The 72,089-nt window shown below is 44.6% G+C and overlaps 3 protein-coding genes across 3 annotated transcripts; 2 read left to right on the forward strand and 1 right to left on the reverse strand.

Annotated features, from left to right (window-relative positions):
* The first annotated feature begins 11,326 nt into the window (after positions 1-11,326).
* On the forward strand, positions 11,327-33,032 carry LOC130118011 (calcium-binding protein 2-like). The gene is made up of 7 exons (XM_056286312.1): positions 11,327-11,418; positions 12,064-12,336; positions 29,774-29,804; positions 29,933-30,067; positions 30,936-31,045; positions 32,378-32,525; positions 32,689-33,032. Exons 1-7 carry the CDS (start codon positions 11,332-11,334, stop codon positions 32,712-32,714), a joined length of 810 nt encoding a protein of 269 aa, XP_056142287.1. The 5' UTR covers positions 11,327-11,331; the 3' UTR covers positions 32,715-33,032.
* A 4,636-nt stretch (positions 33,033-37,668) lies between these two features.
* crybb1l1 (crystallin, beta B1, like 1) lies at positions 37,669-40,137 on the reverse strand. Its single transcript, XM_056282530.1, has 6 exons — positions 40,034-40,137; positions 39,684-39,781; positions 39,347-39,465; positions 38,964-39,096; positions 38,606-38,748; positions 37,669-38,317 (listed from the first exon to the last, which is right to left on the reverse strand). Exons 2-6 carry the CDS (start codon positions 39,774-39,776, stop codon positions 38,146-38,148), a joined length of 660 nt encoding a protein of 219 aa, XP_056138505.1. The 5' UTR covers positions 39,777-39,781; positions 40,034-40,137; the 3' UTR covers positions 37,669-38,145.
* Positions 40,138-42,572: 2,435 nt separating this feature from the next.
* Positions 42,573-45,791, forward strand: cryba1l1 (crystallin, beta A1, like 1). The gene is made up of 5 exons (XM_056289906.1): positions 42,573-42,647; positions 42,874-42,992; positions 43,457-43,598; positions 43,808-43,950; positions 45,644-45,791. Exons 1-5 carry the CDS (start codon positions 42,573-42,575, stop codon positions 45,789-45,791), a joined length of 627 nt encoding a protein of 208 aa, XP_056145881.1.
* Positions 45,792-72,089: the final 26,298 nt, after the last annotated feature.

Consider the following 72,089-nt stretch of genomic DNA (forward strand, 5'->3'; position numbering starts at 1 on the left):
TCCCCAAAAAATCTGAATATGCAATTATGCGTGTCACTGACCTCATTGCCCCCCCCCCATCTTCTTTGTTCATTCATAAATATTTAGGGATGCCTTAAACAAATAATTTTGGTGATCATATAATATTTAATAAGCGTTGCCTACTATCCAGACGTCTTACCTGAAGTTGGTCTAGTTTGTGTAGTCGTGATGGGATAAGCTATTCATTCAGTACCAGCCCAGCTTGCTGTTCTCTCTGCCTCCACCAGAGGGGGTCCAAACCTCATCTCGTCTGGTCCGTTGAATAGAACGCCTGTATCCGTTAGGACCTATACCTGCTACTCCGATTATGTCATGTGAAGCAGTGATGTTTACCGAACAGCCGTGTGAATTGTTTCAGACTATCGATGAGACGTCTGTGTGGAGCTGCATCATAAACAAATGACTTGTTAACATGTTATAAAGCATCAGACCTCGCACATTCCTGCACATTATGCACAAACTGACTTTCTTTGCTAATGTCATTGCACCATACGGTGCAACGATGTTGTCACGTTGGCCACACCATAATCTTCCGAGTTGTGTGCCATTCTCTGTGGCCAGCTTGTTTCCCAGTGCGCACAGTGTTGTACGTGTGTATTTCACAGGGCGGTGCAGACAAAGTTCGCCCTGTCATCAGCCGATGACGTAATTGTTCTGTTCCTCATCTTCACGATTGACTCATACATTTGCACATCAACAGAACAAGGTTGCAGAGTGTCGAGTGTGCTGCTTGCTCATCTGGGACTTCTGTTACAAACAAATAAATGATGAGAAATCGTCTGACCCCAATAAAATGTAATTCGGTATCCACGTCCGCGTAATCTCTTTGTGCCATCAGCCCATACGTTAAGACTACACCTTGTCGAGGTCACACGCGACACGTCCTTTCTCTCCTATCCTGCAATTCTGATCTGTAAATATTACCCGCGGCTAAAGATTTGGAGTGACACCAGCCCTGACGCCCACTCCCCCACTCCCTCCTTCACTGGATCCTCACCCCGTTCAGATAGCAGGGATGCATCGTGTCATGGATGTGCGGTACTAAGGCTTGCGTTCAGTAGAATGATTTTTATGGGCTTATAAGGACAGGCTGCAAGTGGCTCATGGGGGGGGGGGTAACAGAGTTTTTTTTTATTTTCAAGCTCCACTAAACACATTCCATCAGGGTTGTTTTTTTTTTTGTTTGTTTTTTTTCTTCTTTACCACATACCATACACCCACCCACCCAGAGACAGGCCTTCTAAATGAGTATGTGAGTGAGGGAGTTCTTCTCCTGGTCCACGAGTCTCTCAGAAAGAAAGACTAGAACAAGTAGATCTCAGCATCTTCCTCTCTGACTTCTTCTCTTAGCCGCCCACATTTTGTCTTTCTCTCTCCCTCTGTCTTGTTCTGACTTCTCTCGCTGTGACTTTTCTTTTCTTGGTTGCTCACATTTCTCTGTCTCGATCTCTCTCATACAGCCTTTCTCTGACTTATCTGTTCCCAAAATACCCCCCCCCCCCCTTTGTCTATTTTTACCGGCAGCACGTCTAATTCGGCTTTTCTGTAATTGATCTCTTTTCTCCTGTTGAAGATCACCCTCGCCCCCCATCAATAATCAATGAGGAGATGGATGGATAGAGAGTGGGGATGAGGCGTGTGTGTGTGTGTGTGGAGCGGGGGGGGGGGCGAAGACATGGGCTTAAAGTGATTAATGGAAACCTCATTAGAAACTGGAGAGAAGTCAGCTATACGTCTTTCTAAGACTGTACCATTGAGGTCCATTTCATTCGGAAAGAGAGAAGTTTAATGCAGGTTAACAAGAGATGGAGAGAGGGGGGAAGAGGAGACGAGCAGGAGATGGAGGGAGATTGAAGCGGAGGCATATAAAGTAAAAAAAGATAAATAAATAAAATGAGGGGAAGGGGTGAAAGCGAGAAACTGCAAAACACCCACCAGGGTCCCAATTTCCACAGCATGGATAGATTCAGAAAAGTGAGATTGAGAGGAGGCCGCAGACAGAGGCAGGATAGAAAAGAGGAAGGGAAAAAGCTGATTGGTCTCGTTATTTATAGAAAGCAGCTGCTTTTAGTGGAATTAGTTTTTTTTTCTTCTTTAAATAGAGCCATGAAGCCATGTATCTGTGAGTATGAGTGTGGTCTTTTACTAAAGCCGAGTGTCGCACAACAAAAGCTTTCGGTATTGTTACAATCAGTAGAGCAGTAAATGCAGACAAAGGAATTAAGTAATATAAAAAGGGGTTTATTGTAGGAATAAAGGGGAATGAGGATGGCAGGCAAGGTGGAAGGTAGAGAGGCAATAGTGGATGGCAAAGCTGAGCTGAGCAGCACAGGTGGACGAGGGAGGGAGCGTGGCTGGCTGAGGATAAGTTCGGGGGTTTAGTAAGTGAGCAGGCAGACCGGAGGGTCGTGCTCCTGGAAGCACAAGCATACACGGTAAATACAGGTAATTAGCTAAAATAAAAAGAGTCTCGGTCTGTCTGTCCTTCAATTTTTTTTGACAACCATCCATCTGAATGACTTCACACTTGGCGAGTGTATTGCGGAGAACCCGAGGAAGTGCAGTGTCAAGTGTGAAGTTGATTGGACGAGTGGTTCTCGAGCAAGCTGCTAGCAACAATACCAGAGGCCATGCAAACAGCCCGTTGCGAATGGGCGCCGCACTAGTGCAAGCAACATGAGGAATAACTGAATATGCTATTGCAGAGCGGCAGAGACTACCACAGTAGTCCACAGTAGGAGAAAAGTGGTTTCCAAGACTGTGGAATAGGTGCACGAAATGTACAGCCTTGGAAAATCCGTCTACAGTGGTGAGTATGATGGTGTTACCTTGAGATGGTGGAAGTCCAGTTACAAAGTCGAGGCCACCGTGGCTCCATGGTCAACTTGGAACTGGAAGGGGATGGAGTAGGCCGGCAGATGGCTGATGAGATCACTTATTGCAAGCACACACAGTGCAAGAGAGCACGAAGGTATGGTGTCAGCATCCATCCAAGGCCAGAAATGCTGTTTCAGAAGGGACAAAGTTCAGCTGATACCAGGCGAACCAGGAGGTATGAAACCATTGATGGACCTGTGAACAGACAGAATCAGGCACGAAAAAGACAGTAATCGGGGCCATTTCTTGGGTCTGGTTGAGTTCCTTGGGCTTCCTTGACGAGGGATCCAATTTCCCAAGTCACTGCAGCCACCTCATACAACCAGGGAAGGATGGTATCTGGATTAGCTGGATTGTTGTCGGGGACAATCTGTTGGGAGAGGGCATCAGGCTTGATGTTTCTAGAACCGGGTCAGTGGGCAAAAGTGACACTAAATTGTCTGAAGAACAGAATTATAATGGAATTATAAAATATATGAAGAATATGATGAGAAGGATGCCAAGCAGTGTCCAGATGCCACCTAAACAGCCCAGGGCCCAGGCCATGCGACCACCATCACCATGTAGACAAAAAAAACCCCCAAAAACATTAGTCACATGTCTGAGTGAGAGAAGGACATAACATTGAAACAGGATAACAAAATCATATCGACTTATAAAATATATAAAAAGAAATGTGATGAGGGGGATGCAGAGCAGTGTCCAGGTGGCGATCACCATCACCATGGAGACCTGGGAGGAGGACAGACTGCACGTGCACACAAGGGAGACACACCATCATATTACAACACACATCACATCATACCATTCACACACACAGAAGAAGAGAAAGGAGAAGACATCATTCAGAGAGAGATAAAAGACGTGAGAGAACAGTTTGCAATAGTCAATAATCTATATGGTATAATCCCATCGACAGAATAGTGCTTGGTAAATTCATTGAGACAGAAACTGACCTGACATGCAGTACAAGTTGTGAAGCACTCAGCTTAAAGGGAACTAAATTTAGGCATAGGCAAAGACATGAGTTTTTAAGTTTAAGTTTATTGAAAGGACTCAACAGACTCTGATTGTCTGATGGCAGCAGGCAGGTTATTCCAAAAGAACGGGGCCCGATAGGAAAAGGCCCTGCCACCAGCTGACTTCTTTTTAACCTTGGGTCACACAGGAGCCCTGTATTTTGAGAGTGAAGAGCTCGAGATGGAATGCATGGTTTAGGGAGAGCAGATAGGTATGATGGGGCAAGCCCATTTAGGATTTTATAAGTCAGCAAAAGTACCTTGAAGTCTGATCTAACATTGATAGGAAGCCAATGAAGGGAGGCAAGAATTGGTGTAATATGGTCAAATTTTCTAGTTTTAGTTAGGATTCTAGCGGCAGCATTTTGAACCATCTGAAGACTTTTATGTGGCAGACCTGAAAACAGATCATTACAATAATCAAGTCTGGATGAAACAAATGCATGTATTAGAGTATCTGCATCAGCCATGGACAGGAAAGACCACATTTTAGCTATGTTATGTAAGTGAAAAAAAGACAGTCTTTGTGATTTCTTTAATGTGCTTATCAAAGAAAAGGCTGGGATCAACTGTAATACCAAGACTTTTGCTTGCCACACTTTGTGAAATCACAGAGTTGTCGATTGTACCGTCTTTCCCTCTTCTCGCTACTGAGCAAGGGCACTGGCAGCAAGTATCAACACCTCCCTTACATTACGATACTGAAGACGGTTAGTGTTGTCCACAGATTTAATAACGCTGGAAGTTGTGAAACTATAAACAAAAACATAAATCTTGAATTACTGGAATAGCAGTGCATAGTAACAGTTAAATTGCCATTCCAGAGCACACGTGTTCCTCCTTATGTTCTAATTAACTTAACAATACGGTGACTAAATGGCATAAACTTAAAAAATATCTAAATGTAAGTAAAGATATGCATCAGAATAAGATCCCAAGGGCTAGTCATTCCTTTTCAGAGTCTGATCTTTGAGGAGCACGATGCTTCCAGGCTCCAGGTTAGGCTGAGTGGTCTGCCACTTCCTCCTTGGCTGCAGTGATGAGAGATAATGCTTCCTCCATCTGCTCCAGAAGGTTTGGGCCAGGTGCTGCACTTGGCGCCATTGTTGTTTGAAGAGGTCTTTGATTCCAGAGTTGTCAGGAGGAGCTGAAGGTACACTTACTTTCTGAGTCAGGAGAATGGCAGGGATAAGTATGACAGGGTCACTCAGATCAGTAGATACAGGTATGAGAGGTCTGGTGTTGATGATGGCTGCCACTTCTGCCATCAGTGCGGTAAGTACTTCATGTATTAGCTTTGAGGGTCCAAGCTGGAGAAACATTGAGTCAAGGGTTCTTCTAGCTATTCCTATCATCCTCTCCCATGAACCACCCACGTGAGAAGCATGAGGAGGGTTCAAGAGCCAGGAACTGCCTTTTTCTGCAAGGTACCTCTTGACAGAAGTTGCATCAATGTTAGATGGGCTCTTGAGCTCAGCAGACATGCTGACAAAGTTTATTCTTCTGTCTGGATGGATTTGCTTCATAGGACCTCTTACAGCAAGAAAACACCGGAGAGCATTAGTGAAGCTTGATGTATCCAGAGATTCGATGACCTCAGTGTGGACTGGTCTCACAGCCATACAAGTAAATATCACAGCCCACCTCTTGCTGTGGGCTAGACCACCTCTTGTCTGACGTGCCACAACACCCCAGGAGCCAAAAACATCCAACCCCACATTAGTTAATGGAGGTTCTTTGGACAGACGATCAGCTGGCAGGTCAGCCATCTTCTGTGTTTCAGGGCTACCACAGAGTTTGCAACAGGTGACACAATGGTGGATAATGTTGCTCACATGTCTCCTCACACCTACGATCCAATAGCCAGCTGTACGTGTTGCACCTTCTGTGAAGAGGCATCCCTGGTGTACAGTCTGTTCATGGTAGTGTCTAACCAACAGGGTTGAGATGTGGTGTTTATCAGTAATGATCAGAGGGTTATTTTCTTTGGCCTCAAGCTCTCCTTCCCTTATACAATCCCCAACTCTGAGAAGATTCTGTGCATCAATGAAGGGGTCCAAGGTTTTTTGAGAGGACTGTCTAGAGGAATCTTCTCACTATTTCTTAGGCAAGCCAGTTCTTCAGCATGCGCCTGCTCCTGGACAGCCCTGATAATCATGCATTTGGACTGACTGAGCTGCTTGGGTGTGTGTGCTTCTTGTTACAAGTGCCACCCTCTGCAGTCTTTGCTCTCTCTACCTGGATGGCTATGGTAGCTGTGAGAGATATGACTGAGATTGGCAACGGCATGAGTCAGCGACCGCCATGAGGAGAACTTGGAGAAACACTGAGATCCAAGCTGTTGGACAGTGGCCTGTGTGTTAAGGGTGGAGATTTGAGGACGAATTTCGGCATCCGCATTTGGATTGACAAGCTCAAAGATGTCAGGTTCTAGGGATTCTTTGGAAGCTTGATTGAGGAAAGAAGGTCCACTGAGTCCATGCCGTGTGTAAAACTAAATCAAGGGTGTTACCACTGCAATGAGTCGACTCTTGAACAAACCGAGAGAACCCAAAAGTATCAACAAGCGCCAGAAAGGCTTTACTTAGAGGATCAGCAGCTTTATTCAGATGAATACTGAAATCACCAAGAATTAGACTCTCCCAGAATGAGTAACAAGACCTGAGACAAATTCTCAAAATTCTTCAATAAATACTGAGTAAGAGCCAGGAGGTCGATGGAGTGTCACAATCTGGACTGAGCCGAGTCTACGTGTGGCTGAGGCAGATGGACCTAGAACAAGAGCCTCAAAAGATTGGAATTTAGATTCAAGTCTAGAAGTCAGATTTAAAATAGACTTATATATTAAGGCAACACCCCCACCTTGTTTATTTGCCTGAGCTACATGGGCATAATTACAGTCGGGTGGGGAAGCTTTATTTAAGGGAAGGAAAACATTTTGTTTCAACCATGTTTCACATAACCCAATCATATCGAAACTATGTTCAAATCATTTATTAGTAATGCTTTGGTAGACAGTGATCTGATATTTATGAAACCAAATCGTGTTGAAGTGATCAGTAGGAGGCAGAACTTTAGCGCTACCAATAGGTGAAATATTAATTGGAATTAGACACCTTGTATTATTAGTTGACAATTTTGACGACCTATGTTTTGGACGATATGTGGTCACACTTTTGATAACATTAGATGTTTGATTCTGTAGTTTATTAGATACTTTGCTGTACATTTCACCACCACGAGTGGTAGGAATGATTATTAGATTATTGTGATTCACACATTTAGGAGAGGAGAGCTTGGAAGCAACACCACAGGGTAGGGAGACGGTCTCAATGTTATAGACCAAACTGCCAATCTGATCTATACTATGAGAAATTCCCTGACTAAACATATTAACTAAACTAGCTGACTCCACATCCACACTAGATTTAAACCTAGCAGGCTCTCTATTCACCTGCAACCTGCTGAATATGTCGCTCATGTCAAACTCCATGTAAACAGCTATATACACTCACCGGCCACTTCATTAGGCACACCTGTCCAACTGCTCGTTAACGCAAATTTCTAATCAGCCAATCACATGGCAGCAACTCAATGCATTTAGGCATGTAGACATGGTCAAGACGATCTGCTGCAGTTCAAACCGAGCATCAGAATGGGGAAGAAAGGTGATTTAAGTGACTTTGAACGTGGCATGGTTGTTGGTGCCAGACGGGCTGGTCTGAGTATTTCAGAAACTGCTGATCTACTGGGATTTTCACGCACAACCATCTCTAGGGTTTACAGAGAATGGTCCGAAAAAGAGAAAATATCCAGTGTGCGGCAGTTCTGTGGGCGAAAATGCCTTGTTGATGCCAGAGGTCAGAGGAGAATGGCCAGACTGGTTCGAGCTGACAGAAAGGCAACAGTAACTCAAATAACCACTCATTACAACCGATGTATGCAGAAGAGCATCTCTGAACGCACAACACGTCGAACCTTGAGGCAGATGGGCTACAGCAGCAGAAGACCACACCGGGTGCCACTCCTGTCAGCTAAGAACAGGAAACTGAGGCTACAATTCGCACAGGCTCACCAAAATTGGACAATAGAAGACTGGAAAAACGTTGCCTGGTCTGATGAGTCTGGATTTCTGCTGCGACATTCGGATGGTAGGGTCAGAATTTGGCGTCAACAACATGAAAGCATGGATCCATCCTGCCTTGTATCAATGATTCAGGCTGGTGGTGTAATGGTGTGGGGGATATTTTCTTGGCACACTTTGGGCCCCTTAGTACCGATTGAGCATCGTGTCAACGCCACAGCCTACCTGAGTATTGTTGCTGACCATGTCCATCCCTTTATGACCACAGTGTTCCCATCTTCTGATGGCTACTACCAGCAGGATAACGCGCCATGTCATAAAGCTCGAATCATCTCAGACTGGTTTCTTGAACATGACAATGAGTTCACTGTACTCAAATGGCCTCCACAGTCACCAGATCTCAATCCAATAGAGCACCTTTGGGATGTGGTGGACCGGGAGATTCGCATCATGGATGTGCAGCCGACAAATCTGCAGCAACTGCGTGATGCTATCATGTCAATATGGACCAAACTCTCTGAGGAATGTTTCCAGTACCTTGTTGAATCTATGCCACGAAGGATTAAGGCAGTTCTGAAGGCAAAAGGGGGTCCAACCCGGTACTAGCAAGGTGTACCTAATAAAGTGGCCAGTGAGTGTATAGTGCTAGACAAAAGAGTGGCGCCGTCCGCTTTCAGCAGGTAAGGACGGCCCCAGAAGAAGGCCAGTTATCAGCGAAACCGAATCCCTGCTCATTACAGTAACGAGCCAGGCAGCGGTCCATTGAGGTGAGCCTACTGTGCATCTCATCATTACCCCTCACGGGTAAGGGACCAGTGACGATTAATCGATGTCGACACATCTTTCTGGCAAACTCAAGCGTCCTGACTAGGCTGGCTTTTTTTTTTCCATCTCTGATTGCTTCATCCTAGCATTATTGGTGCTGGCATGAATAACGATGTTGCTGAAAGTACTGGTGCTGTGTGCCTGGGTTCCCCGTTTCTCCCTCCGGTGATGTCAGCACCCCAAGAATATCCTCTATGTTGGAGACTCTGGCCCCGGGTAAACAGTGAATTTAGGCTGGAGAAGCTTACCTGATATTGCAGGTAATGGAGTTTCTTATGGGCGGCAATCTGGCCGCGTTGTCCTACGAGGGCACCCTGGGTGGTGGGAGCTTGGTGGAGGTGGTCTGAGTCTGCTGGGTCCATGCTGGCCAAATCATTTTGTTACGATCAGTAGAGGTGGACCCAACGCAGACAAAGACAATGGAATTAAGTAATATAAAAAGGGATTTATAGTAGGGAATGAGGATGGCAGGCAAGGCAGAAGGTAGAGAGGCAATGGCGGATGGCAAAGCTGAGCAGTACGGGCGGAGGAGGGAATGAGTGTGGCTAGCTCAGGGGTTTAGTAAACGGGCAGACTGACTGGAGGGTAGTGATCCTGGAGGCACGGTAAATACAGGTAACGCAAAACAACATGGGGAGTAACTCTGACCAATGCTTGTGCAGAGCGAGAGACTACCACTGTAGCTGAAACAACAATCTGGTGATGAGCTGCTGGAGAACCGGAGTAGATATACTGCTAAGTTGGTGGAAGGCAAGTGGGCAGGCTGGGCAGGCGAGGTGAATGATCCGCAATCAGGAGGGAGCCGAAGAGTGCCAAGGAAGGAAACCATGCCCACACCACATACACACACAGAAAGACAGACAGGGGAAAACAGGAGACACATGGGGGAGGGGGAACACAAGGGAAGTAACTGGAGGCATGGCTGGGGCCATGACAGGTATAAGTTCACACTGGCGTTAACAATGTGTGTCTGCAAATAGAGGTCAGTGACGACAGGCTCACCTGTGTGTGCATGAGGGCTCAGCGATGCCTGCCTGATGAATTTACCCATGTGACCATGTGCGTGATTTATGCAGCCAGGGCCACATTTGGGGAGATGTGATATACATAGAAGTCTTTCATCCTCATGTCACAGCAGACTCCACATCTGCACCCCTCCCTTCCCCCCCCCTCTCTTTCTCCCTCTTTCTGTCTCACACAAAATGAATAGCTGACCTGGGCACCCCCAGAAGGAATCCAGTTTGTGTTGGAACAAAGGCCGGGACTATAACGGGAGGGCAGAGGATTGGGAACAAATAGACAAACAGACAGAGATGGCGAAAAGGGAGAGAGAGGGGGAGAGAATGAAAAAATAAGGATTACTGTCAGAGTGACACGATGCTGGTGGGAGATAGGGGGAGATTGGGAAGAGGAATTGGCAATAGTCAGAGAGAGGCGGGGGGGGGGAGAGAAGACCGATAAAGAGGGAAGAAATAGGCCAGAATGGGACCATCTGCGGTGGGCAACGCAGCTGAGTTCATTTGAAGAAAAAAAAACCCTTTCCACCGTGCACAGGAAGCGTTTCAACACTGACCCACTTTGTTAACGTGACGGAAATGGCATGAATGAATAAGAGGTGAATGAAATAAAAACGTACGTGACCGGGGTCACAAGGACGACGATGAAGAGTTGAAGTGGATCTTGGGGCAGTTCGAAACAAATAGAGGGAAAATAGCAGACAAAAAGAGGAGCGTTTGCAGCGGATGGAGCTGAAAAAAAGGGGGAGAGGGGAGGGGAAGAGAGGGACGGATGGAGTGGGGTCAGCATGTTACAGGTAGATAGCGCGAGGGAGGTGAAGTTCAAGAGGTGTAAGGTGTCACCTAAAGAACTGAGAGGTTGCGAGAGGGGGGGGGAGAGGTGCAGGAACATAATCCCCAAGACAAGAAACGAACTAATGATAATAACCTCCTCACCTTAGACACACAAACGAGAGAGAGAGAGAGAGAGAGAGAGAGAGAGAGAGAGAGAGAGAGAGAGAGAGAGAGAGAGAGAGAGAGAGAGAGAGAGAGAGAGAGAGAGAGAGAGAGATGGGAAGGGAAGGGAAGGGAAGAAGTGGAGGATAAAAACTCATTCACACAGCTTACGGGACAATACGGGGAAACAAGGACAAGACGGCGAGAAAGGCAAGAATACTTCAACTTTCTTTTGCTTTGTTTTGTTTTTTCTCCCAAGGGACCGAGGAGCCAGAAACGGTTTATCGAGGGATCGATTCCAAGTGGAGTTTGCAGAAATTTAGAGGGGGGGCATTTTTTGGGACATTTGCAGAGCATCTCAGCCCAGTTTGTTGGAAGTATTAGTATTAATATAACCTCCAAGAAGAAGAGGGGGGGGAAATCCACACTTCTAGATACACCAGAGAGTGTGAGAGAGAGAGAGCGAGAAAGAGAGAGATAGGGAGGGGGAGGGCGAGCGAGCGAGCGAGCGAGACAGCAAAAGAGAGAGAGTGTGTGAGCCCGTGACACCGAGATGTTCATGATCATTCGAGAGGGATCTGCCGCCGGAGGAGGCGGTACCGGAGCCATGACTGCACCACAGGAGAAAACCGCAAAGCAGGTACAAGCGCGTGTCTGTGCCTGTCTGCCTGTCCGTGGTTGTGACGTTGCATGCCAGCAGAAGTGTGCTTCCTGTGTTTCTGCACTTGTAGACACGTGTCTGTCTCATTTTAGAGTATGTACCGTGAAGGGCACGTGATGAATGTGTGTAGAATTGGCAAGTTTTAGGAATACGGTGTTAAGAGCCATGAAGCGATCGGTTGTACAAACCTGGTTAGGGAAAGAAGGCTGTCCCCACTGGGGATGGCTGAAATAAGGTAATTTTTTTTATCATGAAGTTTACTTTAAGATGATCTGAAGTAAAGGTATATTGAACATTTATTGAGAGACAAAATGTTACTTCTAAATATACACAAATATACTTTTTTATTTCTTGCTATTTGTAGTGCTCATTGTGATACCGATAAACTCTTATTTGTCCAGTCCAATCTGCGATATCCTGTAAGTCACTACTGTAATCATCTCCTGCTTCTGGCTGCTCCCGTTAGGGGTACGCAGCGGAGTTGAGGGGGCCAAACGTTAATTTTCCATACATTCTCATCAGGCTGAGTGCAGGGCAGCGCAGACTCCAGTGTCTCAGACCCAGAATATATCGTGCGACCTTTAGACACTAACTGCATCCAGTCACTCTGTCCACCTCCCTCAGGTGCAGGCGGCCATCAAGAGAAACGTGGAGAAGCAGAAGAAGAGAACCGGCGAGCAGGGGGGCGGGGCCACGGAGGGCCAAGCCGGCGGGCCGAGGCATGCTCGCAGCCAGAGACCCGTCCAGGTTGCCCTCAGCGGGGCAGGAGAAGAGACGAGGGAGCTGGAGGAAAAGCTGGAGGAGATGATGGGAGGAGCGCAGCAGCTGGAGAATGAGCGCGAGAGGGAGAACGAGCCCACGGACCTGCTGCCTATTGTGGACTCCGTGTTCGGACAGGTAGGACCCAGAAGATTACCCGCGGCTAATTTTAGGATGAGACTGCTTGTGTGTGTTCGCGCGTGTGTGTGCGCGTGTTCGCGCTCGCGTGTTAGATCGTGCCCATCCATGTGCTGGGGCGTCTGGTTCTTTGGCTGATTGAATGCCTCTCAAAGGCTTGATTGAAAACCTAAGCCCCCATTTCAAATATAAAGCCAGTCTCTGCCCCAGTACTTCTGAATAGCCCTCTCCCCCACGTCCCCGTCCGTACCCTTTGCTCTGGCAGGCACAGCTGTGCTTGCTAAGCGTCCAACCTGCAGGCTGACTTTTTATCAATCTCACCCTCTTGTTTGACCTTACATACTCTCCAGAAAAGGACACTAGCTGCTAAGCGGGGGGGGGGGGGCGCTAAGTTAATGCAGAAAGCGCGCGTGAAAGGGGCTTTAAGCTCTTTTACTTTAGGCACCATTACCAAAGCGTAATCCGTAACGGATACCGTCATGGGATGCCAGAGAACTAATGAACACCCCATCCCAACCCTTCATCGCCACCGCCATTGTCACCGGCACGGTGAGCTACGACACACGACACGCCCTGGCAGCCTTCACCGTTACAACATCTGTCACACCGGGGGTCAGACCTGTGGCGGTGTTCCGTCCGTGTGTTTCTATTTGCAAAGGAGAGAATGACGATCACAACCGAGTCCCTCTCTCCCTCGCCGTCGTTTCTCGGGCCAAGACGCGGCTCGTGAGTCACTCCGTCTTCTTCCCGACACCCCGCGCACAAGTTACGTCCACGCGCCATTCCGCGTACGCAGACGCAGTGGGGGGCACAGAGAGCAGCAGGGCGTCGGTGTGAGACGAAAATGTGACGTCAGTTGTGTTGTCAGTGGTCCAAAAGAATGGGGAAGGGGCGGTATAGGAGAGGGTGAGATGGTGTAGCTGAACCATCAGACGGATGAGAGGAGAGGAGAGGAGAGGAGAGGAGAGGAGAGGAGAGAGAGAACTTTAAAATTCAGCACCTTCTTGAAGCTGAATTTCACAAAATCATGTCTTCTTTTCTGCACACACTTCTTTCAAACCACACAAATACGGACGCTGTTTTAAATCCTCTGCTCCTCTCTACCCGCCTGTCTCCTCTTTATCCCTTTCGTCTCCTCTCTCCTCCTTCAGAGACACGTGTCACACATGCCTCTGAAAGAGGTACATGATGTATGTCAGGGTCATTACCCCTGCCTGCACCCCTGACCAGGGCAACGACAACAAGAATGGAGTCGGTCCCCGGATGGCCCACTGTTTCTAGTGTGTGTGTGTGTGTGTGTGTGTGTGTGTGTAGGATGGGTTAAATGCAGAGAGGAATCTCATTGTATGTTTATACAATGGCGAATATATATACAGTGACAAATAAAGTGTCTGATGTCTTGTGTCTGGTGGTCTTGTGGTCTTGCCTTGAGTAATGGCTCCCGTCACTGGACACCAGTATCAGCCTATCCGACACCAGATCAGAAACTGATACGTCTGGTTCGGAGCTTGTTTTCTTGTTCTCACACTCGTATTTTCATCACAGAGGCACAACGGAGCTCTGGGTACCGAGCAAGGGTTAGAATTGCATTACTTGAGCACTAGCCACCTTACATAGACGCGCACGCGCGCACACCCACACACAAAATCAGCATTATGTATGCATCTACGTATTGTGTGTGTGTGTGTGTGTGTGTGTGTGTGTGTGTGTGTGTGTGTGTGTGTGTGTGTGTGTGTGTGTGTGTGTGTGTGTGTGTGTGTGTGTGTGTGTGTGTGTGTTACACCAGTGCTGCCAATATGATAGTCAGCTAAGGCTAATAACTTGGAAGATTGAACACTTGAAAAACCAATCATGAACAGGGACTCGAGTACACACGTGCGCGCGCACACACACACACACACACTTAAAAACAAATACAGGTAATGACATACAGTATATACAAAATGCAAAAAGCGATAAAAATAGGCATGCATACAGGATTACACATACATGTATATACACACACACACATAGATAACAACACATACAATAAAGACAAAATGCACACAAAGGTAAAAATAGGCATGCACGCAGGGTTGCACATGCCACACACACAAGGTTACACTAGTCTCATTCACATGATTAATTGATGCCGTTCGTAAGGTAGAGTCAACTTGATAATTAATCAGGGTTTAATGCAATTGCTTGTGGCATTTGATCCCTGGTATCAGTGTTGTCTGGCAGACTCAACTGTTTACGCCGGGGCTAGGAGGGAGCTCCGCGTGCCAACCGCGAGACTCCGTCCGGTTTGATAGATGGAGGAGAGATAGAGGTGTTGAGTATGGTACGTCTAGTCGTTAATTGGATGGTATACTCTATAATTGATGTGTTTACTTTGTCTCGCTGACAGAGAAAGTTGTCTCGAGAACTGTGAATGGTTCACTGAGTGTTGGGCTCTTTCTCCCCGGCTCATAACTATGGTGGACGTGGGAGGATATGCAGGGTTTGGGCTCTGGCAGGCTGAGTTTAAGGTGCATGAATCTAAGCGAAATTGCATGTAAGACATGCGTGGTAGGGTTAATACCCCTGGTTTTGCCCCTGATCGAGGCAGGGCGAAAAGAGCTGGGGTTGGTCCCCCGGGCGCTGCAAGGTGGCTGCCCACTGCTGCTAGCTACACGCTTAGGATGGGTTAATGCAGGGGTTGGATTTCCCTGTGGGGATTAATAAAGTATATCTTCTTCCTCTTATGTAATATACTCAGTCTGTTGTGCAGCATGGTTATGGATGTGAAGGATTCCGCAGAGCTCCTTAAAGACCGAAACTGAAACACTGATGCTTTACTTATTACTTTCATGAGATTTTTATTTTATATTTTATTTTTTATTCTTGCGCTGTCTCTTCCCACTGGGGAAAAATGTATAAAAGATAGAACTCAGTTTTTCAAACCCCCCCCTTTTTTTGGTCCTCAATTGTACTTGGCCAACCACCCCACTCTTCCGAGCCGTCCTGGTCGCTGCTCCAGCCCCTCTGCCTGTCCGGGGAGGGCTGCAGACTACCACACGTCTCCTCCGATACATGTGGAGTCGCCAGCCACTTCTTTTCACCTGACAGTGAGGAGTTTCGCCAGGGGGACGTAGCGCGTGGGAGGATCACGCTATTCCCCCCCCAGTCTGTGAGCGCCTGTCAGCAGCCATTAAATATTGGTTCCAAATGGTGTTTGGTTGGTTTCTGTGTGAATACATATACTTCCTACGCCGGCCAAACGATACCTTATGTAAGCCCTCAAACTTTTGGCGAGCAGGTGACCTGAGGCTGCTGTCTGATTGGTTTCTTCAGCTTTTCCAGGGGGCGCAGTTCTGTGCGCCCCAGACACTCCCACTTTTATTGGCAGAGACTTGGTATTGTTTTAATGTTTTTTGGTCTAACGTGATTGGACAATTCTCGTGGCTGTCGGTCATGTTCACACCCACCACGCCTTGTCTCGACTGTCAATCATCCACGCACCCTGATAAAATCTATAGGCTACATTGTCCTCCTTAATGTCTCTGTGACTGTGTGGACATCAAAGCAGCTGTCAGGTGTGCTGCGCCAAGGTAAATCGCCCCCCCAAAAGATTTTTAGCACCAGCCGCCACTGCTTATCACTGTTGATTAAGTGAGATATACGCTTAAATTTCAGTTTACACGAATTTTAAAACGTTTTCCTTTTATGATTGAATAGTTTAGTGAGGGTTCATCTAGATGACTGAGTCTCTTCTAAACGAGAAACGAGAGTTGACCGATACTCAGTTAACGGACGGGGAAAGGGAAAGGAAATCGGTGGACAATCTAAAAGTATCCATGCCAGGTTTCACAGCCGCTGCAGGCCTACAGATCTCAGTCAGATGTAAACCATCCATGATCCAAACCGCTGCTGCCGGGGTCCCGGGGATGCTCCAGCCTATCCCAGCAGTCATTAGGCTGCAGGCAGCGAGACACCCTGGACGGGCCGCCAGGCCATCACAGGGCTCACACACACACACACACACACACACACACACACACACACACACACACACACACACACAGACACACACACACACACACACACACACACACACACACAGACACAGACACACACACATGAAATTATTAATTATCAAATCAATCAAATTGTAAACTCCAATTCAAAGAAAAGACAGCAATGGCCCAGCTAGCCATTAGGTCGAATCGGATGAGAATTCTATCTTTAATGGTTGGACACAGTAGGGTATACTGATGGGGCATAATTTCACCACCAACTGCCAACATTATGATAATTACAGATGTAAACCCTTAAAGATAATTCTAACATCACATTCCCTTTCATCAGTAATCACGGGGTAATAGGACAAAGGAATTCCATTGAGTTAATACACAATATTTTTGTTTAAGAGGATGATGTTTGATGAAGCTGTCAAGTTGGCTGGCCACGTGTAGATGGCAGCTTGACCCATCACATAAGGTTATGGCAGTTTTTAAGGAGCTTCCCCATTCCTCCACGTGAGGCACTACCACTTATCACACCCATCAAACGCACCTCTGTGTGGAGGAGGTGGGAGAGTTTTCGGTGATGCTCCTTGTTGACATCTGTCTACGCTGTGTTGGCAGAGTCGTCCATGATGATGATGATGATGATGATGATGATGTGTTGAGATTCCCCCCCCCCCCGTTAATGTTATCACTTAGAGTGGCCACTAAGCTGTGTATCCATAGCTTTGGCTCAATTTGGATGAAAGTCCTGCTAAAAATAGAGCTTGGCTGAGCATTACGGTCTCCATTCATGCGGACGATCGCGGGCCATCGTTGCGGTTAAATCACAGCCTTGCCCCAAGACGACCCCCGGCGGGCTTTGGTGGGTATTGCAACGTTACCTCCACGTGCCTTCTGCTGGAAGGACAGAAAAGCTGAGACAGAAAGAGCGATAGAGATGGAGATAGAGATGGAGATAGAGATAGAGATAGAGAGAGAGAGAGAGAGAGAGAGAGAGAGAGAGAGAGAGAGAGAGAGAGAGAGAGAGAGAGAGAGAGAGAGAGAGAGAGAGAGAGAGAGAGAGAGAGAGAGAGGGGGGGGGGGGCAGAGACTGTTTGGGGTTAGAAGTCACTACTGACTCCCATCTTGTAAAGATTAGGTCGCAACTTAACAGCAAAATCACTCCCTGGTATTGTTTTATGGCAGAGTTTGTGGCGTCAGTAAGTTGACAGATCTGGGGGCGTCCGGGTAGCGTAGCGGTCTATTCCGCAACACGGGGATCGCCAGTTCAAATCCCCGTGTTGCCTTCAGACAGAATTGGCCGTGTCTGCGGGAGGGGAGCCGGAGGTGGGTATGTGTCCTGGTCACTGCATTAGCGCCTCCTCCGGTCGGTCAGGACGCCTGTTCGGGGGGGGGGGGGACTGGGGGGAGTAGCGTGTTCCTCCCACGCGCTACGTCTCCCTGGTGAAACTCCTCACTGTCAGGTGAAAAGAAGCGGCTGGCGACCCCACATGTATCGGAGGAGGCATGTGGTAGTCTGCAGCCCTCCCCGGATCGGCAGAGGGGGTGGAGCAGCGACCGGGACGGCTCGGAAGAGTGGGGTAGTTGGACGGGTACAATTGGAGAGAGAGAGAGAAAAAGTGTGTTTGTGTGTGTGGGGGGGGGGGGAGTTGTCAGATCTGAGGTGGAAAAAACATGAAGTCGTTCTGTGACATTTGTATTGATTTGTATTTGTATTCTATTATGTTACACTTGTATTGTATTTGTACTGCTAATACTACTACTACTGCTGTTACTATTAGTGTTATTACTACTACTGATACTACTAATACTACTATTGTCCCAGGCCTTGTTTCTTTTAAACACGTCCGTATGTAGGGGTAATAGTAATGCAGTAATTGAAAAAATTGTTTGTCTGTTGTTTTTCATACCTGCCATGTGTCTTTTCTCCATGCAGAGGTCCACAGAGAGAGAAATTGCAGAGTTAAAATGTCTGCGATGGGTTAAAATTTGGCTGTGTGCATTGGTTAAACACACATACAGACAGACAAACACACACACACACACATGCATGCACGCACACGCGCACGCACACGCACACAGACATACACACACTCAAGCTGCGTGCTCCATATTGGTGTTCTGTAGTAAGGAAAGATGCCAACTCTGCCTTTGGAGAGATTTTGGTGACAGATGCCATGCATGAGCTCAGCTGACCATTTAGCATCGACCTTCTAACCTCAACTTGTGACTCTATAATTCTGGACAACTTAGCCAAGCTACATCTTTGCTATCGGAGGAGGGAGTAATAATAATAATAATGGATTACATTTATAAAGCAATTTATCTAGACACCCAAAGTCCTTCACATTGAAGGGGGTAACTCACTTCAACCACCACCAATGTGTAGCACCACCTGGGTGGCGCACGGCAGCCATTTTGCAGCAGAACACTCAGCACACATCAGCTTGAGGTGGAGAGGGAGGAATCGCTGGGCCAATTGCACAGGGGGATGATTAGGCGGCCAGATGGGAAGATCCAGGTTGGGAATTTTGCCAGGACACCGGGGAACCCCCTATGATTTGTGATACGTGCCGTGGGATCTTTAATGACCACAGTGAGTCAGGACCTCGGTTGAACGTCTCACCCGAGGACGAGAGGACACATGTCACCTCCAATCTAAGTCACTGTGACATGTCCTGAGATGATGCAGACTCAATCACACACCAGTACCCTGGATGTCGTGGTCTCTTGCATAAGGTTCTTACTCATTCATTGCACTCCCTTGTTAGAAGTGCACTATATATACACTACCGTTCAAAAGTTTGGGATCACCCAAACAATTTTGTGTTTTCCATGAAAAGTCACACTTATTCACCACCATATGTTGTGAAATGAATAGAAAATAGAGTCAAGACATTGACAAGGTTAGAAATAATGATTTGTATTTGAAATAAGATTTTTTTTACATCAAACTTTGCTTTCGTCAAAGAATCCTCCATTTGCAGCAATTACAGCATTGCAGACCTTTGGCATTCTAGCTGTTAATTTGTTGAGGTAATCTGGAGAAATTGCACCCCACGCTTCCAGAAGCAGCTCCCACAAGTTGGATTGGTTGGATGGGCACTTCTTGCGTACCATACGGTCAAGCTGCTCCCACAACAGCTCAATGGGGTTCAGATCTGGTGACTGCGCTGGCCACTCCATTACCGATAGAATACCAGCTGCCTGCTTCTGCTCTAAATAGTTCTTGCACAATTTGGAGGTGTGTTTAGGGTCATTGTCCTGTTGTAGGCTGAAATTGGCTCCAATCAAGCGCTGTCCACTGGGTATGGCATGGCGTTGCAAAATGCAGTGATAGCCTTCCTTATTCAGAATCCCTTTTACCCTGTACAAATCTCCCACCTTACCAGCACCAAAGCAACCCCAGACCATCACATTACCTCCACCATGCTTAACAGATGGCGTCAGGCATTCTTCCAGCATCTTTTCATTTGTTCTGCGTCTCACAAACGTTCTTCTTTGTGATCCAAACACCTCAAACTTGGATTCATCCGTCCACAACACTTTTTTCCAGTCTTCCTCTGTCCAATGTCTGTGTTCTTTTGCCCATCTTAATCTTTTTCTTTTATTGGTCAGTCTCAGATATGGCTTTTTCTTTGCCACTCTGCCCTGAAGCCCAGAATCCCGCAGCTGCCTCTTCACTGTAGATGTTGACACTGGTGTTTTGCAGGTACTATTTAATGAAGATGCCAGTTGGGGACCTGTGAGGCGTCTGTTTCTCAAACTAGAGACTCTAATGTACTTATCTTCTTGCTCAGTTGTGCATCGCGGCCTCCCACTTCTTTTTCTACTCTGGTTAGAGCCTGTTTGTGCTGTCCTCTGAAGGGAGTAGTACACACCGGTGTAGGAAATCTTCAATTTCTTAGCAATTTCTCGCATGGAATAGCCTTCATTTCTAAGAACAAGAATAGACTGTCGAGTTTCAGATGAAAGTTCTCTTTTTCTGGCCATTTTGAGCGTTTAATTGACCCCACAAATGTGATGCTCCAGAAACTCAATCTGCTCAAAGAAGTGCCCATCCAACCAATCCAACTTGTGGGAGCTGCTTCTGGAAGCGTGGGGTGCAATTTCTCCAAATTACCTCAACAAATTAACAGCTAGAATGCCAAAGGTCTGCAATGCTGTAATTGCTGCAAATGGAGGATTCTTTGACGAAAGCAAAGTTTGATGTAAAAAAAATCTTATTTCAAATACAAATCATTATTTCTAACCTTGTCAATGTCTTGACTCTATTTTCTATTCATTTCACAACATATGGTGGTGAATAAGTGTGACTTTTCATGGAAAACACAAAATTGTTTGGGTGATCCCAAACTTTTGAACGGTAGTGTATATATATATATATATATATATATATATATATATATATATATATATATATATATATATATATATATATATATAAATGATGCACTGACAGTTTGATTGAATTCAGAGAATATTTGAACTACTTTCAAAATGAAAGCAATATAATATTAAGGATGTAATCTAACTATTTTTCAGATATGTGAAAAACCTGATTGTCATCACTTCGCCAAATTTGGCATGTGTGTAACTGTAACTTAATCACAGAGGGTTGAATCAGTTCATCTGGACACAACATTTATTGAGAGACACGTTTCATCACTCATCTAAGTGACTTAAGAAGAGTGGGTGGAGAGGAGTGTCAGGAGTGAGTTGCGACAGAAGGGTACCAGCAAAGGGGAGGATTTACAAGATGGTAGTGAGACCAGCTATGTTCTATGGTTTGGAGACAGTGGCACTGATGAAAAGACAGGAGGAGGAGCTGGAGGTGGCAGAGTTGAAGATGCTAAGATTTTCACTGGGAGTGATGAAGAAGGACAGGATTAGGATCAGTATATAAGAGGGACGGCTCAGGTTGGACGGTTTGGAGACAAAGCAAGAGAGGCAAGATTGAGATGGTTTGGACATGTGTGGAGGAGAGATGCTGGGTATATTGGGAGAAGGATGCTGAATATGGGGCTGCCAGGGAAGAGAAAAGAGGAGGGCCAAAGAGGAGGTTTATGGATGTGGTGAGGGAGGACATGCAGGTGTGACAGAGGGGTGACAGAGGAAGATGCAGAGGACAGGAAGAGATGGAAACAGAAGATCTGCTGTGGCAGCCCCTAGTGGGAGCAACCGAAAATCGTGGTAGCAGTGCTTCTGTCCCTGGTTTCTCAGCTTTAGCTACACAGATGTTTATTTATTTATTTTATCTAAAAACACCACCCCATCTTCCTTGCTCATCATCAGTCCTTCCTCATCATCAGCCCTTCATCTCCTACCACCTCTTTTCCACAGTTAATGAGTACTTACCACATATTTATATTCAAACAGGTTTTGCTAGTTCTAATTTAGTGTCTCTTTTTTCCAGTAATGTGCTTTCAGTTCATCCCGATCCACGTGCTGCAAGGTTTCATTTGGGAATGTCCAATGGAATTGTTTGCTGTATTTATCTCTCCAACTCAAGCTCTCCTTTTCTCATCCTTCTTTAAGATTCCCATCAAAAGAATGAAACTAAAAGCAACGATCATAAAAGCTGATTTCACCTCAGTTTGTTTAGTGCAGAATTTCAGTTTAAAATGATCTTAATGCATCTCCAGAGTCATGCTTACATTCCCCCCTCTATCATCTACCTTTCAATTTTCCTCTTAATCTGAGCACTCTCCCTTTTTCCTTTTCTTTTCAGCAACCCATTTTTCCTCTTAATCTCAATCTCAGTCTCAATCGCAGGGATTAAACCATTTTGCATTCGTGCTTTCTAATGATCCCTCCATCTCTCTCTCTCCCTCTCTCTGGAACTCCTCATAGACGAAGTCATTTAAATGTGGCCGCAACATGCCTCAGTTGAGGGTGAAAAGAAGGAGAGGGTGGGAGTAAGCAACTGAAGAGAGAGCGAGGGAGACAGAGGGAGAGAGAGAGAGAGATAGAGAGAGAGAGAGATGAGGGGGATAGGGAGATGGGGATTAAACAAAGAAGTTGATGAGTTTGCTGGAGAAGGGGTTCGTAATGCTGCTCTCAAGGGATGCATGAGTGACACAGCAGCTGTTTTCACCAGAGAAAATGGTTGGTCAGGTTTAGATGAGGCTAGCTTGCTTTTTTGGGAGGGGGGAGGGGGGGGGTCACTTTTCAAAATCTATCAACCTCGGAAGGGGTGGGTGGAGTCATTTTGCATCACCCAAGGATGGCTTAGGGCTGGTTTTCATCTCTCTAACATCACATGTGGTCACCCATAACCAAGCTAGGATGCCCACGGAGGGGTTCCCCTATCTCTACACCAAAACTTCACCTGGAGCTTCAATAAAAAGAGCAAGGGAAGAGCAGAGAAGGAGGGAGAGAAGGTAGGGAGGAGGATACTGAGACGGAGATTTACAGGAAAAAAAGAGCATCAAAGAGAGGAAACAGGAGAGGAGGGGAGGAACACGGGGGAGAGGGAGGAGAGTTGGAGTGTAATATTGACCGTAACCCATTAAAGGGAGGTTGGGTAATGGGCAACTGTACCAACCCATCGATGAAAGACAGAATGAGGAAGGTAGGTGAACTTGAGTCATTCCATTTTCGTTTGATTGTAGATTTTAAGTCGTTTTTAAGCTTGTGCGTGTCATTTTGATGCACTTTCTGTAGATATTCTGTAGATATGTGTGTTTTTCATACGACTTGATGCTGAGTAAAAAGATGTTGGCTCATGGCTTCTCCTACTTGCGGGGGGATAGTTCTGATAGACCTGCATTTTCTTAACCACATGAAAACTACTGTTACACACAAACTGTTTGTTAAAAATATTTACACTCCTTTTGTTTTGAATCAGTAAATACGAAACGTTTCCATCCATGACAGTAATATGAGAAGCCAGCTCCTCACCAAGTCAGGGGAGGTTTTCATCTGTTTATCATTTCTTGCAGTACGAGTATTACTTCATGTTTAAAGAAGGCGTGGGTCAGTGGACTGGACACTTACCAGAATTAACTCCAAGAACCTCACCAGATTAGAAATTGAGGGAGAGAGACGGATGAGGTTTCTCACAGTGAAGATAATCACCAACGTGAGAGAGTGGATTGCCTCAAATTATTAAGCAGCTTATGCAGATCAGGCACATAGCCATATAGCTCGCAGCACTGGCTCCTTGAGGATTTGATTGTGATTTATGTGTAGAGAAAAGGCTTAAATAGGTAGCGCATGACTTGACTGAAGAGGACGGTGATGGGCTAACTTGGCTGGGTCTGCCTCCAAGGAGGCAGCGGAGGAGTCTGTTACCCCTCTCAGGGGCAGGTCAGGGGCAGGGGACCAACGAGGGCTCCAGCCGGAGGGAGCGGAGGAAAAGGTGGTCAAGGATCCCTTTGGTGTGCTGGTCAAGAACTGCCACATGCTGCACAACATCGTGGGCCCCGCCTGCATCTTCCTTAAACAGGGCTTTTCGCAGACGCTCGTACGTAAAAGCGCACTTGTGCAAAATCCAGACCCTCCAACTACTCCATACTTCATGCACAGCCCTAATGCATTCCCATGTACTCTCGTGGCTCCCTCCGCCTCATTCCCATCACTGTGTTATGGTTGGCCCTCCTGATCCTCCACATCCACTGTGTCATTCCATCGTTTCAGCCGCCCCGGGTCAATCAATTAAATGCCTTGGCACCGGACACACTCAGAGGATCAATAATTAAGTTCCATGGAACTTTATCGATGTCATATTTGTGTACATCAGCGTGTAGGGCACTGAGTTCTACAAGGGATGTGAGTTGGATTCCCACTCAAGGCTTTTAATAATGATAACCTACTGCTGTTTTCATTAGCCAAATGTGGCAAAGACCATAGGATTCTGCCAAATTATCCACCAACATTATGTGTCCTGATGTGGTTTTGAGAGTCTATCAGCTACCGAAATAGCTTTGTTCCACCTTGGCAGAGATTGTCACAAACTTTGGGAGTGTGACTCCCCCAAGCGTGATGAGATAGTAAGGATCAAATTATCTTACAGATTACACCCGATTGGAGATAGCAGCTTTAAACATACTTCAGATGTGTTTCAAGATGAGCTGTGTTTCAAATTTAGCACAGTTTTGACCAGCGCCTATAACGCCTTCATGCATTTCCATAGTTTCCAAATCTTTGCAAAGCAAAAGAAGTGTTCAAAAGTGACTTTGTTACACTTCCTCCAACTGTTTTCTGCTAGTAGAAACAAGCCGAGACTCCTCTCTATCAAGCCTTCTGCCTACCTCACTTACTCAAGTGTGTCCTTTATTTTGGCAGATACCTGTAAATAACAAAGTGTACTGGGGTTATTTAGCCAGGTTTGTTCATCCGCTGATGAGTCCCCAGTTTACCGGTATGGCCACTCCAAATAAGGTTTGAATTTGGTGGTGATTAAATTGGAACTATGGGGCAATTTAGCAGACGATGTTGGCCCAGAGCACACAGCCTATTCTTCCCCTATATTGAAATGGGATGTCCATTGAATTTATGTTCGAGTGGGTCTTTGGATGGGTGGATTTGCATGCAAGCCTTTGCAAACGTGACTTTATTCAAAGGTCTATCATCGACACTTTACTATGTATACATACATACATACATACATACATACATACATACATACATACATACATACATACATATATATACATATATATATATATATGTATATATATACATATATATATACATATATATATATATATATATATATATATATATATATATATATACATACGTGTGTGTGTGTGTGTGTGTGTGTCCAAGGGTCTTTCTCTCAACTAAACCTCCCAAATCTCGTAATCTCAAACTGTTGCCAGGCAACCCCCAACAAATAATCTGGTTTCCACGATGATTTATGTTTAGTGAGCCTATACCATAACGCAAAGGGAAGCATGCAATTTAATCCAGTGTGATTTTAGATATGTCGTTTCTGGTTACATTGTGTCTGCATTTGGCTTTGAGATACTGACCTTAACAAGTATGAAAGCGTGTGCTCATAAATGACCATCAACAGCAAAGTTTGTCAAATAAATGGGAAACACGTGTTTCCAAAATACATGGACACTATTATGAATCGTCAATAAAAACCTTTACAGCCGTAACAACTCCTACTTTTGAACTGATTTTGACACTGGCTATATTCGAGATCCTACCGTCGATCCTCTTCTCGGGCTAACTCCACCCCCATTGACCCAACATGTTAGTCAGGTATCAAGGTGAGAGTGGCAACTCAGTGAAAATAATTTGTGTCGAGAGCAATTTTCCTTCCATCTTTCTTTTCCTCTCATTCTTTAAAGTTCCCAACAAACCATTTATGTTCTTCTGTTGTATGTTCTCATGCCATGACATCCTATTTGTCGACCTGGGGATTCGTTTGTTTTGCTGAATGTTTCTGCTCAGGGAAATTAAATTTTTCAGAAAACTCATTGTGTGTGCGCGCGCGCGTGTGTGCGCGCGCGCAGGGTTGGGTTACATGTAATCGTGATTATGTAATCAGATTACAAAAGTAACTAATCAGATTACATTTGAAAATGTGTAATTACATTATAGCTATATTGTCCTTGATTACTTAAAATATGGCAAATTTAAACTTATGAAACTTTTTTCATGATAACCAGTGCTCTAGTAAAGCTGCGGTAAGCAGTTTTTTTTACGGTCATTGGGCAAAGTTTTCCATAATAACCTCTCAGCATTTTGTAATCCAATGGGTCTGAGAAAAAACTAGACTTCTGCAGCTCCTCTTGGCTCTGTATTCAGGCTTTAGAAAGATTTGTTCCCCGAATTGCTCCGACTGGTCCCACTCACTCAGCAGAAACACGGCCGAACGTTCAGTTCAGCTCGAAAACCAGTGAACCAAGAACGGTCGGTCGTGAAGGATAAACCAGTGAGCTGAGAAGTCAGTCGGATAAAGATGCCATTTGCAAACTGAAAGCTACTATAGCAAAGCCCCACCCTATTGTGCACAGCGCGTATATTTTCACGACACCTAATTCTTAAATAAACTATTTGGTACTACGTCCTACTTCAAGACTGCAGGACACGAGGGAGAGGGGACTGTCTGTACCAGAACTGTTTTTACAAGGGTAATTTGATTTGACCAACTGTAAATGATGAATAGGCAAAATACATTTTATTTGCATTGGAACATTTTTCAAGCTGTTTAAAGAGAAAAACGAATATTTGAAGACTCTTTCTTTTGTGGCTGCATGCATTTTTTTAGAGCAAAGTGCAACATTTTCAGTGTTTGATTTTGAAGTAGGTATTCAGATTAGATAACTTTTTTGTAATCCAATGTTTTACGTTATTAATTACAAAAAAGTGCCATGTAATTTGTTTTCATTAACTGAATACATTTCAAAGTAATCTGACCCAACCCTGTGTGTGTGTGTGTGTGTGTCTGTGTGTGTGTGTGTGTGTGTGTTTACATTATGTTAACTGAGCAGTCTAAAATACCATTTGTGACAAGTGTGTGACTGTGTGTTCAAAACAAACCTGAGGGCTCTCGTTTCCGGTTCATGGCGCAGTCGAGGACGCCGGCGCTAGTTCACGGCGCAAGTCGATCTGCTAATTTCGGGACATGCTGCGCTGGCGGTAATCGGGCGCAACGGAGGCAGAGATGGTAAAAGGGTTGTCGGTCTAGAAGGATAAATCATCAGTAGGAGTGGTGGGGGGCTGTCTTCAATTACGACCAATCAAATATGCGCCTCTGTCATGGCTAACTGCCAACTTCCTAATGGACGGCGGAAGTCCAGACCGGCTAAGGCAAAAAGCTTCTCCCAGGAGGAAACTGATGTCCTTGTTCGCGGGGTGCAGAGTTGCTTAGTTAGTGCGCATACAACAGGCATCGACACCAATCCCAATGTGATATGAGACAACATGCAAACATGATTATTTGACAGACTGTTATTTAACATGTCTTCGTTCTCACCGGCGTCTTTCTCTTTCCTGCGTTTTCTGTGAACACAAGGAGCAGGAGACCTTAAATAGTTGTGATCAAGGATCAATTAGCCCCGGCAATCAAGTTCGTGCTTTCAGGTTGAATGAGGTTTATTGACCTATTGAAATCCCTGTCACCATGTTGTTTTCCGTGCGTAATTATGCACATTGACCGTTTTATGTTGGAAGACAGTGACACACGTGAAGATGTTTTGTTTTGTGATTAAAAAGGCTGAGGACATTTGTCAAATTATTCACGAAATAGACCAACGTAACATATTGTAGCGAATTCGGGGGACAACGCAACCACAGGAACTGCCGCGGCCGGGAAGCGAACCCGTATCGCCCGCACTGCAGAGGGCATCGCTGACCGCTCGACTAAAGGCTCACACCCGCGAGCTAGCGGCCAGCGTGTCTTCTTATCCATGCACGTTACAATACACAAAAGTGGCGTGTGTGATTTTGGATAAGTCTATGCTTAGTGCACTTTCGTCTGTAGCCTGCAAACTACCACAAAACACATGCGTCTGCGCTAAGACGTGGTCCGACCAGGTGGAGACGCAGGCATAAAATTTGATTATATTTGACACCAAACTAGCGCAGCCTGCGCCACCTGGTTTTGACTGACACGCCCTCTACTGCGCCCTCGTGCCCATTTCGCAAAGCAGTGCCATGGCGAGCCCGGAAATGAGCAAATGTGCCCAGGCGGGAGAAAAACCATCTTGTTTGACGACGATTCAGCTCTGGGGACAACGGCCAACATTTCGGGGCTTCCGGTGTAGCTGCTAGCGGCTCGTTTCTGATTCCTATGAAGACTTCCTGTTCCGTGTCCCCGCCATTGTTTACGGTCGGATTAGCAACACGAGGCGCGAGAACGGAGTTGGAGTTGGAGTTGAGAGGCGACGGCTACGCCTCTTTCCCTCACCACAGGGACTGCTACCGACATGTAACCACATTATGTATGTATACGGTGTCTTAGAATGTATTTAGACTGTGGTATTTAGAAATAAATCCGTGTTTTATAAGGAATATGGTCTGTAATGCACCTAAGAATTTTTGTTCAAATTTTAATTTAAATGACCGAAACCAATATAATACTGTTATCAAATCAATCTATAATCGTGATGTCTTATAACTTGTATCAGAGTAATGTGGATCCGCACCTTCCTAAACTTTTGGGGAATGGACATGATCTCATCAGTCTAAAATTGCACAACACCACAATCCGGGGAGTCTGTCAAAGACTTATATTAATTTTCATCAAACAGAAACTAAATTTTACAATATTTCTCCAAAGATGAAGCTGAAAAATTGAGAACAAAATTCCTTAAGGTTCCAACTGCACCAGAAGTAAAGAAAGTGCACTGGAATATGTCCTGGAGAATTTCTAAGACATCGATTTGGTTTACACAGTAACTGCTAATTTTGCAATGAACACAATGTGTTTTATGAATGTCAGTTTGCTGGGGCCTTTTGGGAAGATCTGCATTACTGGTTGTTTCCTAAATTTGACAATTTCTCTGAACTAAAAAAAAAAAGAAAAAAGAAAAGGATGTGAATTTTGGTATGCTTGTGAAAGGTGGAACACATGATTTGGCAATCAACACAATTATTATTCTTGGAAAGTTATATTTACATAAGAACAGATTCCTGAAAACGCAGCCAAACTTTTGCATATGTCAAAGGGAACTGTGTCATTATTTCTCATCACTGAGGTTAATGGAGAAGAAGAATGCTATGGAACTCTCTCTGACATGATAGAAGAACTTGAACTTGCAGAGAACCCCGAGGACTCCCCTCCCTTTCATTTATGTATTTTATTTTATTTATTTAAGTTTCTTCATTTTCTTAACATGTATTTCTCCCCAATTTCTGTTGTTTTATGTGTTTGTTGTATGTAGAATTTAAACGTTTCAATAAAAAAAGGTAACCAAATTATGTTCCTATAGAAATCGCCGCCCACTCAGATGGGATTGGTCAATACTTCTTCTTCTTTCGGCTTGTTCCCTGTTTCTCAGGGGTCGCCACAGCGGATTTTATTGTTTCCATCGGCACCCTGTGAGGCCACAACACCAATGGCGGCCGTTGTTAACCTGGGCCTTGACCGATCCGGTATGGTCTTGTCAATCCACATACTGATTCGGCAAACTTTTATGTCAGATGCCCTCCCTGACACAACCCCTAACCCTATATACGGGGGCACAGAAGCGCTGGATGCCATCCCAGTATTCATGGACTTGCAATACTACTTGAACTAAAATAGAGACAGAAATGGAAACCAAAATTCTTCCGATGACAAAATCTTGTCCCGTGCCTACAGATTCTGTTTATGAATATATAGAATCTGTTAATAGAGATTACTACGTGTGCATTAGCACTGACACCGGCCATGCGCCGTCCGGAAACTAGAGCCCTGAATGTGTGTGAAATGAAAAGGAGAGAAAGACAGACAGACAGAAATTAATCTAATTGTCTAACCGCTTGTCTCACTGCTCTGACAGGACAGAGAGCTGAGACCAGAAGAGATTGAAGGTGAGATCACTTCTCTACAAGATCCCTCTCTGTGTTACTGCACATTCTCAACATAAGTCATGAAACAATCTGAATCTGAATCTTCTCATGCTGAACCATCACCGCTGTGTGTCTGTGTGGTTTTACAGAGCTCCGCGAAGTGTTTGTGGAGTTTGATAAGAACAAGGATGGCTACATCAGCCACAAGGACCTGGGGGAGTGTATGAGGACCATGGGCTACATGCCTACTGAGATGGAACTCATTGCACTGAGCCAGCAGATCTGTGAGTGGAACGTCAGTCTGGGACAATCTGGGGACAGAACAGAACAGAATGAAACAGAACAGAACAGGACAGAACAGAACTGAACTGAACTGAATGAAACAGAACAGGAGAGAATTAAGCAGAACAGAATAGAAGACAACAGAATAGAAGACAACAGAATAGAAAATAACTGAATGAAACAGGAGAGAATGAAACAGAACTGAACAGAACTGAATGAAACAGAACAGATCAATGGGGGCAGCATAGTGACTTGGGCCCCAGTTACACCAGAAATGGGCAGAGCGAAAATTTCATTCATGTGTCCTTGCGGTACCTGAAGCATGGTGACCAAAAACACTAAGTACAGTTAAACTAACGAAACACCGTTATATCATCTACTCCTACTTCACCACCAACTGCAAACCGTGTCGCGTATCTTGTGTAGCAATTTATATTTTGGCAGAGCACAACTGTATTAAAATTGGATGTTGTGACACTGCTAAAATGATAGTTTCCTACATTTTGGACTATATTTTGCTTTTGCATTTGCAACAAATCCACCCAGTCTTAATGATTGCATTCAAATGAATTGATTTCGGTGCAAAATAATGCTGTTGTATATGTTGATGTGACTCGGGCCTTTCGTGGTCAGCACTGTAGCCTCAGAGCAAGAGGACAAGAACAGAATATAGAACAGAATAGAACAGAAGTAGGGAAATTGTTGTAATTCAGAAAAATGAGTGGTTCATATGCTCAAAGAAGGTTGAATCAGTTCATCTGGATACAATGTGTATTGACAGATACGTTTCATCACTCAACTAAGTGACCTCTTCAGGCTTGCTGAAGAGTTCAGTCATGCTGCCTTGAGTTATACCTGTATGTGTTGCAGGTGGCGGTAAATTGGACTTTGAGGACTTTGTGGAGCTGATGGGCCCCAAAATGCTGGCAGAGACAGCTGACATGATTGGAGTCAAAGAACTACGAGATGCATTCAAAGAGGTGTGTGCGTGTGTGTGTGTGTGTGTGTGTGTGTGTGTGTGTTGGTATCTCTCAAACAAAATCTTAATGATGAATGTAGACTCAGTCTTCTTCTTCTTTCGGCTGCTCCCGTTAGCGGTCGCCACAGTGGATCATCAGCTTCCATCTCTTCCTGTCCTCTGCAGCTTCCTCTGTCACACCAGCCACCTGCATATCCTCCCTCCCCACATCCATAAACCTCCTCTTTGGCCTTCCTCTTTCCTCTTCCCAGGCAGCTCCATATTCAGCATCCTTCTCCCAATATACCCAGCATCTCTCCTCCACACATGTCCAAGCCATCTCAATCTTGTCTCTCTTGCTTTGTCTCCAAACCGTCCAACCTGAGCTGTCCCTCTTATATACTCGTCCCTAATCCTGACCTTCTTTGTCACTCCCAAAACAGCACAGCGAGGTCATAAATCCTTATTTTATGTTGATTTCTCTCCCTGACCCGATAACTAAGGATTTCAGAGTTAGTCAAGACATCTTGTTATCTTTGTGTTTGTTGTTGTGGTTGTTAACTCTGCTAGGCAGGTGTGCTTAAGGACCCTCTACTTCCTACAACCTCACAACAGCTAAAAGCGTTGGTCTTGCGCCCCTTTTCCACTGCATGTACTGGCTCGATTCGGCTCGACTCAACTCGCTTTCTTTGGTTTTCCATTGTGCAACAGTTGGGAATAGTAACTGGTACTTTTTTTTGGTACTACCTCCAGCAAGGTTCCAAGGGACAAGGTAAAGGGACAAGTATGGAGACATTTAATTATAGTGCCACCATCTGGCCGATCTTGGTCATGTCTCTTCTGTAAGTTTGGAAAGTAAACGCAATTATCCAGCCCACAATTTTACCAACATTAATGATTCAGTCATATCCCGCCTCACCAGATTAGTTTAAGTTGGGGGTAAGATGGAACAAACAACAAACCAGTTAAAAAAAAACATGCACTTGAACCCTCAGAAATCACAACCAAAAACACCACGCTCTATTTCCCTTATGAAAAAGTAAAATACTTTAAGTATATATTTTTTCAATGCATACTTTCGTTAATAAGTGTGCTAACATTTTTTTGTATAAGTTTGAAGTATTCAACCAGTCTAAAAGTGCAAGTAAAGTTTAAGTGTACTATTCTCAAGTTTACCTTTCACAAGTACGACAAAGGTAAAACATAACACACTTGCTTACTTTGAAAGAGGTTTAGTAAAAGTGCACTGAATTAAACGTCTTTTTTCACAGGGTTGTCTATACCAACCATCCATCTGCTCTTGATGACTAGCTGCTCTCTCTCTCTCTCTGTCTTTATTTCTCTGTCTGTCCAGTTTGACTCCAACGGCGATGGCCAAATAAGTATTACTGAGCTGCGGGAGGCCATGAAGAAGCTGATGGGAGAACAGCTTACCCACAGAGAAATAGACGAGATCCTCCGGGATGTCGACCTCAACGGCGATGGCCTTGTGGATTTTGAGGGTGAGAAAGAGAGAGTGAGAGTGAGAGTGAGTGTGTGTGTGCACTCGTCTCCGTGTGTTTGTCCGCCCATGCGTGCTGCTTTTATTTGCCCTTATGTTTCACATTTTGCTGCCAAATCTTTCATTGTCTTCTCCTGTCTCGCCTCGTTCTCTCTATTTCACAGAATTTGTGCGAATGATGTCCCGCTGACATGTCCAGATGTCCAAATGGGAGAGCTGTGTGCAGGAGACGGACGAAAACAGAGACGTTACGTAACCGCTGGATAAGGGACCTCATTACGTTGTAGTGAACATTCTTTATCTGCTCTCATGAGCATGCATTTTATAATAGTGTTTTTCTAAACACACAGATGTATATATTGCTGTGAATAAACAAGAGGTAATGATGTGTTTGGGCTACACAGCACACAAAATTACACAAATTTGAAGTCAGATGCTGCAAGCACAGAGGGTATTTGAACCGCTTAAAAAAGAGCATATCTTAAGCATCATTGACTAGGCCTACATTATTTATAATCTCTTATTTTTAAATGTATTTTTGATATATTAATGTTTGTTGCTTGAGTGTAAAGCTTTGCTTGTAAAATGTGATGTTCTTCTAATTTCTAACAAAAACAAAAGAAATCTCAACAATTAGGGGGGAATTATTACAACCAGGGAGATTACAGAAAGTTCATTAAATCTTATCAAATTGTTTCCTTACAACTTCATCAGCTGAAAAAGACGTGAACGCAATTAAGTCTTATTTTACATTTTAACGCAGTTGCGTGAAAGTCAAGTTTATTTGCTTAGCCCAAAATCACAAGGTAGTACCGAATGGCTCTACAATCAGTGCAATGTACAGCAATAAACGACATACAACTCCCTCTTTCCTTGGACCCAAATGAGGAAAAACGCCGCAAGAAAACATAATCTGGGAAAAATATGGGAGAAACCTCAGGAAGAGTAACAGAGGAGGGATCCCTCTTCCACGACGGACGGACATGCAGCAGGTGTCGAATGCCCAAAATACACAAAAATAACAGAATTATAATGTACCATCAAGAATAGACTTCACATGCACACAAGAGGGGGACTGACAGCATTGACACAGAGGGAGAAAGAAGACGAGAGAATGAGCGTGAATCAGAATTAGTCACGGATAAAATAAAAGCAATTTTAAATGACAACAGCGTAAACAATGGCATAAATCTCTGGGAGGGTGGGACTGTAACCAAGGGAACGGTACCCAACGGTTCAAAATTTGAAACAAATGTTCAGATAGTCTATTAGTTATGGTAAAACAGCCAACAATTTACACGTTTGTTCCAGCCCTTGTCAATGAGGGGTGCTGCAGCACCCTCGGCATCCCTTCTTCCTGTGCCCATGCTAGAATCTGTACGATATGGTCAAACTTTTTCGTTTTAGTTAATATTCTAGCGGCAGCATTTTGAACCAGCTGAAAGTCTTAAGTGCTAGAATGTGGCAGGTCGGAAAAAAAGGACACTGTAATCTAATCTGAACGAAACAAAAGCAAGGATCAGCATCTCACCATCAGCCATGGACAGAAAAGACCAACTTTTACCAATGTTTCGTAGGTGGAAAAGGGGTTCTTGGCGATTCTCACATGTGAAATTCAAAAGATAGGGATTGATCAAAAATAACACCAAGATTTTTAGCTGTGGAACTTTGGGAGATCACACATTTGTCAAGAGACACTCTTACTTGGTCATAAAGGGGACTTTGTCTTTCAGGGCTGATACCAGCATCTTAGTTTTTTCAGAGTTAAGTTGCAAGCTTTGGGTGGCCTAGGCCACCAACATCAACAACCACCAACATCAACCTCATAATGTTCAGCTTTTTTCAACAGCTGTTCTCTAACAACCCCCATGATCGGAATCAGAATCAATGAAACAACATTTTCCCCAGCCCACAGCTGTGCAACACAAAGACAAAAACACATATCCAAAAACGACAAGAACTAAAAGAACACATATACCCAAAATAACCTAAAAAAAAATAATTTTTTTTAAAATTAACTATCCATGAGAACAAACGCCAGCCAGGATGACTGTCGGAACTGCCAGCCTGCATAGGCTAGGAGTTAGCTTAGCCTGCCCTGCTTCCGCGTCCTGTCAGACCACCCTCGGTGTTTCCTCTTCGTTTGAGGCTCCGGTCAGGGCCGCGGTTCTTGGGTCTACAGGATGCAACAGACCAAGCTCCCTCAGCCGACCCAACGGTAGGTATCCCAACCAGACACCATCGACACACTTCACACAACGACACTAAAAACAGTCAATGTTAGGTGAGGCCGCCGCCAGACGGCCCGCGGTGTTATCGGAACTGCCGGTCTGCATGGGCTAGCAGTTAGCTTAGCCTGTCTCGCTTCGGTGTACTGTCAGACCGCCCTCGGTGTTACCTATTCGGCCACAACTCCAGGCAGGGCCGTGGTCCCTGGGCCCACAGAATGCCGCAGACCAAGCTCTCCCAGCCGATATCCAGCACCAGCTCACAGTCATCAAGCGAAGACAAACTTACACAAATTTAGACGCAGACGTGGACAAAGACACTGCATGGACCGTGAGGTTGCCACAAACGTGAATTCATGCCGCCATCTTCCCACACCGTTACTGGGTGAGGCCGCTGCAAACGTGAATTTGTGCCGCCATCTTCCCACACCTGGTTGGAAATTGGAAAATTAACAAAATCTGAGATTGAGGCCATAACTACAACAACTGGGTTACACAAATGAACCGAGGAGATAGCAGTGTTGACTGCACAGGTGTAGTATATAAAATGAGGCAAACAGCCATACCTCACAAAACTGGAACTTTCCCCTCTAACTACATAACCCCTAAACTAATTTACTCAACCCTAGTCTACATGGGATTAGTGATGCCGGGTACTTATGCACTAGAGCTGTATGGGTTTAAGAGATGACCAGGGAACTGGCAACCCCACAAGCCCCATGGGTGTGCCCCTGAGACAACTGCTGCTAACCACGTTCAAGGAAACACTACAGGTTACAACCGACGGATCCCAAAGGGGAAACGCCACTGATCCTACCAGGGGAAAATGCCAAAACAAATATATGCAACCAACACATGCCTTCCCATAGTTCCAAATACTGGCACAACCCGAGGTCAGCAGCAGAATAATAGCCTTACTCTCCCCACAAAATAATCAGAAGACAAAACAGACAACCGACCCCCTCCAAAAGAAAGAACAGCAAGGGCAACAACTCCCACAAAAGTAGTGCTTGCAAAGATCAATTAACACTTGTGCAAAAAGCGCTCCTCAAACAAATAAGCAATCGGGTCCTGGCAAAAGACCGACCGGAGATCCCTACTCAGAAAGAGAAAAAAACAAAAACAAACAAACAGCGGAATACCTCCACCGCTCACAATTAAGAATGTCCCATTGTCACAGGGACAAAAATAGCACCTGGGACACATAGATACAGTGTCTGGGACAATTCTGGGAGCTAGAGAGGGATGAAGAGAGGGAGAGGCGGTAGCGAGAACAAGTGGTGAATGAGAGAAATAAAACGTTATTTTCTGGTTGTTTCATGGCAGCTGCGTTCTAAAACACATAAACTAGCAGAACCTCCATGGTGGACCACCAGAGTGAGTCAATGGAGTGATGCGAGTTTACTGAAACAGTTATTAAACCATATTTATTATACAGAATGAAAGAAACTTCTATTTGGAACAATGGTTAATTCTTAGACAGTTCAAAGTAGAGTGCTGGACAGTTGCGGGACACTGGGGGGGGGGAAAGGTTAAATTTCAAGCCCCGAATACTGCCACTCTATAAGGACAAGCCCAAAAGCAGACTTTGATCACTATAACAAGCGGACAAGCCCCCAATTTGTCATAGGCCAGTTTAACAAGCCATGACAGAGGGGAGACAACAAATCCGGGAGGAACTAAATTTATTTTTAACACAGTCTCCACTAAATACAAATAAGTCGTAAATAGCTCATCAGCTAACATCAACTGGGGAACCGCCTGTTTTAAAAGCTTGGGAGCACTGGGCCCAGGTGCTTCCAGTTGGTGCTGACGATCCCCCGCTCCACCCATCGGGTCTCTGCAAAACAGCTAAGAAAAGATAGACTGGCAAGGAAGGGCAGGGGTCATCACACTGCAGACAAGCATACCTGGACTGTCTGACTTGACGGGTACATAGAGCTGAGTATCATTAGCATAGCAGTGGATATTTATTCCATAGCTTCGTATAATTCGGCCAAGAGGAAAGATGTAAAAGGAGATAGCAGAAGCTCAACAAAGGAGCCCCGGGGTACAGCATATTTCACTGCAGAGAATTCAGATGTAACATTACCATGGAAGATACACTGTGTTCTATCAGAAACATAAAAGTGAAACATAAAATTAACTTCATACACCCACATTCTGAGCTTTGTGCAAAAATCATGCACTCAAAAAACTCTGCCCAATGTGATGCCGAATGGCACAAGACGGTTTATAGGAAAACAAAGGACGCACATTCTACCTGATTTGACTCCAAGCTGACTCAAATTGGTGTGATTAAAAGTGGCTGTTACAACATATACAAACAAGATTCTATGGTGATAACATTTAGGCATATTGTTGGAAATACAATGGTTATGAGTTGACTTGCATGCGTTTACAGCTTTAATTCAAAGTAGACTATCATGCTGTGGGAGAATTACTCTCTGTATACTCTGTTATCTTACAGACCACAAACCAATCACTACATTGGTGTATTCTGACAATAGCTGTGAGAAGTTTGGTGACAACTACTATAATTAAGCTATTTTTCATAGATTTGTGTCATAGATGAAATCATTATAGCGAAATTGCAGTGTGTTAGCAATGACTGCTTTGCTGACAGAGGAAATTGAGGGACAGCAGCAAAGAGTATGACTATTTAGATGTTATCCTAATTTTCTGGCCCTTCATAGTGACTAGTAGTCCTAATTAAGATAACTCAAGACTTTTTATTTGGTTAACTCATGACTACTAAATTTTCTGATAAATATCAAATATCTCTTCCTCTGCTGGTGATTTTCAGGCGAACTGTGAGCATCTTTCCTCCCCTTTCTGCCACTTTGGTAAGTAACAATGCAAAGACCAGATCTTTGAAATCAAGATTTTCCTTTTTATTGAAAACTTGGCCAGGATTCTGTACAGCAGAGAGGGTGTGCACTGCACAGGGTTAGACAGTAGAAGTCAAGGGGTTCTTAGAAACTCAGTTTCCCATTATGCATCATACCCTGAGCTGAGAATCATGTAAAACAGCAAGTGATGTTTCCTTCCCTATTGGGTGCTGCGAAGGACTGCAGGTGAAAGGAGAGGAGGGGAACAAAAAAAAAGATAAAGAATTGGTTGGAAGCAAAGGTCAGACCATAGGGGAGAAAGAGAAGAGTAGAGACATAGAGGAGTGAAGAGTTGTTTGATGTTTTATTTTTTTTTTCTTTTCCGGTCCAGCTGCTCCTTCCATTGAGGTGTTCCATTAGATTAGGGGCGGGCTGACATCCACACCCCTTCCCTGCGCTGTGATCGTAGACCCTTTAGGCCTCAAACATCTCTCCCCCTTTCCTTCTTCCTCCGCCCCTCTCCCTCGCTTCCACTCTTTCTCTTTCTCTCCCTCACCGGGCCTCACTTGCTGGCCATGGTGTAGCAGCCCTGCTGGTGCCACTGCATGTCACGGATACGCCTCACGGACTGCAGCTGAGGATGGCGGGCGCCGTACTCGTTGAAGTGTCTGTAGTCGCCCTTCTCCAGCAGGTACTGGCTACCACGGTATCCAGGGAACTGGTATCCCACCCAGCTGTAGTGAAAACAGAGGAAACAGCGAATGAGTGACAACAGCAAAGATTTTATTGCGTGTGTGTGTGTGTGTCCACTTGCACTTTACTTATTCTGGTTTCGTGTTTGATTCTGTTTATCATTATAGTTATGTCAACTTATCCAGGAGTTGTAAATCCTGTGTTCTCTGCCAGCAGACCCCCTCTTGAATGCTTTTTAGCTGTCTATAAAATGTTTCTCAGAGGCTTGTGATCTACGGGTCCTAATCTCCCCCAATGGATACTTTGCATTTATGGTAAAGGGCACTTACGTTCCACAGCTGACCATGATGCTGCCCACCCTATCAGTGAAGCCATAGGAGAACAGGCTGGGAACATCATCGTCCATAATCTCCATCTTGCGGCCCTTGAACTCTCCCACCTCGAACAGGCAGATCTTGTGCTTCTCGGGGTCCTGTGGGAAACACACAGAGAAACCCAGGGGGTCTGTGAGGGGGCTGGAAGGACTAGGATCAGACAGTCGGGGAGTGAGATAGCCCTTTTTGTCTGATGATTATGTTTTAGATAGGGATGTAAAACAATTCACCAACAAATGTATTAAAGAAAGACATAGAAGAGATAGATGGAGGGCGGCGAGAGATTTGGAGAGGATATACTATGGGGTCTTACCATCTTGACGGGCCTGAAGGACAGCAGGTAGTCGTTCTTCTGGGAGTTGCTCCAGGAGTCCCAGCGAGGGTACTCTCCCTTCTCCAGGATGTACATCTCACCACAGAAGTTCATCTGCTCAAAGCCCACAAAGCTAAGGGAAAAGCAGGAAAATGAGAGGAGACAGGTCACCATGCTATAGATCGAACTGTGCTACCTCAAGGTAATGTGGGGAAGTGATCTATCTATCAACCACACACGGCGTTGACACTTCTACAGCAGCAATTAGAGCTTTCATGTAACGCAACAGAGCCTTACATCTGTGAACACAATATATTTTATGTGTACTCTAATGATGAACGTTTTAGCAGCTCAGCCCATAGATAGTGTTGTGGTTGACTTACGGTCCGCACTCGACGCGCAGGGAGCGTACACGGTCAATGCCCATCTCACACACGTTCATGCACTCGTTGCTAATCTCGACCATGCGACCCTGGAAGTTCTCCTGGTCGTAGACGTACATCTAGCAGGGAAAGAGCACAAAATTAGCCGGTGCGTCAAGGCCATGCTCCACTGTATCGCAGAATATAAGGATGTAGCTCACTTAAAGCCAGTGTATTGTCACAGCTTTGCTCCATGTTCAGTTTCTATCACCTCTGACTCAACCAGACTGAACTAAACTCATTCTCACTAAGTCGTTTTTGGACACAGGAGCAGGGGTCCCATGGGAGAGCCACCCACCTTGTAGGATGTCAGTCCCATCTCAGACTTCTTGCTCTGGGCAGCCTTCCCGTCGGTTTGGGAAGCAGCCTTGGACTTATCTCCACTGGACATGATTACTGTACGGAGAAAGAGAAAGACAAAGAATGAGAGAGAGGCGAATTTATGTGACACATTAAATCAGTGTGTGACTGGGCTACCTCCACCTCAATGAAAAGTACATAGAGATGGACAATGACGGAGAGGCATGAGAAGCCAACTCAACTGTTTAATCAGTCCATGCCATGAAATGTTTAATAGGCCACTAGTACTACCACTTGATGTTAGTTTGCATCTGTGCATACCCACATGTGCATGCGTGTGTATCTTACCTGTATGTGTGTACGATGCGTGCGCCGAGCCTCACTCAGAGAGTGTGTGTGGCTCGGAGTGCGCCCCTGGCTTTTATACGCTGGCGCCTGCCGGAGCGGGATTAGGCAAAGAGAAACAAACCTGCTGAGGTCAGAGACACGAGACAATAGAAGCCCCGCATCATCAGAGAGGGACGGGACGCTCAGGAGGGAGGGGAGAGATTTGATGTTGGGAATAGGAGGAAGTTATCTGTCTTCCCACTTATTAGACTTAGAGAGAGGAGTGATAGTTTAGGGAAAAACTTTGTGGCAACAACAAATTAGTCAATGAGACAAATGCTTTAGAGAATATATTTACATTCGCATTAGCAGGTATATTTCTATGTCAACTATAGGCATCTTGGAGCCCTGAAGAATAATAAAAGTACATAGGTACCTGACTTCAGATTTTAGAAAACCATTCAACTTTTAGTTGATGGATAGACAAATCTCAATTAACATATAATCAGTTATGATGGGTCAGGGCTATGATGGAAGAGGGGTATTAATTGTGGCAGCCATCTCATAATGATTAGTTGGCTAGGCTTCTTGTGGTAGCTTCTTTTCATTTTTGTGTGACATAAAGTTGAAAGTTGAAGTTGAAGTAGTAGCCTGCGAGGCCTTGAGTCTCATCTATCATTAATTTCACTACACCAATAGATGATTTTAAAACCTTGACAGCGAAATTATTTCCTTCAGTTTTTTTAATATTTACCTAATAACAGTGTCACATATGCTTTTTTAAAATTTTGAGATACTTTATTGATCCCTGTGGGGAAATTATCCCCACAGATATATTATAATTGATTATATTATGATATGATTATATTATATTATTGATCACTTTCACATGGATAGAAATTACTTAATACTATGGAACAGTGAGACTCATGACTTTAATCCAGATATGGATTGAATAACATGAAATTTGATGCCAACGCTCTGATTCTTCATCATAATTTTGATCGCTTATGATGCTGACGATCACTTTGATAAGTGATTATTCTGATCGATAATTTTGTCCATAAAATTAAAAAAAATCTTGATTAATTGAATTCTTTGATAGAGATATATATAAAGTATGTAACCTCATAACCTATGTAACCCTCAACACCTGTATGTGCATGTGTGTATGCACGTGCACACCCGTGCCTCAGTTAACAGCCTAACAGCACATGAATGGCGTACGCGCACGAGTGTTTGGTGACGACGATTCCGTTATGTGTGAAACGAGGAAAACCGAGACCACTGCACACGTTCCGTATCGTGTCATAACTCATCCGTCCCTTAACGGCGCCTCCCTGTGCCGCCGCTAATCTCCACATTCCCCATCCCGATCCAGTCCCATTGTGCCTGCGCACACGCCGGACTGCTGACCGGTGCGCGAACATACCAGAGCGCTATTGTTCCCCGCAGAAAACATGCCCGTCGGGCAGTGAGCGCCCAAAGAGGAACGACGCTGTATGGGATATGCTGAGCTTGCTGCTGCTGGTGGTGGGTGGGGTCGGGGGGTCGGGGAGTGGGTGGCGGGTGCAGGACAGGGCCATAGAGAGAGAGCAGGAACACGCGCAGGCCAGCCAGCGGTATAAAACTGGAGCGCCAGGTTCTCCCAAAGCTCTACGCGACACAGGCGTTAGGCGCGTACCACTCCCGACCTCTTCGAATTAAGCCCCGATCCATAGGTAAGGCTCCGGTTTTGCGCATTTAACCCGAGGTAGGCGCAGCCGGTCGGATGGCGGTGGCCTCCATCGATTTCCGCAAAATTAAAAAAAAAAAAAAAAATCAACACAAATGCTGAAAGGCGGAAACGCACCGGAAGCGTCTGGTGCACTCGTTACGGGGTGCACACAGTTGTTTTTACATTGTTTTAAACCCCGTCAGACCGAACTCGTCTCAAATTTTGGAGCGTCGACGGAGAGCACAGCGAACAACACTTTTTTTGTTTCTTTTGCCGCTAATCACATAATCTACTGCCCGCAGTGCGCCATAGAAGTGGCAAAAAAGGCGCAGTTGACACTTTCAGTGCACCTTTTGACCCACCCGCAAATCACATTGACTGTTTGTAGAATTAACCTGTTTTGATTTCAGTTTACTGTTTCAGTGAGATATCAATGGTTTTTTCCAACCATTTAATAATATGTTGTTAGATAAACCCCTACTGCGCCTCTGTACATTTCCTTGTAGATGTTTAAAACTTCTCAAGGCTCCTTGAATGACGCTTAATACTCCCAGTGCCATGCGGCCTTCCTCTTACGGCTGGCATTGTAATGGACTTTTAGGATGAGTCAATAGCCTATTTTGTTTATACTGGGAAAACTGGTTGAACGAGACGCCATTTTAGTTATTCAGGTGAAGACTGTTGACAGAATATGACTTGGGAGAGTAGTGCTGGACACTGTGGATCTATGGACAGACGGACTTTTTAAAGGATATTTCTCCTATTCTCTGACACTGTTTCATCCCCTACACCATCTTATCTCCTTCCTCACCTCTTTCTTCTCTTGCTACCTCAGGAGTAAAGATGTACAGAACCACAAGGTCCCCGATGATCCAGCCTCTGGTCAACTCGGGAATGGGCGTGGCTCCTTTCTTCAAGGTGAAAACGCACACATGCACACACATAACTATACACACCTGCTTCCAACACATTAAATATCGGTCCAAAATATGGAGGAGCCCATGGAATAACTTCTACACCATGGTTAACGTTTGTCTGATCTGTGTGTCCCCTGCTTAATGCTAGGACGTAAAGACAATTCTTTCTGTCTACTCACGCTCTCCTCCTTTTGTTTTCTCATCCCCGGCACGTCTCATGTCCTCAGGTGACTGTGTTCGAGCAGGAGCACTTCCAGGGCAAGTGTCTGGAGTTCACCTCCGAGTGCTGCAACATCCAGGAGTGCGGCCTGGACAACATCCGCTCTATCAGGGTGGAAAGCGGAGCGTAAGTCTCACAAATTGCCTGCCGTTTATGGCGATGTGATGACAGAATGAAACTAGCGCCAACATTTAGGTCAGCAAAAGTACAAAGTCACTAAATATAAATAGGGGTTCACTTCGACAACAGTACCGCAACACACATATTTTGTCTCACTGAATCACTATTTTAGTAATTACTAGTGATACTTTGATTGATTGATGATTCACCTAACAAAGGACTTAAAATTATGTGCTATCCATCAGTAAGTAATATTGCTTATGGTTATGTTGGTGCTAGCTGTCATTTTGGTTAAAGAGCTGTCATCTCTTCTTAAATGGTGGATATTGTGTTTGGGAACAGTTTCTCAAAAATTAAATGATATAAACTGATACATGGTGATCTGTGGACATACGTACCCCCTCACACTTTCAACCATTTCTTTCTTTTTCTTTCTTTCTGCTCTCCCTTCCTCCCCTTTCTCTGTAAAGCTGGGTGGGTTTCGAGCACCATGACTTCCAGGGCCAGCAGTTCATCCTGGAGAGAGGCGAGTACCCCCACTGGGATGCCTACAGCGGCTCTCTCTCCTACCACGTGGAGCGCCTCATGTCCCTGCGCCCCATCTACTGTGCCGTGAGTTTTCCCGGACCGCTGTGGGCGTGTGAGAGTGAGATAAAGCGAGAGAACGCGAATGAAATACTATTCGTAGCACGGCTCCATTACACAGGTTGCTCAGTCGATCTCTCAAAACAGTTTCCGAGGAGCTTCATTTACTATTTCTGAGTGACTGCGTCTGTCTGCGTGTGTTTGTCTGATGCATCACCTCTCCTTCCACCCTCCAGTCCCACCAGAGCAGCCGTATGATCATCTTTGAGAAGGAGAACTTCATGGGCCGCAGCGTGGAGGTGTGCGACGACTACCCCTCTCTGCAGGCCATGGGCTGGTTGATGCCTGAAGTGGGCTCCATGCATGTGCAGTGTGGCGCGTAAGTGACAGTTCCGTGTTACATTTGCACTTCACATTTACAAATTTAGCAGACGCTTTTATCCAAAGTGACTCACACGAGAGTCAGCAATCAGCAGATGTCATCAGCTAGCATCACAGAGTGCTACACGGTAATCGTATCACAGCCAAGACTGCATGTCAAGAGGCATCAGGAGGCGGGGAATAGGAAAATCAAAGTACAAAGTAGATGTACATTGCTACAAGTCAGAAAAAAGGGCAAATAATGTTGTCAAGTGCAAACAGAGCTCAATAGTAGACACCAACTGTAATGGTGTTTCAGTGAGTATGGTCACACCAGTAACAGCTGGTGCCAATTCATATTCATAGCAAAGTTGTGTCATCAAAATTTTCTTGTTGGCATGTGGGAATTAAAAATTATACATGCTAGTAAAAAAAAGGGCTCATCCATCTCTGTAACTTAGTGATGCTGCGCCCCTCTGTGGACAGAAGCGATAAGTGTTTCATGGAAGAACAGTTATATTTGGCATGAGCGTTGCCTCTTGCTGCAAAGGCCAGCAGTCACCCTCTGGTAGGCTGTGCCTTTGTCTTGAAGAGAGGAGTGAGAGGCTGTAGCGATGTTTCGGAAAACCAAGTGTTTGCAAAACATGTGGTGATGCATCTCTAATTGGGCTGTTAAGGCTGGGCAGCAACAGAATATTATCGTTTAACACCTTTCGATGGTACTGTATCGGGATGAAATTTGGATAGTAATATTGTGATACACAATTCTGTTGTCTAAATTACTGACGATGAGAATCTATTATCCAGCATTTCTCACAAAATGAGGTCTGAAATATTTAAGGGAATATTATTGGAAAACTAGTTTTGGTTTGATATTGTACTTAACATTACCAAACAATCTAAAGTGAGGAACTTCAGTTGGTTTCTTCTTAAGCAAATATCATGACATATTACATCACGATATTTAGTTTAGTTATTTGGTTACAAACTATTGCTGTTGTGGTTGTAACATAGGTATATAATATAGCATGTAGCAGTGAGGTGGATGGTAGGTAAATATATGGTGTATACTTCTGGTACATAAGATAACAGTGTAATATAGTGGGAGTATATAACATTGTATATGGCATGATGGGTTGTGGAGTCAAGGCATGGTATATGGTATCGTGTACGGGCAATATAAGCAATAATTTATAATATATGGCCACAGGTTGTTGATTATTCAACAATAACAAGACTATAGTAGTCGTGCTATATCCCTATATATACCGGTTGTGCATACATGCTCGCTTCCAACGTCCTGGTGTTGTTCCATTTAGTTCTTGTTCTATTGTTTTCTTTTTTGTGAGCGATGTCTGCAAATGCTGGAAGCTGCTGTGTAGTGGAGTCAGATTCCTCATGTGCATAGGCACGCTTGGCCAATAAAGTTGATTCTGATATAGATACTGTGTAAAATTCCCTCGGATTATCACCCAGCATTAGTGGCTATGTATCCTATAAATCACTCCATCGGCATTTCTGAATCTGACCTGAAGACAAGTACTGAGAATCATTACAGGGCAACAACCAATCTTCTCACTGATGGTCTCATTTGATAAAGTCGGTCACAAAGTGGGATTGATAAATAATCGATGAAAGACTCCTCACAGCAGCTTTAGATGACAAGCTGAATTAACTCATGCGGGCTTCATGTCCCTATGTTCTCCCCACAGCTTTGTATGCTACCAGTACCCTGGATACAGAGGCCAGCAGTACATCATGGAGTGTGAGAGACACAGCGGAGACTACCAGCACTGGAAGAACTGGGGATCTCACTGCCAGACCCCCCAGATCCAGTCTGTCAGACGCATCCAGCATTAAGTGGGATGAAAGGCTGAGACTGAGGCCCTGGTGACAGCCATGGCCCACGGACAGCGTACGCCCCCAGACCCCCTTTCTGACTACCTTTACTCTCATCCTCTCATTCTCTTACCCTCTCTCTCTTTTCAACCTTTCCCTACCCCACCCCACCCCACCCCACCCCACCGACCTAAGCAACAACAGCCGCCCCAAACTGACTCACTGTTACCACTACACTGACTTACAGCCGCTCCGTAAGTGTGATAAGAAGCAATATCACACTGTTAAAGCACAGGGATATACATAACTCCATACACACATGTACTGTACTCTGACAGGACTGACACACCAATGTTAACAGTGTCTTTTTATTTTGGTTGGAGGCACCTAAACACACACAGACACAACTACATGCCATGTACTCCCACCTGGTCACATCTAACTGCTCGCCAAAGCTGGACAGGGAAAAAAGTGCGACGACCCCCTCGCCATGTTTTTCCACATGATGGAGGAGAGCGGCGCCCCATCCTGATGCACATCCATCCATCCTAGTTGCACTTAGCTATCCTCAGGGCAGCAGGGCAAACAGCTGAGACTGTGTTGGGGTGCAGGCCAGACGTGTTTTGCTGTTGTGTGCAGGAGGTTGATCCACGAGTCGACAACTAATAAACTCATTTTCACTGCATGCCTCTGTGTATCACCTTGATCATTTATGCTTATGCAGTATTTCTTATTCTTTTTTCCTGCAGTCCTCTTGGCCATAAATAAATGACAATTATTAGTAGAGAAGGGCTGGGCGATAATGATAAAAACCAAACAATCTTTTTGACTGAAGACATCCATGTAATGTGACAATATTTTGCAGATTACTATTAACGCTTTCACTATGTTTACACAAAAACTTTTCAGAAATGATCATTAGTTATGTGGATATGATGCGCAAACAGGCAGAGGTATCCATTGTTCATTTCACTCATTTAAAACAAACAAACAAGTTCAGAAATTGCATCATTTCACTGTACTGCAGCCTTTAAGATCAGGGAATGACGCCGTTTAATTTATATTACAATAAACAAAATCCCGCACAATATCGCTATTATATCACAGTATCATATCGATATATTGCCCAGCTGTAAAGGTTGTTTTTAAGTCCTAAAACATTATCATGGTTATGAAGTTGATATAAAAAAAAATATCTGGCTTCAAATTCATTACCGTCCTAAATCAAGGAGACACGGTTACTGTACTTGAAGAATGTTAAGATAAATTGGGAACTAAATCATATTTAAAATGGGGGCTGGGGGGTATTATGGAAAACAAGCGTTGTCTAGTCTTGGGGCGGACTTTGCCAGCAGCAAGGAGTACCGTTTTCATGCTTTCACAGCACTTGACTAGCGGTCTTTTATTTGTTTAACCAGCTTTTCTTGTATGACAACATGGCACCAGCGGAGAAGCAGCTCCAGTTGCATTCACTTTGCTTTATCTTGTTATGCATAAAAGCTTGTACTCAAATATACTTATTGTCACAGCTGCCTACCCCCCAGGACTCATCCTTTTCTCCCCAGTCTCCCCAATTGTCTCCCTGATCTTGGCCACTCCCACTGCCCTAGTGTCTCTCTCCTGTGCGTATGTGTGCTTCAGGATTGGAGGCAGGTGTGCGGCAGGCAGAGCAGAGGTCCATCACCTGCATCTCATCTACTGCAATCAACCCTACGCCTTATATACCCAACCTTGCCACACCCACCTTGCCAGATTGTAGTGCTTGCTCAGTTCAGTCTACGCTGCCAGCCTTTATGTTGAGACCTCATCCAACCCTTGCTTTCCGTGTTCCCCCATAGTCCTGCCTGCTCTGCCCAGCCTCTGGTCATTGGTCTGTCTCCATCCATTCATCCATTATCCAAACCACTTATTCTGCTCTCAGGGTTGCGGGGATGCTGGAGCCTATCCCAGCAGTCATTGGGCGGCAGGCGGGGAGACGCCCTGGACAGGCCGCCAGTGCATCACACAGGGCCCACACACATTCATACTTAGGGGCAATTTAGTATGGCCGATTCACCTGACCTACATGTCTTTGGACTGTGGGAGGAAACCGGAGCACCCGGAGGAAACCCATGCAGACACGGGGAGAACATGAAAACACCACACAGAGGATGACCCAAGACAACCCCCAAGGTTGGACTACCGCGGGGCTCGAACCCAGAACCTTCTTGCTGTGAGGCGACCGCGCTAACCACTGCGTCACTGTGCCACCTGGTCTGTCTCCATGCTTCCCAATTTGATCGAGGTTCCCCCCTCCCCAGTGAGCTCTTGCCCTGGACCCAGTGTTCCCTGTCTGCTCCTCGTTCGCTCGGCTCCTCATCTTGTTTTGCGTTAAAAGACTTATTTTATTGAAACCCGGCCTTGAGTATGTCTGTGTCGGCATATTGGGTACAGCCTTGCAGCCCTGGCCAACACTTACACTGCCTGTATTTAGGAAGGTTATCCACTGACAGACCCTGTGTGTGTGTGTGTGTGTGTGTGTGTGTGTGTGTGTGTGTGTGTGTGTGTGTGTGTGTGTGTGTCCTAGCTTCATTCCACAACATGCTGTTCCAGTGAGGTTTTTTAAAATTTTGTTCAGAACACTTCATAGACAGGATAATTCACCAGATTAGAGGATTAAAAAAGTTCATACAACTTGTCATAACATTTTGTGAATCAGAATACTTTATCAACCCCCGAGAGGAAATTGGGTCCTATTACAGACACTCACGCTCTAGTAAAGAAGAAGAAGAAGAAAAAAAAAAAGTAAACATATGTGCACCATGCTCCAGCATATAACACCCTATCTATACTGTATTACTGCAGCATGAAACACACGGCACAAACACCTGACAGGGTAAAATAAGTATAAGGGCCAGTTTAATGACTACTGACTCAGTGTCCGACACTCTGAGGGAGGAGCTGTAAAGTTTGATGGCCACAGGCAGGAATGACCTCCTGTGGCGCATTTCAGCAGAATGAGTCTATCACCAAAAGTACTCCTGTGCCTGACCAGCACGTCATGGAGTGGGTGGGAGACATTGTCCATGATGGCACACAACTTTAACAGCATCCTCCCCTTAGAAACCGCCGCCAGAGAGTTCAGCTCCACCACCACAACGTCACCGGCCTTCCGGACCAGTTTACTGAGCCTGTTTGCATCCGCTACCCTCAACCTGCTGCCCCAACACACAACAGCAAACAGGAGAGCACTGCCACCACAGACTCATACCACATCCTGAGCATTGTCTGGCAGATGCTGAAGGACCTCAGCCTCCTCAAAAAGTAGAGACGGCTCTGTCCCTTCTTGTAGAGGGCATCAGTGTTCTTAGCCCAGTTGTTCACACCCCCAGGTACTTGTGATATTCCAGTGTCCACACTGAACCCCTGGATGGAGACAGGGGTCACTGGTGTCAAATCCCTCCTCAGATCAACAACCAGCTCCTTTGTCTTAGTCACGCTGAGCTGCAGATTGTTCTGCTCACACCATGTGACAGTTTCCCACCACGGCCCTGTACTCAGCCTCCTTGCCCTTGCTGATGCATCCGACTATAACAGAGTCATCAGAGAACTTCTGAAGACGGCAGGACTCTGTGTGGTAGCTGAAGTCCGTGGCATAGCGGGCGAAAAGGGAGAAAGGACCATCCCCTGCGGAGCCCCAGAGTTTAGGGGTGGGAATCTTTCGGCATCTTACGATTACAATTGGGGTCACAATGATTCAAAATCGATTTTCGATTTAAAAGAATTCCCGATTCACAATCGATTCAAGATTTGGTACACAGGGGTGCTAATTTCAGGATCTACTCCAGTCCGCTGTGTGCTAAGAAAGGCGGTGTGGCAAATTATGGCATGAAAGCAGTTATATCAATTGACTGCAATAATGTGAACACACAGAGGCAAACCTAACCTTTCTCAGTAAAAAACCAGCGTGATGGTATGTCGTGCTTTGGCTCAGTTGTCTGGCTCATAAATCTAAAGCCTTTATTGTCGACTACGCTGTAGGGCCGCAGGTCTTTTGAAATGAAACAGGCGACGGATCTAGTTGGTTTTTTGTGGTGCTGTGTGCGTTGGTTGTTTGTTAATGTTGCAGGAGGTCGTTGTTCCACTAAACAATGTGTTCCTCTAAACAAAGTGGATGGGGAGATGTGTTCCTCTAAACAATACCCCCAAACATAACGCCGTCAGGTTAATTGTTTATTTACTTGAACTTCATTTTGATTTAAATCAATATGATGGTTAACTTTTGTTTGTACCTGTAGTAATATGAACGAGTTGTTACCATTTTAGCTCGTTTTATTGAAATTAGCAGGGTTTTTCTCGTAAATAAATCAAATTTCCATAAAACAAGCTAAAATGGTAACAACTCGTTCATAAAAGTATGCTGTGGGATCAGATGAGTATGGCCTGCTATCTAAACAGCACCCACAATCATGATGAAGAGAAATTCTCTTCATCATGATTGTGGGTGCCGAATGCAATTCATATCATAAATCAGCAGGCAATTTCAACCATTACTGAAAAGTTACTAGGTAGGCTAAATTCTTACTCTTCCTTCTCTTTTGGAAAAATCCAAAAAGATTGTTGTTTTTTTTCCTGTACACTCTGTCATTTCTCCTCTACTTGTCCCTTCCGGCTATAACTTGTGTCACGTCACTAAGCGCTGACCATCAGACCCTCTCTCTCGCTCTCTCGCTCTCTCTCTCTCTCTCTCTCTCTCTCTCTCTCTCTCTCTCTCTCTCTCTCACTCTCACACACACACACACACACACACAAACACACACACACACTTAATTTAGAGACCTGCATATATTTTGACAGGCTGTTATGTTACGAAGACTATCGGACACTAACACACGTTACATTGTTCGTCGGGCTTCACATAGGCCTAAGATTAAAATCATATTCGGGGCTACACTCAAAACGCTGGGGGCTTAAGCCCCGGCAAAATGACCCAGCGATGCCGATGGTGTGAGGACTGCGTACTTAACGTCTTTCAAGAGGGGATGAACTACTCATTCTACAAAGCACTGCAAATAAACTTGTTTCAACTGACTTTTGCAGTTGTGTACATTTTGCTTTAATGCTTTTTTTGTATATCTTCATCCCTAAAAAACAGCACATCCTGTCTAACAAGAGAAAAAGGGTGGAGCAGGTTTCCAGTCAACATAGACAAGTTACTTCGCTATGTTCTTGTTTCTAACTACACAACTTCGGAGTTGGTTTGGTTTGGTTTATGGTACAGTTAGTACATTACAGCTAATAACAAAATCCCCCCACAGTGACTATGAATGCATTTACACTTACACAACCACACATTGTAGCGTTACTTGATCACAAGTACAAACCAGTCTAGAACCTCACAACTCAATGCAACACGCCCTTGTTTTACAGAAGAGCTGTCACATAAATGTACACAGATCCACCTGTGAACAACACAGGTGAACTGTTCTGTTTAGTCTCATTTTTAGCGTGGTCTGTTATGCCTGATGCCATGTTTTTATATTCATTCAATTTGTTTTATGTATTATTTGTATTTTTGTGTATGGAGTGTAAAGCACTTCGTAACTCTGTGTTTTTAAAAGTGCTACGTAAATAAAATTTTGCTTGCTTGAAAAGGGTCAATGCTCACCTTGATGCGCTGATCCTTTAACCTACTTCTGATCGGGTAGGTCCTCCCAATCTGCCCGGCTGGACGCTTTTCATCAGACAAGCGTCTTTTTGGCCTCGTCTTGGGCGCAGTAGGCTGGTCTTTACACTCCGCAGCTGAAGTTTCGTGTATGCGGGAACGTGGAAAACACAGGATCATGTTAAAGACACACTGAGCAATTTTTAGTGTTTATCATATGATCTGACACCACTAACACCCACCTCTTCAGACAGGCTTTCAGTGGCAAATAAACCTTTTCCCCCAGTGAGTACAGCTCTCTCCTCACCCCCCCCCCTTTTTATTGTTCATGTTCATTCTGTAGTGTCCTTGGGTACCTCAAAAGTTGCTTTTAAATCCAATTAATTATTATTATCATTGTATTATTACACCATCATTAATAAACCAAATGGTGAGATCTAATTGGTCCCCTCTGAAATTAACACACAACATAATCACAAAGTGTTTAAAGGTGTTATGAGTAATATTTGAATCTGGACCTTCATCATCCAGTTATGTGAATAACAAGGACAAAGCAAAGACAGAAAGACAAACCAATTCAAATAGAAAGGCCGTGGACGCTAGGGCTGTCAAAATTGGCCAAAAAATTACGTTGGAGTATTCCTTCTAAAAAAACCCCACAATGGTTCGAACCCATTCGAATATATTTTTGCGCATTATGTCTATAAGAGGGCAAACCAATACAACGAGACATTAACTACTTGTATATTTATTTCAATGTAAACATGTCTTTTAAAAGATCTCAATACCTACACATTACAAAATAAACGAATAAAATAATGTCATACACCGTAAAACTTAATTTAGAGACCATAGACACCCCCACCCGCCGCGGTTGGTGCTAGAGGGAGAAATGATGTGTTTTTCGATAGCCTGATTTTTATACAGATCAGGCGGTACACTGGTTTAAATAAACAATTTCATAGTATTTTTCCATCTTTGCTGAGCAACAGTTTTGCGCGAAAGGAATTCCCGACTCCTGTCCCAAATATAGGATGATCGAAGTAAATAGAAGTACAGGCAAGTTTTATGGTATATAGAACAGACACTCAACACTCTGAGTGAGCTGTGATAAACATGGAACATTAGTTATCTTTTCCTTTACATGAAACTGGAAATAATAAAACCACTGGGCACCTGCAGCACATAGAGCTTCTGTATCCATCATTTAACATCTATTCAGTCAGTACAGTAGCCTTACACTTCTGCAATGTTTTTGTTTAAATGAAATTAAGGCACACAATTCCGAGAAATGTGACGAATAAGTTTTACAATAATGTGCTGTTATAAATGGAAAAGCTAGAACTCTCAAAACGCTCGAATAAAAAAAAGAGAAAAGGTAAAACTGACAACTGGTTCAATATTTTATTCTACTGTCAGTCTTATCCCCCCCCCTTTTTTTCTTCCCAATTGTACTGGCCAATTCCCAGATAACATGCCATCTGATGTGACTCAAACCGACTCTAAACAGCCTGCTCTGGGTAGCGGAGAGCTGCAGGCATCCTGCTTATCAGCTAGCTGCCTGCAACCTCCCCTATAAAGCATACACATTCCGACCCCTCATCATCGGACCTTGCAGATTGCCTAACTATTCTGTGTCTGATCCTTTCTGCAGAAAGCTCATTAAATTTCTATTTAATCTATCACACTTGCAAGACTCCTTATTTTCAGATTTCCACCACAAACTTGGTGTCGGAAGAGGGATCGCTCATGCGAGGGTTTCTGGACTCAGCGTCGAAGGTGAAGGAACATCCTGAAGACTAATTCTTCAGCTCCACATCACCCACAAAAACAGGACTGAAAGGCGGGGGACCTGAGACCCGGGACTGAACTCACTCACCGCAGCAATCAACGATCAGGGGGGTGAGAATCTGAAAATGGGTATTTTAAAGACTGTAGGAATTAAATTTTGATATGTTATTGACGCAACAGGAAAAATCAGCCTTTTGAGGGAGAGGCAAGATTAGACATGGAATCCTAATACTTGTCTGTGGTTTTAACCAAGGTTTACGAAAACCTGGCGGTAAATTGATGAGTTTACCGAAGTCTGGCATCTAGGTACTGATGAGCAGACAGGGAAATACGCGTATAAACAAAGGGTGGTGATTCTTGTTCCCATCAACAGGGGGGGGGGGGTTCTGTGTGTCAAGGCAGTTATCCGTTGAGCAGAGGTTTACTGAAACTCCAGTCCAAGTGTTCACGTCGATACATATATCAAGGCAGTAATCAATAAAAAAAAAAGAAAAAGAAAAAAAAATTGAGGAATATCAGTAAAAGAACAGGTATACTGAACTATATGAAATCTATGAAAACTGAACCTAAAGAAAGTAAAGAGAAATTTATCCGTTTACCAAAAAGACATAAAGGAAGCAAAGAGGATGCAAGCAATCAAATAGTATATATAAAAAAACACATAACGATGGGGAAAAGTCATAGCAAAAACAAGAACCAAGAAGAGAATGAGGAAGTAGATTTGAACACACCAAATATAAATTACACGAGAGTGAGCTATGGCAACGCATCAGTGAAACAAATAAAGTTCTGGATAACTGAATGTGGGTTTCCAGTAGGAGGACGCTTCAGTGCAAGGCAACTAACACAATTAAGGACAGTGTTAGAGGAGAAAGAAAAAGAGGACGTTGATGGCAAGAAAGGCAAGAATAAAGTTATCATAGATTGGAAATCATACAGTCTATGGATGGAAGAAGCACAAAGAAGGGAGAGAAAAACACAGACAGGGACAGAGACAGGGAGGGTCTCATCTGCGTCTCAGTGTGTGAAAATGCAAGACTCTGATCTCGACTGTGCTCCGCCGAGACGACGTCATCCTCAATGGCCTGTTCCCGCAGAGACGGCAGTACCTACCTCCACTCCCATACACACCACCAGCACAAACATCTCCGGCATCAGGACCAGCGTTGACTACAGCACCAGCACCAGTATCTCCGACACCGACACTGCCAGGAGCAGGTGGAAGCTCACTGTACCCAGATCTATCCACCCAAGGAGGGAGCGGTGAGGACAGTGGTAAGGGGTCTCCGCTCCATATGCTTAGAAGTAAGACGGTGTACAAACCTGTAGCACTCCGCCAAAGCTCAGGCAGTCCGGTGCAAGGTGACACCTACGGACAAGTACATGAGGTACACACGAGGCCAATGGTAGAAGTGGCGGGACCGGATGGAGGACTGCTGTTAGTCCACAGACCATGGATGATTAGAGACATGGAAAGAGCCTCCGAACACCTGCCAAATCCAGCAGAGGTAGGAGGACAGAAATTTGCTGCAGAACTCGAAGTGTTCTGTAGAGAATTCCGTCCAACAACATCCGAGATAAGAAAGTTGTTAACGATGAAATTGGGAACCAATTGGGGAAAGGAAAGGAAACAGACAATGGAACCATGCAGACAATGGCCAATATATGCAAGCATTAACTGACCTATGTAACCGCTTCAGAGAAAGATTTCCAGTCTGTATAGATATGACAAAGATCTACTCCTGCAAACAGGAGTAGATCTTGGCTCACAGAAGTGCAGAATGCGCATAGCAGCCTGGAACAACCACCAGAACAACGAAGTCACTCTGTGGGAAGCACACCTGAGAAACAGCTTCCTAAATGGTATGACGTCTGACATTTCTGACCTGGTTAAAAAAAAACTATGCATCACATGGGAATCTGATAAGGTTAGTCTTATCGAATCACATGCAATTCAGGCAGAAAAACACATCAGAGAAGGTCAGAAGAAGAAAGGAGAAAAGAAGGATAAGGAACTGCATATGGCCATGATGACCATGTTCCAAGGGGCAACACCTGGACGCGGAAGAGGCAGAGGAAGAGGAGGATTCTGCGGTGGGCGAAGAAGGGGAGGAGGAAGAGGTCTAGGACAAGATTATGACCCTGAAGTATGCTTTTACTGCGGGGGAAAAGGCCACTGGATAAGACATTGTCCCAAGAAAAACAATAGAGAACAGGCTGACTGACTCGGAGCGGTAGCCCGGGAGAGAGAGGGGGAATCGTTTCCTACACTGACGCACAGCGAGGACCAACCTACACATCAAAAGGGTGATTGCACAACACACAAACCACACACACACACACACACCACACACAAATTGGTTAGCACTGCAATAGAATGGTTAGAAAAGAAACAGGAGGTGGAAAAGATCCCGCTTATAGTTATATATGCTGCATTTTCTGTTGCTTATGCTAATATGCCAACACACACAATCATTGTACATGATGCACTTGTAACATTTCTTGTAGACCCTGGAGCAACAAATTCTGTTATTAAGGCAGACACATTCTCAACACCTCCAAAACTGAGTGGCAGATATGTGAATTCGATTGGGGCATCAGGAGAAACGGTGCTTGAAAAATACACAACTCCATTGTCATGTAGTGACAAGGTAACCAGCAAATTTAAACATTCCTTTTTGTTATCGGAGTGCTGTCCGATCTATTTGATGGGAAGGGATGTAATGTGCAAATTGGGCATCTGCCTGGTATCAACACCTGAAGGGATGAGTGTGACCCGGCTCAGCAAATTAGGTTTCCCTGATACTCACATATTTGTGAAATATAGCCCAGACATGCTGCTTTAATGTGTATGAATGGAAACTCTGCACATCAGCTGTGACTTCCGTAAATGCTGCTCTAGTCGACAAGGCACACACACTCACACTCAACACACACACACAGAATACATGAAACCACAGGAACTGCATTGCACTGCTCACATACACGAAGGAAGAGACAAAGAGTTTGAACAGCGATGGTTCAGGGAAGGTTGTATGGATGAAAAATGGACATTGGGATATATGTTTTGGAATGATCACAGATGCGCAGTCTCAGTCACTCTCATCAGGCAAAATTGACAACAATCCTAAGGTAAATCAAATAGCAAAGAATAGGGGATTTCAACACACATGGTGTCACTCTCCATTTACAATTCCTGGGTCGGTTCCGCATGTGTCTCTTGCAAAACACAGCGAGAAGGATGAATGGCGAGACCTAGGTCCATAGGTAAAGGAACGTTTGACGTATGATAGGTGGACACCAACCGCAGATCCATCTGTACAATTTAATCCAGAGCATCGTGTGTACAGGCAAAAATACACATGCATTGTAAATGCAACCAGAACGGTAGAATTGGTACCTGGCACACCATGTACTAACACACAGACGTTTCGAAATGACACGCAAGGCATTGAGCGACATCTGGTACTACAGGAAGTCCCACAGACATTGTGGACCCAAGGAAAACATGATATAGGTTTAATTAAAAGCATGCAACCAATTGTGATCACACCTAAATCAGATTTCAGACCATGTCAACTGCAATATCCGCTAAAACCTGAAGTGGTTGAGGGAATTACGCCAGTTTTAAACTCTCTGTTGAAGGCAGGGGTAATCGTTCCCTGTGAAAAATCTCCTGTGAGAACTCCAATCTTTCCAGTAAAGAAAATAAGAGACAAAAGGTCAACCGGATGAGTGGAGATTTGTATAGGACCCACATGCAGTGAATGACGCAATCCAACAGTGCGCTCCTAATGTACCAAATCCATACACCATTCTTTCTCAAGTGTCACTGGGTAGCACGTGGTTTTCGGTTGTGGATCTGGCAAATGCATTTTTCAGTGTTCCAGTACTTCTGGACAGTCAATTTTGGTTTGCTTTTTCTTTTAACGGAAAGACCTACACAGTCACACGTTTGTGTCAAGGCTATTGTGAGTCTCCAACAATTTACAATGAAGCACTAAGCGACAGTATCAGTTCTCTGAAACTGTCTCCAGGAAGTGCTCTCCTAGTATGTAGATGATTTGATGATCGCAGCACCATCTAGAGATCAATGTGAAAAGGCATTGTTGAAACAGCTGGCCTCAGAAGGCCACAAAGCTAGTCTGTCAAAATTACAATTTGTACAACAACAGGTGACATTCCTGGGTCATTTGATCACAGCAGAGGGCAAATCCCTCAACCCGAAATGAGTCCATGCCATACAGGACATTCCTAAACCAGTAACTAAGAAGCAAGTTATGTCATTCATAGGTATTTGTTGTTACTGTCAATCTTTCATTCCTAACTATGCCGTCCTTGAGGCGCCCTTGACTGCAATCACACATGGGCATGGCTTGACTGCACACAGTAAAATAACCTGGACTGACAATGCAGAAGAGGCATTTGTTGATTTGAAACTAGTTCTACAGGCGACTCCGACTTTAGAACTACCAGACCCTACCAGACCATTCACGCAGACCGTGGACACAAAGGGAGGGTACATGACATCCGTCCTGCTCCAAGATCATGGGGGTAAACACAGGCCAGTGGCTTACTTCTCAACCAAACTTGACCCAGTTGCTGTAGGGCTGCTAACATGCTTAAAAGCTGTTGCGGCAGCAGAGAAGGCTGTCATGGCCTAAAGGGACATTGTGGGTTACGCCGATTTCACATTGTTGGTCCCACATGCTGTTTCACTAATTCTATTAGAAGAAAAAACATATAATTTGTCCACAGCAAGATGGCTTCGCTACAGTCAAGGAATGGACTTAGTCCATTTGAAATTTTGTTTGGAAGACCATTGAATACAGGCATAGGGCCTACAAAAAGACAGTTACCCAATGACCCTTGTGAAGATGAAATGCTTCGCTACTGTGCAAATCTGTCTATGGCTTTGTCTGATATCCACAAGCAGGTGAAAGCAGCACTCCCATCACCAGCCACGGGGCCAATACATGACCTGAAGCCCGGTGACTGGATTGTGGTGAAAGACCTACGGAGGAAGAACTGGCGAGCCAGGCGGTGGGCGGGACCGTTCCAGATTCTGCTGACCACACAGACAGCGATTAAGGTCGCTGAAAGGGCTACATGGATACACGCCAACCACTGCAAATGGGCTCCAGACCCGAGTGACAAGGAGCATCCAACTATACCACGGTCACAACAGTGAGGGCTGAAATAGCACCCTCCTGCACCTGTAGCGTGCCAAGCTCCACCCAAGGACAATGAACCACAAGACCCTTGCACCCGTTTAGGGGACCGGGATGGTGTGGACTCAGGGGGTCTGTGTGTTGTTTGTTACTGATAACATTAGTAATTATGCTACCAATTTCTCTATGGCCCCTACATAAGGACCATTCACGTGACACACCTTCAAACATGCTATGCTACTCCCTTCCTTCTCTACCATCACTCCCACCTTCCTCTCTCTCACTCTGAAAGAGACACACACTCAATCACTCACTTTCTCACATGACAATATTGATGACACCGACACTGATGACACTTCTGTATGAGCCCTTGATGCTGAATATTACACCCATGTGTAATCCTTGTTGCTTTCTGTGTGGTCACCTCATAGTGGGGGGCCGTGGAGGAATTTTTCCTATATTGGAGTTTTTTGCCTCCACCTTCGGCACAATTGATTATAGGTTGTTATGATGTTGTCATGTTGTTTTGATATGCTTAACACATTTTCTACTTTCACATTGATGACCATTGTGTTATTTTCTACTATGAATTTATGATGAAGTGTTTTGAATCGTTGTGAATTAACACTTTTGAAGTTGTATTCATGTGTAATGTGTATACTTTCTTGGTTTGTCATAAATGACAAAAGGGGGGAAATGTGACAGAAACTTACCAGTTATCCTTTAACCTAATGCACCCAGGCGCCATGTCTCTATCTGGCCTTCTGTACTTCACGGATCCTCAGGCGCCATGTCTGTATCTGGCCTTCTGTATTCCACGGATCCTCAGGCACCATGTCTCCATCTAGCCTTCTGTATGCCACAGATCCTCAGCACAAAAATCTTTTGTAAACTGACCTGTCCTTGACGCACCCAGACAACACGCCATCCTACATGACTCAAACCGACTCTAACCAGCCTGCTCTGGGTAGCGGACAGCTGCAGGCATCCTGCTTATCAGCTAGCTGCCTGCAACTTCCCCTATAATCCATACACATTCCAACCCCTCATCATCAGACCTTGCAGATTGCCTAAATATTCTGTGTCTGATCTTTTCTGCAGAAAGTTCATTAAATTTCTATTTAATCTATTACACTTGCAAGACTCCTTATTTTCAGATTTCCACCACAGAACGCCAGAGGAGCGCGACAAAGGTGGGTGCATGTCCCCCTGAATTTGCAGCCAATCCCTCAGTCTGGGCCATGAAGGTGGAGTAGGATGGATTGCCGTCCAGTGCATGGAGGGGAGAGAGAGAGTGTCACGGGGGAGTTGAGCAGTAAAATCGGTATCTGCCACTCCTTTGTCCTGGACAGCGGTCATATCGATAATCTGTGATGGGACCACTGGGTGAGAGAGGTGAGGCATGCTGGTCTCAATCTCCCCCGTTTGTATGGCCATGTCTCTTGACGCTCAGCCACTTCTCTCACCACAGTAGAGGGTCACCATCTCTCACCTCCCCCCTCCACTGTCCCTCTCTCCTCTCAGAGGACAGCTCTGTCTCCCCTCCAATGTTTATTTGATGGCTTCTTTTGACACTGTCATCGCCTTGCTTCTTGTGGACCTCTCCAAGCCCATGGATGTTGAGACTGGCTGCGGCAGAGATGGCCTCTTGCCTCCCCCCCTCTCCCACCATGACACCAGTAAAAAACAGGCCTACTAGCTGGAGCAAGGTGCTGGCCCCAAAAGCCTGAAACTCAAGTAAGTGTTTCTGTCCAGCAGTCGATGGCAGGGAGGAGGACGGATCACAGGAAAGCTGTTCGATGAGAGCCAAGAGAATGCAGTTGCGAGCTAGCACAGATACACCTGAAGGAGAGAGGAGGTTGTGTATGACTTCCACAACAACCAGGAAAACCACCATGAGACCCTACTTGCACAAGAAAGATATGTAGTGCAGTGCAACAGACATGCATTTGTGTAGTAACGGGCAGACTGCAAAGACAGAACAGTAATAACAAGAACATGCTCAGAAACACAATCTACTACAGATCAGGGTTCACAAAGCAGGAGTCAGTCATGTCTGTATCCGTAACGTCGGCCTGCAGCAAAGTGTCACAGAACTGGCTGCTGTGCTGCTGTCTTTGTAGTTCAGACAGGTGGAGAGCCTCACATCCGGGTCTCTGGTACCACCACATCTCCCCGTCCACTTTCTGCCTGCAGCAAAGTGTCACAGAACTGGCTGCTGCACTGCTGTCTTCGTAGTTCAGACAGGAGGAGAGCCTCAAACCCGGGTCTCTGGTACCACCACATCTCCCCGTCCACTTTAGTGGAAGGGCAGAATGGGACCTCATTTGGTGGAGAAATGAAAAATAAAAAGGTAAGTGCCATTTAGAATAACATTCAAATATTCTTTATAACAATAACCATTTCAAATTCCAGCTGTCAAGTCAAGTCAATTTTATTTGTATTGCCCAATATCACAAATTACAAATTTGCTTCAGTGGGCTTCACAGCAACACAACATAGACCCTCTCATCGGATAAGGAACAAGCTGTGAAAGCATTGTGGTGTGTATACACACACACACACAGTCACAAACGATGCAGGCTGTGCAAAGACACCCCTGGGACAGTCCAGCACTTAATAGCAGGGTGTAAAATGCTCGCTGGGAAAGCATACACTGAAAGGCATAACCAAGTGACTGGGATAGTGTACAGCAGGGATGGGCAACATGGTCCAGAAACGTCCGGTGCAGGTCTTTGTTCCAACCAAGGAGTTACACGCCTGAGTCTACAAATCAAGGTCCTTAGCAAAGACTATCGGTTGACTAATAGAATCAGTTGTGTAACTGCTTGGTTGGAACAAAGACCTGCATCCCCACCGGACCTTTCTGGACTATGTTGTCTGTCCCTGGTGTACAGGAATATCTGTACTGAATACTGACTGTAAGTCCTCAAGTCCAAATGGGAAACACTGCCAAAGGTTATTGAGAATGGCAGAGCAAAGATCCTGTGGGACTTCCAAGTTCCAGACTGACAAGCAGGTGCTGGCTAATCAACCAGACATTGTGGTGGTCGACAAGGAACAGTAGATAGTGGTAGTCATTGATGCAGCAATCCCGAGCGATGGCGACATAGAGAAGAAAGAGCAGGAGAAGCTAGAGAAATACCAACGGTTGAGGGAAGAACTAGATCAGATGTGGAAGGTGAAATCCACAGTAGTCCCAGTGGTAATAGGAGCACTAGGGGCTGTGACCCCCAAATGGGGAGAGTGGCTCCAGCAGATTCCAGGAACAACATTTGGGGTCTCTGTCCAGAAGAGTGCAGTTCTAGGAACAGTTAAGATACTGCACAGAACCCCTCAGACTCCCAGGCTTCTGGTAGAGGACCTAAGCTTGAGGAAGACAACACACCACCCGAAAAAGAGTGAGAGGGAGATTAGACAAGTACGGCTAATGAAACGCTTTGAAATGAATATCAAGTGATCCTGAAATAAAAAAAAAAAAGAGTAAAAATGCAAGCATAAGCACTTTTTAACGTACACAAGTCATAGATTGATTACCAAATGGGCATGCACGGCACAAGGCTTGGGTGCCTAAGGGTTTAAGAGGCCACTAAACCAGAGCCTCTGCGTGTGGTCGCATTTATTAACTTTTCTTTCTTTCTTTCTTTCTTTTTTTTTGCTGCAGAGTTGAAGCACTCAGTTATCTGTGTTAATAAAAGCTTGCAGTCACTTTTTTGTTTTTGCTTTTTCTTTATAAGTGGTGGCTTTAACTGATCTCATATTTATGACTGGAAAAAGGTATATTTTGTTCATGTGCTGTTGGCTTTAATTGAGCTTACCTGTGCTGTGTGTGTGTGTGTAAGTAAAGTTTTATTTATATAGCACTTTTAAAAACACAGTTACAAAGTGCTTTACACTCACGCAAAAAATAAAATAAAATAAATAAATACATGAAATAAACTGAATAAATATAAAACATGGCACAGGGAGTACCAGACCAAGCTAAAATCGAACCAAAACAGAAGGCAGGGATGGGGATCTATAAAAAGGTGTGTGCGATGTTTCTTGGAGTCCATCCCTGGGGGCCCCATTTCCTCATAACCCGACCATGACTCAAGTGCACAAGCAACTTGACACACTTCAGAGCTTTCCTTCAGTATGCACTGGCATCACCACTCTCAACTCAAATTGGGTTACTTACGCCAGCAAAATCAACCTAGCACTTCTGGGTGAAGTAGCGATAACAAACAAACAAAAAACCCGAAAATGCAGTCTACCCATGATGCACCCGTCAATACACAACGGGCATCACTCAGCATGTAGTTTGCAAACATTTGGCAGTGAGGGCTGCCCAGTAAAATATGGGCTATTTTTCAAACGCTGTTGATTCTTCCTGACAATTTAATTGTTTTCACAGAACCTTGCAGACACACACACACACACACACACACACACACACACACACACACACACACACTCTCTCTCTCTCATTCATCTTCAGCCGCTTCTCCGGGGTCGGGTCGAGGTGGCAGCAGGATAAGTAGGGCACTCCAGACGTCCCTCTCCCCAGCAACGTCCTCCAGCTCCTTCTGGGGGACCCCTAGGCGTTGCCAGGCCAGATTAGACAACCAAGCAATTACACACGTCTCCTAATCAAGTTCTTGATTAGGAAGACATGTGTGTAATTGCTTGGTTGGAATAAAAACCTTCACCCCCACTAGCCCTTTCTGGATCAGATTGCCCACCATCTAACTGATCGAAACATTACAAAGTAGTTTGGGACGTTCACGTCTCGATTCGGCTAGGTCATCGTGGCTAGGCTAGCTAGCATACAAGCAGGCTGCAGAGTACAAAATGGCGACTGTGGTGAATGACGTGCCGAGTTTGTAACAGTAGTGGCTTACCTTACGTTATTTTCCCAGGGCAGCTGTTTGCCAACTTGCTGAATTGCTAAATGTTGACAGAAGCACCGACAAGTGAGGATTAACTGCCAAAATAAGAACTTTAAGGCGGCTTTCATAGTCCGTGTAATGCGTCGGCGCCGTCAACCCGCCGGTTGGGTCCCACCCCCTTCACAAGATCAGCGTCAGTGCCAGGAGCGGTAGTGGTCGGACTAGGACTGCACGATTAATCTAGTCGCAATCGCGATGTCAGCCTGTGCAATTATATAACCGCAAAAGGCTGCGCTTTAATGAATATAGTGTGTGTGTGTGTGTGGGTGAACGTCTTTTCGTGCGCAGTCTGCATATCTACGCCCATAATTAAGAGCTGACCAATCAGTCTCAGTTTAGGCCGTGACGCGTGTTCGGTCTACGGCCACATGATTATCCGGTGTGCTGTGTGCAGACCAGAAAGAAGGAAAATGGATTCCGATGACAATGAGCAGGCTAACGCCGATGAACTGGTGGCAAAAAAGCGACCTCTTTTTTAAGGCGATATTTTTGATTCAGACTTAGCGACATTGAGCAGAAAGAGGTACTGTGTAAAACATGCATTTAGAGGTTGTGGCATTAGTGTCAAATGAAGCCGTAACTGCCTCACATTGCCAGTTGGGTTTCTAGTTTTTGTTTCCTACCTATAATATTGTGAGTCCATTATTTATCCACGTCATAATATGGTAGTCCTAGAGGCGGAACTATTTCTGCCGCTCCATTGTTCCGCCCGTAATTAATACAACGAAACACCTTGCAAGCCAAACGCAAAAAGCGCCAAAATTACAATAGCAAGACTTTTGAAAAGAACAAGGACGAAGCAAGCAAGATTTAGCCCCTCTTAAATAGTAAGCAGCCTACGAGGTATGTTTGAATTTAACTTCATTTCGTTGTGTTTTACGATGACACATTTAATGCATAATTTACATATACTATAAATGCGTCAGCTCAATATGCTACCTATCGTATTGCTGTAAGGGAATTAAGAATAGTGAATACAAAAAATACATTTCATTTATTGTATTTTTTCTTTTTAATTTTTAACCCAGTTCTCACGCGTTGGTCTGATAGAGGAATAAAGGCGCGTTTTTTAACCATGATCTCGTTCCTCATGTCTATTACTGGAGGGAGCTATAGAAGCAAAAGGAGTAATATTGCAAAATAAATTTCTAATATTTTTTTCGCTGCATATTCGAATGGTACTTGCAAGAATGAGAAAGCAGCTTCGGAAGCAAGTCAACTTATGAAAGATAAGGTGGGACCGATATAGTGCTGCACTGTTGTAAAAGAATAAATGCAAAGAAAATCTGCACTTAGTTTAATTTTTATTCATTTGGTTGAATCAAAGTGTTCAAAGGTTTCTGTAATTGTGAAAGCCTAGAGAGAAAGTGACTATACAGTTAGGTCCATAAGTATTTGGACAGTTACGCAATATTTGTAATTTTGCCCCTGTACGCCACCACAGTGGATTTGACATGAAGTATTTGAGATGTGATTGAAGAGTAAACTTTCAGCTTTAATTTAAGGGGTTGGATAAAAATATGGCATTAACTGTTCAGGAATTACAGCCATGGATATACAGGGTCACCCCGTTTTCAGAGGCTCAAAAGTAATTGGACAAAAAAAACATAGCTATGATTATAACAATTATATTTAATGTTTGGAGGAAAATTCTTTGCAGTCAATGACTGTCTGAAGTCTAGAACCCATCAACATCTTCAAATTCTGAGTTTCCTCCTTCGAAATGCTCTGCCAAGGCTTAACGGCAGCTACCTTCAGTTGCTGGTTGTTTGTGGGTCTTTTGGCCATTAGTTTGATCTTCAGCAAGTGAAAGCAGCTCAGTTGGGTTGAGGTCAGGTGACTGACTTGGTCACTGATGAATATTCCACTTTTCTGCCTTAAGAGACTCTTGGGTTGTTTTCTCAGCTTGTTTTGGGTCATTATCCATCTGTAGTGTGAAGCGCCGTCCTCTCAGTTTTGTGACATTTGGCTAAATCTGAGCACATGGTATATCCTTATAAACATCACAATCCGTCCTGCTACTTCTGTCAGTAGTCACATCATCAATAAACACCACTGACCAAGTTCCACTGGCAACCATGCATGCCCATTTCATAACACTACCTCCACCATGTTTGACAGATGATGTGGTATGCTGAGAATCATGAGCTGTTCCTTCTGTTCTCCACACTTTTCCTCTTCCCATCCTTCTGGTACAAGTTAATCATTGCTTCATCTGTCCAAAGAACCTTGTTCCAGAACTGGGTAGGTTTTTATATGTTTTTAAACACAGTCTAATCTGGCCTTCCTGTTCTTAAGTGACACCAGTGGTTTTCACCTTGTCGTAAACCCTCTGTATTTGTTTTCATGCAGGCGTCTCTTGATTGTAGACTTGGACAATGATACCCCTACCTCTCAAGAGTGTTTTTGACTTTACTAGATGCTGTGAATGTGTTTGTCTTCACTAGGGAAAGAATTCTGCGATCATCCATTGTAGATGTGTTCTGTGGTCTTCCAAGCCTTTTGGTGTTTTTTGAGCTTGCCAGTGCATTCTTTCTTTTTAAGAATGTACCAAAATGTTGATTTGGCCACTCCTGAAGTCTTTACTATCCATCTGATAGATTTCCTTTGCTTTTTCAGCCTAATGATGGCCTCCATCACTTGTATTGACACCTCTATGGACTTCATGTTGAGAGTTCAGATGAACAGCTACCAAATGCAAATGTAAATACCTGGAATGAACTCCAGACTTTTTATCTGCTTAATTTGTCATGGAATAATGATGGAAAAGGTCTTACTTGCCCATTAAACCACTTGTTAGTCAAGTGTCCAATTACTTTTGATCCTCTGAAAATGGGGTGACCATATATAAAACTGGCTGTAATTCCTGAACGGTTAATGCAATATTTTTATCCAACCCCTTAAAGCTGAAAGTCCACACTTCAATCACATATTGGTTACTTCCTTTCAAATCCGCTGTGGCGGTATGCAGGGGCAAAATTATGAATATTGTGTCACTGTCCAAATACTTATGGACCTAACTATATTTAATGTCATGACAAAAAATAAACTCTAAATACAATAGGGTTCCACCAGCTTCGCTGCTTGGACCCCTAATTATGCAGTGTGATTTCTGAATGTTTTGTCACAGCAGTGAGGGGATAGGATTGCTTTATTCCCACTGGTGAGTGTAGTTGACTCTCCACTGCATACTGTATATTAGAACATACAATTGCCTATGTCAACACAAACTAAACAAAACGTAAATGTTGATGGTTGCATTTACAGTTTTCTTGTAGATGTGTAGTGTAATGATGATAGTAGTGATATGATAATAATGATAATAGTGTTAATGAAATGCAAAGGTTTTTTTGTTGTTGTTTTTTTTGTGACATGGCCCAGACTCAGTGATTGGGTTGGGAACTGTTCCAACCCAACGACGGGCGTGGCCATAACATCGGTACACAAAAGAGCCACTCATATCTATGGCTGTTAGCGACGGGCGTTGTTAAACATTGGGACACAAAGCCACGCATATCAATAGCTCTGACAACGACTCCTAGAGGATAAATTCTGAGTCTCATCACCAGCCAGTCAGACTAGCTTGGTCTAGTCAGAAAGGCACGAACTGAGGAAGCCTCTTGGATGAGAGGCGAAATGTCTTTACGGATATATACCAAATCCAGTTGCACTTGATTCAACTCCTTTGGATAAGGTTCCAACCCAATCATGCACTCAGTTGTGGAATATACCTAGGCCTATTTAAACAATAAATAGGAATAGCCTTGTTAGGAACTGTCATGTCATGAGATGTAGACAAGCATAGACACACACACACACATACACACACACATATATACAGGTGCATCTCAAAAAATTAGAATATTGTGGAAAAGTTCATTAATATCTGTAATTTAATTCAAAAAGTGAAACTTTCATATATTCTAGATTCATTACACATAAAGTGAAATATTTCAAGCCTTTTTTGTTTTAATCTTGATGATTACGGCTTACAGCTCATGAAAATCAAAAATCCAGTCTCTCAAAATATTAGAATATTACATAAGACCAGTCAAAAAAAGGATTTATAATACAGAAATGTCGACCTTCTGAAAAGTATGTTCATTTATGCACTCAATACTTGGTCGGGGCTCCTTTTGCACGAATTACTGCATCAATGCAGCATGGCATGGAGGCAATCAGCCTGTGGCACTGCTGAGGTGGTATGGAAGCCCAGGTTGCTTTGATAGCGGCCTTCAGCTCGTCTGCATTGTTGGGTCTGGTGTCTCTCATCTTCCTCTTGACAATACGGTCCAGGTCAGGCGAGTTGGCTGGCCAGTCAAGCACAGTAAAACCATGGTAGTTTTGGCACTGTGGGCAGGTGCCAAGTCCTGCTGGAAAATGAAATCAGCATCTCCATAAAGCTTGTCAGCAGACGGAAGCATGAAGTGCTCTAAAATCTCCTGGTAGACGGCTGCGTTGACTCTGGGCTTGATGAAACACAGTGGACCAACACCAACAGGTGACATGGCACCCCAAATCACCACTGACTGTGGAAACTTCACACTGGACTTCAAGCAACTTGGATTCTGTGCCTCTCCACTCTTCCTCCAGACTCTGGGACCTTGATTTCCAAATGAAATGCAACATTTACTTTCATCTGAAAAGAGGACTTTGGACCACTGACCAATGGTCCAGTTCTTTATCTCCTTAGCCCAGGTAAGATGCTTCTGACGTTGTCTCCGGTTCAGGAGTGGCTTGACACTAGGAATGTGACGCTTGTAGCCCAGTTCCTGGGCACGTCTGTGCATGGTGGCTCTTGATGCACTGACTCCAGCCTCAGTCCACTCCTTGTGAAGCTCCCCCAAGTTCTTGAATCGGCCTTGCTTGACAATCCCCTCAAGGCTGCAGTCATCCTTGTTGCTTGTGCACCTTTTCCTACCACACTTTCCCCTTCCAGTCAACTTTCCATGGATATGCTTTGATACAGCACTCTGTGAACAGCCAGCCCTTTCAGCAATGACCTTCTTTGGCGTATGGGGTATTGTCAAGAGGAAGGTGAGAGACACCAGACCCAACAATGCAGAGGAGCTAAAGGCCGCTATCAAAGCAACCTGGGCTTCAATAACACCTCAGCAGTGCCACAGGCTGATTGCCTCCATGCCACGCCGCATTGATGCAGTAATTCGTGCAAAAGGAGCCCCGACCAAGTATTGAGTGCATAAATGAACATATTTTTCAGAAGTTTGACATTTCTGTATTCTAAATCCTTTTTTTGATAGGTCTTATGTAATATTCTAATATTTTGAGATACTGGATTTTTGATTTTCATGAGCTGTAAGCCATAATCATCAAGATTAAAACAAAAAAGGCTTGACATATTTCACTTTATGTGTAATGAATCTAGAATATATGAAAGTTTCACTTTTTGAATTAAATTACGGAAAATAATGAGCTTTTCCACAATATTCTAATTTTTTGAGATGCACCTGTCTATGTGTGTGTGTGTGTATATATTTGGGCTGCAACTAACGATTATTTTGGTAGTCGACTAATCTGTCGATTATTGTTTCGATTAGTCGACTAATCTAACGATTATTTATTTCACACCCTCCATCTCTGCTTCCTGAGGGTGCGTGGATCCTCTTCCGGGCTCCAGTGCACGTTTTACCTCACATGCTTAAGTCTGCACACTTGTGAATGTCGCCCTGTGTCTCTCTGCCTTAACATAACATGATCCCATAGCGAATTAAAATAATGACTCATGAAACATTTGAATTTGGAACTTGTTTGGAGCTACTTGTTTAATCAAATGCATCATCAATCATAATGAAAACTAAATAAATACATTAAATAATAAAAATGAAAGTAAATGCATTATCAATCATAATAAAAACAAAATAAATAAATTAAATAATACAAATTAAAGTGCAAGTCAAAACGTAAAGATAATGCGCAAATAATGTTTTAAAAGTAACTCAAAATAGCAGCCTCTGCCCCAGCACCGCGGTTCTGATGGGGCTGTTAACCTGGTCCAGGAGGGGGACGTGGAGCCACTCACTAGGCTCCACCATCTCCAACAGGAGGGGAGGATGAGTCAGATCAGACAGACTTGTAGGTCTTTTGTTTGCTGTGTGTGAGTGAGAGGAGCTGTGTGTGTGTATATGTGTGTCTTACTCTGATCTCCTGCAGTTCATAAACACTTTAAATTGCAGTGCAGGAACGTGAGCATGTCGACGTGCTCTGGAGTGAGGCTGGCTCTCTTCTTTGAAGCGATGTTCCCAGCTGCTGAGAAGAGACGCTCAGAGGGAGTAGAAGTAACTGGAATACACAAAAACGATTTGGCTTGTGATGCAAGGGTTGGATACTTTGCCTCATTCAATTTCCACCAAGACAGGGGACTCTGTCTTTGAGAGGGGCTGCTCTCCGAAGTACGTCAGCACTTCATTACTGATCGCTTGGTTGCGCGCATCCTGTTCATCATTGGTCTCACTGTCACTGGCTGTTGAGTCACATCCAAGCAGTGAATCGAGAGCTGAAACAGACCTATTTGTAGTTCCCTCAGCTGAGTCTGTGGCATCCTTGTCAGCTGATGCTGCTGTGGCTTCTTCATTCCCACTGGTGTGCTGGTTATTCACAGTACTCCCATCCTTGGACTGTAGGGCCATAGCTTGTACTTTATTCTGAACACTGAACCTCTCCTCTGGTGTCAGGAATTTCAGTTTTCGAAATCGTGGGTCTAGTGCAGCTGCAATGATCTGTTTGCTTGGGTCATCATCTGTGATGGTGACCTCTCTTGACCAGCGTGCAGTGGTCTCCTCTGAAGCAGCCGCCTGGAAGGCCTGCACAGGAGCTGTATCATAGGCAGTGTGGGTGGACTTCAAAAGCCCTCTGACTAGTGGAGGCAGGGCGGAGACTGTCACATAGCTTTCACCACTCAAGTAGACAGTGGCACATTCAAAGGCCTGGAGAGCTTTGGCCAGTTCATCTAGCAGGGTCCACTGATCAGCTTTGAGGTCTAGGTATTGTTTCCCTCTCTGTGTTACTGCCGGGTCAGACAGAGTCGCAGTCAGTGGCCATCTCTGTTCCAGCATGTGAGTCACCATATAATAGGTGCTGTTCCACCTGGTAGAGACATCTTGGACAAGTTTGTGTTCCGGGGTCCCCATCTGTTTCTGCTTTGTCTTAAGCTTGCTTGAAGCCAGTTCGCTCCTTTTAAAGTGCTCGACGAGACACCTCGCTGCTCCCAGTGCTTTACTGATCTGAGGGTGTTTCAGTGCACGATTGATCACCAACGGTAAAGTGTGGCCTGCACAGCGGATAGACACCCACCCATGTTTTTCCTGCAAGATGTTTGCAGCCAGTACGACATTGGAGCCATTGTCATGAACAACTGCCACAATCTTGCTTGGAGGGATCTCAAACCTTTCCACAGCCTGCTCAATCCATGCAGCAATGTTGGAATGTGGTGACCATCTGCTTAAATCCCCCATCTTCAACCATGGATATTGGTCTCATGTCATTGACGAGCATGTTGAGGATGCTCTCTGTTAAGACTCCAGCCATTTGAGGGGTGCATGAGCCTCTCTTCAGGATGAACTCATCCACACGCCTTTGCTTAGTACTAAAATAGAAAGAGAACAAAACAGAAAGCTGTATTAATTATCATCACAAGTTGTAGGCTATGGTATCAGTTTATCTTAGTGTACTGCCTAATACCAATTAAACCATTTAAATGAATAAATATCTTACAACTGAATTATTGATATGCTCCAACCCAGTCTAACTAGCTAACGCTACGACAAGCTACAGCTGATTAGAGCGCACTGGGAAAGCTAGTTGACTGTCTAGGCTACAGACAGCTCACGTTAGCACCGTGTCGTGTTTTTGCAGACTGCAGATTGACTAGCTAAGTAAGATAGCTAGCTAATGTTAGATGGTGCTAACGTTCCCCATCTCTGCAGTCTTGCCTGCGCTTTAGCCCAAAAAGTTCAATTTTTTTCAACTGAAAAAAAAGAAACCTAGAGCCCATAGCGTAAGTTACTGCAGAGTCAGTGAATGTTAGAACTCGTTAACATTTAGCTAACGTTAGCAATCTTAACTTAGCTAGTTAATACTCCAGTCTGCAAAAACACGACACTCGGTGATAAATGACGGAGCTAAACAACTCTAAGCTGTAGTGTGCTATGCTGCAAGCTTGGTGCTGTTTAGCTAATGTTACATACAGCTCGTTGGTGGATACGCAGAATCCACATAACTGAAATAGCGTTCGCTTAGCAAGCATCACCCTTGAGACGTTCTGTTTTCCAACATGTAACTTAAGCTAACGTAAACATTACGATACTGTGGCTAACTAGCTAAACTTACCCATGATCCGAAGTAGCAATCATCGTGGCTCCAGGGTGCTTGCGTTTCAAATGCTCGTGCATCGCCGTAGTGCTGCTGTGGAATGCCAATTCGGCTTTGCATATTCTGCATTTAACTGACTTCTTTGGCTTGTCATCTGTGAAATACTCCCAGACTTTTGATAGTCTCGGTCTCGCTGGTTTTTGCTCTTCATTAGCCTCATTCGCTCTCCTTTCCGCCATCGTTCATACGCTTTCTTCTTCTCTTCGTCGTTCATGCAAAATGCAGTTATATCAGACGATGGAAGCGATACTGCCCCCAGCACTTCCTATAGGGCATTGCAGTTACAAATGAACATTTGTGCGGTTTTGAGTTAACGTTACTGGCTCTGATTGTTTTTATACGACGCGTCGAAGCTAAAATTCTGAGTCGACGAGTTTTTATGATCGACGTCGTC

This window comes from Lampris incognitus, chromosome 1 (assembly GCF_029633865.1).
Source record: "Lampris incognitus isolate fLamInc1 chromosome 1, fLamInc1.hap2, whole genome shotgun sequence".
Taxonomy (NCBI): domain Eukaryota; kingdom Metazoa; phylum Chordata; class Actinopteri; order Lampriformes; family Lampridae; genus Lampris; species Lampris incognitus.

What these genes read in the sequence shown, in the direction of transcription:
- cryba1l1 (XM_056289906.1), top strand. Translation starts at nt 42,573, where the DNA reads ATGTACAGAACCACAAGGTCCCCGATGATCCAGCCTCTGGTCAACTCG. An exon ending in GCGTGGCTCCTTTCTTCAAG is followed by an intron (nt 42,648 to 42,873) that starts GTGAAAACGCAC and finishes TCATGTCCTCAG; the next exon opens with GTGACTGTGTTCGAGCAGGA. An exon ending in TGCGCCCCATCTACTGTGCC is followed by an intron (nt 43,599 to 43,807) that starts GTGAGTTTTCCC and finishes TCCACCCTCCAG; the next exon opens with TCCCACCAGAGCAGCCGTAT.
- crybb1l1 (XM_056282530.1), bottom strand. Translation starts at nt 39,776, where the DNA reads ATGTCCAGTGGAGATAAGTCCAAGGCTGCTTCCCAAACCGACGGGAAG. An exon ending in CTGCGCGTCGAGTGCGGACC is followed by an intron (nt 39,097 to 39,346) that starts GTAAGTCAACCA and finishes CTTTTCCCTTAG; the next exon opens with CTTTGTGGGCTTTGAGCAGA. An exon ending in ATCATGGTCAGCTGTGGAAC is followed by an intron (nt 38,318 to 38,605) that starts GTAAGTGCCCTT and finishes TTTTCACTACAG; the next exon opens with CTGGGTGGGATACCAGTTCC.
- LOC130118011 (XM_056286312.1), top strand. Translation starts at nt 11,332, where the DNA reads ATGTTCATGATCATTCGAGAGGGATCTGCCGCCGGAGGAGGCGGTACC. An exon ending in TACGAGATGCATTCAAAGAG is followed by an intron (nt 31,046 to 32,377) that starts GTGTGTGCGTGT and finishes CTGTCTGTCCAG; the next exon opens with TTTGACTCCAACGGCGATGG. An exon ending in TGGCCTTGTGGATTTTGAGG is followed by an intron (nt 32,526 to 32,688) that starts GTGAGAAAGAGA and finishes TCTATTTCACAG; the next exon opens with AATTTGTGCGAATGATGTCC.